Below are 60,948 nucleotides of genomic sequence, written 5' to 3'. Positions count from 1 at the left end.
GGTGACTCCCAAGGCTGCGTCCTGGAGGCCCTGGGACCTGCCTGAGCCAGGTACTGGGGACAGGACAGCCCCCTCCGGCCCTGGGCCCCCACCCCCACTCCTGGAGGGGCGGGTGAGGCTGGGGGCCAGGGTGTCCCCGTCCCCTTCTCTGACTTGGCAGCCTTTTGACATTTTTTTTTTTTTTTTTTTTGTCGTTGGTGGTGCCGCCTGAACCCTTTTCCTCTGTCCCCAGCATCCTGTACCCCTGCCCCCAACTAAAGCGCATTTTCTTTGGAGAATTTTTCAAAACTCTTCGAAATAACTGGAAACCTCGGGTTTGGCCAACCCTTAGTTGGAAATCCTTGTGTCAGGGCTGTGACACAGAAGGGAAAGGACAGGGAAGGAAATGGTGCCACCCCACCCCCACGGTCCCCATCCCTCTCTGAATCAGAAAGCACAGACCACCGGCAGCGCACACAGGCTAATTACACTGTCCCCCCTCCTCCAAGCCTGCCGCACGGAGGCGCCTGGTCACAATTCCATGGATGCCAGGACCAGCCCCCAACACAGAGTGGGGCCCCCTTAACTGTCTTTGAAGGTGGCTTAGGGAAAGAGGTGACTCCAGGAACTGGTTTGGACCACAGCAAATAAAGCAGGGAATGGGCCCAGGAAAGATGAAACCCAATGGGTCTTGTGGGACTTTGCTCTGGATTTTGGCCACTTGAGCCTGTGTGCCCCAGGGCAGCTGAACACGTGCTGAGTGCAGGGGGCCGACGGTGGCCCGGCCATGCGTGGAGGGCCCAGTCAAACAGCGGTGACTCACTTTCCCTGCCCTGCAGATAAAAGGAAATGAAATATTTACTGCTTTTGCAAGAGTGATGATTGCACAGAAAATCGCATCTCTAAGCCAACCCTGAGTTCCTTAAAAAGGAAAATCAGCTTTCTGAGAAAGTGGTGCCTAGGGTCAAATCTGGCAAAATTCGACTCTCTGCTGGAGAGGCGTGGCTGCAGGCTTCCTGGCAGGGGCCACTCGGAGAAGCCTCTGATGACCCTATGCCTTGCCCCCGTGTTACCTGGTGTGTTGTGGGGTCGGTGGCACCTGTTGCTTTCCATGTGTTTGTGACAGAAATAACCCTTCCAGTCACTCACCACGAGCCCGACCAGTGGAGGCTTTTGCAGGCAGTAAGGAAATACCGCAGACTGTCCCAACTCAGGAAGGCACGGTGCCTGCGGTCTGGTCTGCGGTCCCTGGGGGGTGCCCGCTTGCTGAGCCAGACCCCAGACATCTCGTTTGAAAGAAGAAGCGAAAACAAGACCCACCTCTAGGTTCCCGAAAGGGTTATTCTGGCTGAGACTGCCTATAAAAATGCTATTGGCTGTTACCTGGCCCGGCCAAAGTACAGCCAGAATGTCTTTTCTCGCCATCCAGTGCATTTGTTATTTTGGCTGAAGGGAAATAAGCAGAACTCTGCACGTCCAGACCCAAGATGGAGCCCCAGGAGCCGGTCAAGAGGGAAGGGGTAAGTGTGCTGTCCAGGGAGGCAGGGGGGGAAGCAGCCCACCCGCAGGACCAGTTGATCGCTGCTAGGGGATGCTTTTGGGAGCTCTGTGCCGTGGCGGACCATTGCGGGGACCTGCCCCTCGGAGTTCACCCCGCAGCTGGACTTCTACAGGGACTTGAGAGACATTTAGAGACGTTCGGATTTAGAGCTTCTTTGCAAATCATTCTCCTGAAACAGCTTTTAAAACTACCTGGAACCGGGGTGTTCTCTTGTGGCCCAGGCAGGGGGTGAATGATCCGGTGTTATCACCGCAGGAGCGCGGATCGCTGCTGGGGTGCCGGTTCGATCCTTGGTCCGGGGAATTTCTGCATGCTGTGGGTGCAGCCAAAAGGAAAAAAAGTACCTGCCGCCGAGTTGATGAGACTCAAAGGAGAATTTGTCACAATGTCCTTAACCATAAGCATTTGAGGTGAAGGGCTTCTGGCACTGCAGCAAAATCCTTACACATGGCTAGTGAGATGTGTTTGCTTTGTTTTTATTTTGGCTTCCGAGCCTTTTCATGAACGTTTTCAGCATGTAAAGAGCCAGCATGCAAAGAAGAAAGGCTCGGAAAAGATGTTGCAGGATTTGAATTTACCTCAAATCTGTAGCAGAGATTCCCTACCTTTTTAGATAATGCGACTTCTCTGTTTTAGAGACAAAAGATTTTTCTGGCCCTCTCCCCTCTCACCCCTGCCTTCCATAGAATTGCCTTGTACTTTTAGAGTCTCTTGACTGAGGAACACACATAAGGACAGAAACATAATGTGACTCTATTAACACTTTTAAGAAATAAGCATTTTATTCATCACAACAGCATCTGCTTATATTGACGGTGGGAGGTACTTTCTGTGCACATTAATTATTTGCATATGGATCTAAGACCTTCACCATAGGCAGGGTTGGGTACGTGCGCTGTAGCTCATAGACAGAGAGCAAGTTTGGGGAGGAGTTCCCTCGTGGGTCAGCAGCTTAAGGACTTGGCGTTGTCACTGCTGTGGCTCATTGCAGCTGTGGCGTGGGTTCGATCTCTGACCTGGGAACTTAGACTTGCCATGGACACGGCCAAAAAAAAAAAAAAAGGGAGAGAGAGGTTTGGGAGGTACAAGTACCTAGGATTCATTCCTGCTCCATCCTGTTCTAGCTGTGGGAACTTGAGCGAGTTATTTAACCGCTCTGTGCCTCAGTTTTCTCATCTATAAAATGGAAATAATAATGTGAACTGAAGTTTGGCCTTTGCCATCCGCCTTTGCATGGAGTAAAACATGAGCCACGGCAGCTACACACCCGCAGCATCCCCTGAGCAGAGCTCAGGCTGGGGACCAGGAGGGAGGCACCTCTATGCTCTGGGGAAACTGGAAGAACAGGCCTTCAGATAGTCAGATATTTTCAGGAGATTTTATGAGCCCAATGCTTGTATCTCCTCATATCTAGAAAAACACTAAAATCCTTTGTGGTGAGGTCTGCTCCTTGTGACTGGTAGTAACTTTGAGGAGATCAGCAACAAACTGTTGTAAGAAGGGTGTGCGCATTGAAACAGGTGTGTGCTGCCTGCACCTCCCCCTCACCTTTATCCCATCCTGATGTCCCCCCTTCTCCTCCTTGGGTGGTATTTCAGCCTCGCCGCTTGTAGTTAAGGATAAAGAATGTCTCCGAGGGTGAGAGCTGATGCGTCCTGCAGGCTGTGAGAACTCAGGATCCTGGCCCCGATAGCGGAGGTGCATTTCAAAGGAATGGTCTCAGGGAGCCCAGGCCTCTTTTGTTCCTGCTCCCTGTCCTTTGTTGCAAAATCTCCAAGACATCCCAGCTCCTCTCTCAGGGCTACCTGCGATCTGTCTCCTGGGCTGAAGTCCTCATTTTGCCCCAAATAAAACATAACTCTCAACTTTCAGGTGGAGTGTTTTTCAGTGGACAATAACCATTACCACTGCCGAGGGCTGCAGAAACAATTCACTGAGATGATGTGTGTAAATGACCTGTTCATTCTTTTTGAACATCCTCTGGAGCAGGGCCCTCCTGGCATTTGGGGCCAGGTGGTTCTTTGCTGCGGAGCTGGGGTCGGGCGGGGGGCGGCCTGGTGTGGTAGAAAGTCTAGCAGCATCCCAGCTGCCTACTCCCTGGAGGCCAGCAGCTCTCTGGCCAAGGAGCCTGACCGCGTTAGAGGTGACTGCACAGAGCTGTCTTGTTGACCTCCTGATAATAAAGTGTCAGGTCAAATCTTATCTCCTCTCTTTCCTAGGACCGTGAGGTGGCAGGACCGCCGCGGTTGGGGGGGGAGGGGGAGAGGAATGCACCGCCCAGCTGTGCCCCCAGGTGCAGCAGTGAAAGAACAGGAAACACCCCCGCCCGGGCCCCCGCGCCGGGCGGCCCCTGCAAAGGAATCATCCATTTTAAAAGGAGGTGATTAAGCAGCTACATGCAGAACGTGCGGGCCGTGATCACAGCTCCCTGCCCGTCCGATTCTATAAGGAAGGAAGCTTTCTCCGGGCCCGGAAGGATGCAGGCGGCCCTTCCCAGGTGGCTGAGGGCGGACCTGCCTCATGGGGTGAATAGTGCTGGGTTTCCTGGCAGACATCAAAGCAGGACTATTCCAGCGGTGAAGCTGCCGATCACAAAGCGAAGCCAAGGGGGGATTTAGGAGCCCAGGAGACGTGGGGGAAGGGCGGCTCGGGGCAGATGCTGGGCTGCTCAGGCTGGTGGGAGGCCCCTCTTGTGCTGGTGGCTGTGCAACCATGGCCCCCCTGGCCATTGGGTTCCTCAGATGAAAAGAGGAAAGACAAAAACCTGGTGTCTTTGTGCTGGGAAAAAGGACTCTTGGCCTGAAAGAAAGAAAATGGATTAGGGGGAAAAATGCTTTGGGAAATGAAAACACATGATTTTTTGGAGTTCCCATCATGGCTCAGCGGTTAACAAACCCGACTAGCATCCATGAGGACACAGGTTCGATTCCTTTGCTCAGTGGGTTAAGGATCCAGCACCGCCGTGGGCTGTGGTGTAGGTCACAGACACGACTCAGATCCTGCATTGCTGTGGCTGTGCTGTAGGCTGGCAGCTACAGCTCTAGTTAGATTCCTAGCCTGGGAACCTCCTTATCCCACGGGGGAGGCCCTGAAAAGACAAAAAGAAAAGGCAGGGGGGAGTTCCCATTATGGCTCAGCGGAAACAAATCTGACTAGTAACCATGAAGTTGCGGGTTTGATCCCTGGCCTCAATCAGTGGGTTAAGGATCCAGTGTTGCCGTGAGATGTGGGGTAGGTCACAGACCCGGCTTGGATCCCATATTGTTGTGCCTGTGGTGTAGGACGGCGGCTACAGCTCCAATTAGACCCCTAGCCTGGGAACCTCCATACGCCTCAGGTGTGGCCCTAAAAAAAAAAAAAAGAAAGAAGAGCACAGAAGTGTTGGTGGAGGGCCTCCCTCACGAGCTAGCCGAGTGTCGTTCAGCACGTAGCTTCCCCCAGTCGTCAGTGTTAGTAATTAGCCATCATAGCAAAGCTGTGATGCAATGCGTTCCTCCTGAAGCCAGCTCTGGGGCTCAGTGGTTCACCCTCAAGAACTCCTTCCCCACATCGATCCTGGGAGGAAGGCAGGATCACTGTCCCCTCTCCCCAGATGAGGGAACAGCGACACAGAGGCGTTTAGGACCTGGCTGCAGACCGTATTGGGGTGGGGGAGAAGAAAGGGGGGGGGTTCGTCCTTTGCTCTTGGGAGCTGCGCTGCCGCAGCCCTGCTCTCGACCCCCACAGCCACGAAACAAAGTAGCTCCAGTTGGGAAACTTTACGGTGCTTGTCTCGCCTCTCTCCCCTCCGCTGAAACCTCAAGGACTCTTTGTGAAAGTTTGGGTTCGTTCCACAGTGTGATGACATGACTTTACAGTGTTAATTCATCGCCACTCACTTTTCCAGGGATCTGTGCATTCCACCCAGAGAGGCCAGACAAGGAAACCTCTTAGACGCAGGCAGCCTCTCTGGTGGTAGGAATGGAAATTGGAGACAAATTCCTAAGAGGCAGCTTGGGTGGGGCTTTCTTCCAGGCATCCTTGAATCACGCCCTGTCTGTCAGGATGGAGACCTGAAGGCGGTTATTTTACTAAATCTCAGAGCGTTCTCAAGGGCATTATGTTAACTAGTCTTAGACCATGGTCTCAGCATGTTGGAAAACAGGAAGCCCGTTTACTGTGGCCACGAGGCGCCTGCTTTCTCCCCAGAGCACAGCTCACAGGGGCAGCTCCCCTTGGCCCCTGAGGAGAGCTAGCTCCCTCATTCATGCCAGGAGGCCACTGAGCCGCCTGTTACTTTTTCATTTTCTTTTATCCTACTTTATTATGTTTTGTCTTTTTAGGGCCACACCATGGCATATGGAGGTTCCCAGGCCAGGGGTCGAGTCAGAGCTGAAGCCACGAGCCTACGCCACAGCCACAGCAACGCTGGATCTGAACCTCGTCTGTGACCGGCGCCACAGCTTATGGCAACGACAGATCCTTAACTCAATGAGCGAGGCCAGGGATGGAACCCGCATCCTCATGGCTACTGGTTGGGTTCGTTACCGCCGAGCCACTATGGGAACTCCACGCCTGTCACTTTAACAAGGTGGTTGGAGACACCTGCAAATCCTCCTTGGCCCCTTCTTCTCCCTCGTGCCCTAATCCAGCCCAGTCCCAAATTATTTTTCCCCCGCCTCTGGAAAGCTTAAAAAAAAAAAAAAAAGGAAGGAAGGAAGAAAGGGGAAGAAAGAGAGAGAGAAGAAAGAAAGAAAGAAATAAAGAAAGAAAGAAAGATAGAAAGAAAGAAAGAAAAAGGAAGGAAGGAAGGAAGAAAAGGAGGGAGGAAGGAAGAAAAAGGAAAGAAATCAAAAGAAAGTTTAAGCTCTGCCTTTCTCTTACATGCTTTTTTTGTATAGTAACTTTATTGAGACTACAACTCATGAAGCATGCAATTCCCCCATTTAGCATATGCAATTCAGTATATATTCACAGAGTTATAGAACCATCACCATAATTGATTGTAGAATTATTTTTCCTTTTTACGGCCATACTTGCGGCATATGGATGTTCCCAGGCTAGGGGTCCAATGGGAGCTGCAGCTGCCGGCCTGCATCACAGTCACCGCAACACCGGGTCCAAGCTGTATCTGTGACCTATGCCGCTGCTTGAGGCAACACCGGATCTTTAACCCACTGAGCAAGGCCAGGGATGGAACCCAAATCCTTGCAGAGACAGCTTCGGGTGCTTAACCTGCAGAGCCGCAATGGGAACTCCAATTTAAGAATATTTTCATCACCCTTAAAGGACCCTGTACCCACTCTTTCCCTCCACATTTCCCCTCCTTTTCTCCCCCAGCCCTGTGTAATCAGGGTTTATCTTCAGTCTCCGTGGATCTGCATATTCTGGACATTTCACATAGATGGATCCTGGCAATAAGTGGCCTTCTGAGGCTGGCTTCTTCACTTAGCCCATCTTCAGGATTCACCCACTTTGTAGCAGTGTTTCATGCCTTTTCATGGCCAGGTGATACCCCATTGGACGAGTATCCCCCATCTCGCTTATCCTCGTTCATCTGTTCCTAGGCATTTGGCTTGTTTCCGCCTCTGGCTGTGATGAAAATGCCGCTGGAAGACTGTGATCAAGTGTGTGAACGTGTGTTTTCATTCTCTCGGGTGCACACCTACGAGTGCAATTTCTGGGTTCTGTGGTTGCTCTGTGTTTAACTTTTTGAGGACCTGCCAGACTGTTTGCCAAAATGGCTTCACCATTTGACTTTCCCTGGGGCAAATGTGAGAGGCTTCCAGCTTTCATCCTCATCAGCATGTATTATTATCTTTTTTTTTGAAAGTATAGTTGATTTACAATTTGTGTCATTATCTGCCTTGTTGGTTTTAACCGTCCTAATGTGTGAGAAGTGGTATCACATCGTGGTGTTTGGTTTTTTTTTTTTGGTCTTTTCTGGGGTCGCACCTGCAGCATATGGAGGTTCCCAGGCTAGGGGTCTAATCAGAGCTGTAGACGCTGGCCTACGCCACAGCCACAGGAACGCAGGATTCGAGCCGCATCAGTGACCTACATCCACAGCTCACCGCAAAGCCAGATCCCCAACCCACTGAGCGAGGCCAGGGATCGAACCCGCAACCTCATGGTTCCTAGTCAGATTCGTTAACCACTGCACCATGATGGGAACTCCTTTTTCCAGATTCTTTTTCCTTATAGGTTATTATAAAATATTAAGTATAGTTCCCGGGACCACAGTCTTCTTGAGGGCAGCTGTTTTGCCTGCCAGACTGTAGCGTGGTACCTAGATTATAGCTGGCTGTCAATGAATGTTTGTTTAATGCATTGGCCATGAAAACTTAATCAGTAGTCAATTTAAGACAGAAATGGAACTTTTTATTTGAGCCAACCTGAGGATTATAACCTGGGAGATAGTCTTTCAGAAAGCTCTGCCGGAGTTCCTGTTGTGGCTCAGCAGGTTAAGAATCCGACTAGTATTCGTGAGGATGAGGGTTCGATCCCCAGACTTGCTCAGTGAATTAAGGATCCAGCATTGCCCGTGAGCTGTGGCATAGTTCACAGATGTGGTTCAGTCGTGGTCTTGCTGTGGCTGTGGCATAGGTCGGCTGCTGTAGCTCCAATTCAACCCCTAGCCTGGAAACCTCCATATGCCACAGGTGCAGCCCTAAAAAAAAGAAATTAAAAAAAAAAAGAAATCTCTGAAGACTGTTCCTTCCACCTGTTAGCAATCTAAGCACAGTCATAGGAATTTTTGAGACGAAGGGTTATATATATCAAAGTAACATTGACAGTTTAAATAGTCTAACAAGGTGGGTAGTGAGTTGTGACCTCTTACAGGGTTGGGAAAGGAATATTATCTCCTGAGGGTTTATCTTGCTGGTGCCAGGAGGATGGCTTTTTTTTTTTTTTTTTTTTTTTGCAAGTGGGCATTCCTGTGTCTTCTAGGGGGACCTAGGCAATGTTTAATGCAGATACACAATGCACACTGATGGGGAGGGCACAGTGGCTCAAGTGGGCATTCCTATGTCTTCTAGGGGGATCTAGGCAATGGATAATGCAGATACACAGTGCACACTAATGGGGAGGGCATAGTGGCTCAAATGGCAGAGAAAATTAGTCTTTTCCTGCCTTAAAAACAATTTTGCTTCATCAGAATGTAAGCGTTTGGACCAGCAAGTTCAGTGAGAACTCACCCAGAAGGCCTTTGCTATTTTCAAAACCAAGGGTGAGCCTTGATTCCTGTGGATCCATAGAAAGTACCTGTGGCTTGAATGCACGTAGGAAGCCAAGGAAGAGAAGTTGAATTATGTGTTCCAGCCTCAGAGCCTCGACAGACAGCCCGAGGGCTTTCTGATCATTTTCAGTGGGATCCCATAAAAGCCATCTGGGAGCTGGCTGTACCCTTGCCTGGCAGGATCCCCGCCCTTCCCCTCCTGTCTGGGGCATGAGCCTCCAGCAGCAGCCAGCTCCCCAGCTGAGCTTTGCTAAGGACTTCAAACCTTAGGACCCATCAAAGCAGAGTGTCGGAGTTGCACCTGCAGGATGAATGAAGCATTTGTAGTTAATCATTTACTGGGAAGAGAGGCAAAATAGGAGAAATTTTCGTCAACATTTCTTCCCTCCCCACGCCCCGTCCTTTCTTCTTCCCGTCCTCCCTTCCACCAAATCAAGCAGTGGCACAGCTACAGGGGAGAGAATATCTGTTCTCTACTATAGCCTAGTCCCTAGCCCAACACCTGGCTCACAGTGGGTGCAAACATGGGGTTTTTCTGGGGGGGAGGGTAGTCATTTTTGGCTGCCCTGAGGCGTGTGGAACGGCTGGGCCAGGGATCCGAGCAAAACCACAGTAGAGACCTAAGCCGCAGCTGTGGCAATGCCAGGTCCCTGACCCAGTGTGCCAGCCCGGGATCATACCCAAGTCCCAGTGGTTCCCAAGACGCCGCCAATCCCGTGGCACCACAGCAGGCGCTCCCACAATATGCTGAATGAGTGAATGAATGAAGACTCAGAGCACTTGAGGAGGGGAGAGTCGCCACATCTCAGGCGGGGTTTTTGAGGGCGGGGGTGCCTACTTGCACACCTGCTGCCTTTAGAAAACTCGGCACAGCAACAGCTCTGGAAACGCCTTTCCCCCTGGGCAGCATCACCTGCTCCTCCCACTTTTGTCATCTGCTGTCCCTACTGGCTTGAGTGGGTGGTGGGGTCTGAGGAGGGACTGGAAACCAGAGCCCGTTGTTCCTTGATGGGCGGCTTTGTGGCTCTTAACGTCCTTACCAGAAACTTCCTGGGAATTAACCATTTGTAAATTCATCTGTGGTTCTGCCCTTGACCAGGACTCCTACAGGTCCTGAGCCTGCTCTGCGGAGGGGGTGTTCATGGACTGGACTGGGCTGTCCCCTCCTGGGCACCCGACAAGGCCGGGGTGACCGCTGTTTCTCTGCCTGTCCTGCTCCTACTGGCTTCTCTCAAGGGGTCCTGCTCGGATTAGGAAGGATGCTGCCCAGAGGGGGACACGAGGACCTCAGCGGCCACTGGAGGGGCTGAGTCCCATGTGCCTGGGACCCGGGTCAGAGTACAGGAGTGAGGTGCTTCAGCAGTGGGTTCAGAGAGCCACGCCCAGGCTCACTCCAGGCAGTGGATTTACTCACCTACACAACCAGATGCTCCTGTAACTAACCCTTGCAATAACTCCCAGGGGTGTTATTATCTCACGCAAAAGAGGAGGAAACTGAAGATCATAGGAGTTGAGCTAGAAAGTAGCAGTGAGCAAATTCAACTGAGATCTGTAGATTCTTCCTTTTTCTTTTTTTTCTTTTTAGGGCAGCATCTGCCACATATGGAATTTCCCAGGCTAGGCGTTGAATCGGAGCTACAGCTGCCAGCCTACACCACAGCCACAGCAACGCCAGATCTGAGCCTTGTCTGCAACGGACACCACAGCTCCTGGCAATGCCAGATTCTTACTCACTGAGCAAGGCCAGAGATCAAACCCACAACCTCGTGGATACTAGTCAGGCTCGTTACCGCTGAACCACAATGGAAACTTCCAGATTCGTAGATTTTATTTTATTTTATTTATTTATTTTCTTTGTCTTTTTGCCATTTCTTGGGCTGCTCCCTCGACATATGGAGGTTCCCAGGCTAGGGGTCCAATCGGAGCTGTAGCCGCCGGCCTACGCCATAGCCACAGCAATGCGGGATCCAAGCCAAGTCTGAGACCTATGCCACAGCTCACGGTAACGCTGGATCTTTAACCCACTGAGTGAGGCCAGGGACTAAACGTGAAACCTCACAGTTCCTAGTCGGATTCGTTAACCACTGCACCACAACGGGAACTCCGGGATCTGCAGATTTTAAAAGCAAAGCTCTTTCTGCTTCTTTTGTCCCCCCTGCTTTTCATTCCCTTACTAATGAATTCCCACTTGTCATTGAAGATTGTCTTAATTAAATGAGGGTTTGGTTTCCTGAATGTCAGAGGGGACAGTGTCACAGAACGTGGTCAGAGTTCCTCGAAATCTACATTTAAAGATTTTTTTCACTGTGCTCTCTGTCTCTTATAGCAGAAGTCCAGGGGCTAAAAGAAGTTGATCAGTGGCCCTAAATAATTAAAAATTTTTGTTGGAGTTCCCGTCGTGGCGCAGCGGAAGTGAATCTGATTAGTAACCATGAGGATGCAGGTTCAATCCCTGGTGTCGCTCAGTGGGTTAAGAATCTGGCCTCGCCATGAGCTGTGGTGTAGGTCAAGGACACTGCTCGGATCCTGTGTTGCTGTGGCTGTGGTGTAGGCCGGCAGCTGTACTCTGATTCAACCCCTAGCCTGGGAACCTCCACATGTGGTGGGTGCAGCCCTAAAAACAAAACAAAACAAAACAAAACAAAACAAAAAAACCCAATTTTTTTTTTTTTTTTCGTCTTTTTAGGGCTGCATGTGCAGCATATGGAGGTTCCCAGGCTAGGGTTTGAGTCAGAGCTGAAACTGCTGGCCTAAACCACAGCCACAGCAATACAGGATCTGAGCCACGCCACAGCTCATAGCAACATGGAATCCTTAACCCACTGAGAGGGGCCAGCGATCGAACCGGAGTCCTCATGAATAATAGCCAGGTTCGTTTCCACTGAGCCATAAGGGGAACTCCACATTTTCGTGTGTTTTTCTCTTTGATTTTTCAAGGAGTCTGTGTATAAGACAGCGCTCGGGTGCATTTGCAGCACTCGGCCAATGCAGCCAGAGCAGGACTGTCAGAGGCAAGTCAGACCCCAGGTGGGGGGGTTGGCGAGGGTGATCCTTGCATTTCTCTCTGACCCAGGGTGCTTCCCCACCCACCCTGGGGACACTGAGCAATGTGTGGAGACTTTTAGGTTGTCACAGACTGGGGGGGGCTGTTCCCACAGTGCGTACGGGACTCCCCACCCCCACCCCCTGTAGCAAAGGATCCTTGGTCCCTGAGTGCAGTGAAAGTAGCCTGTTTTACCCCAGGCCTCAGGGAGGGTAGGTTAGCAGGTGGGGCGGGGTTGAAAGGCCACGCATCTTCAGATCACATCCACGTTTCTACCAGTTGCTGAGTGGAGTCGATCAGGAGCTCCCGCGAACCCTGGGCTGCTTCCTGACCTAAAGCTGAGATCTCTCCTCCCGCAGAGGCTGACACTGGTGCTTGCTTTGGCGACGCTGATAGCTGCCTTCGGCTCCTCCTTCCAGTATGGGTACAACGTGGCCGCTATTAACTCGCCTTCTGGGGTAGGTCACTGCAGTGGGGGAGACGAAGCCCCCACTGAGCAGGGAAGTGGGTTTGGAGTGCCCGGGGTGGGGGCGGTAGGGTGGGACTCACCTCTTTGCTGAGGGCACCCAGGGGGGTCTCAAGGGAGGAGAGGGGCACCCACCAGACACAGAGTGAGCGCAAGCCCAAAGGACCTGCAGGCACAGGGCCATGGGGACACACCAGATCCCCAAGCCTCAGCTTCTGGTGGAGAGCCAAGCCGGGCTGGCACGTGGTGGGCTGGCCTCCAGGAGTTGGGGGAGGCAAGGTTTGAGGGGCCCCTGATCTTGGGCAGCCCTGTGATCCATAGCGGAGGCAGGGATGGCCCAACATGGGTTCCATGATTGAAGGCTGGATTCACTTCTTCCCGGGGTGCGAAACCTCCTGGGCCGTTTGCCTCCTAGAGGCCTCTCAGTTCCAGGGGGCCCCCTGCTAATCGCCGTTAATCCTCACAAAAATGTTTGATACCCACGTGCCCAGCTCATCCCACCGGGTGGCCCCACCCACAATGGGCGTCGTTCTTTCCGCAAAAGCACCTCCAATTATTCTGATGTGCTGTTTTGCTTCGCCCTTCAGTTCATGAAAGACTTTTACAATGAGACCTACTATGACAGAATCGGGGAATACATGAGCGAATTTTCCCTGACCTTGCTGTGGTCTGTGTCTGTGTCCATGTTCCCCTTCGGAGGCTTCATCGGCTCCCTCATGGTCGGCCCTTTGGTGAATCACTTAGGCAGGTAAGAAAGAGGAGGTGAATTTTCAACTCCCTGAAATGGATCAGCCCCATCTGTGCTTAAAACCCGGGCCTAAAGCAGAAACCGTTCCAGGAAACCTTGATAAGGACCATTGCTGTGATGATTTTCGTTTCCTAATGTGGCTGAGAAGACCAGACACTGGCCAAGTGTTTGGGGACTGAGACGATGAAATTCTCAGGGATGGAGGTGGGTGGAGGGGGCTGGTCTTGGGCTTTAGTGCTTCAGAGATCAGGACTCGCTCCCATTCTCATCTTCTCCTACCTTGAAATTGTCCTTCCCAAAACGTCCTTCTGGCCTTTTTTGTTGTTATTATTATTTGCCTTTTTTTTTTTTAAGGCTGTACCCTCGGCATATGGAGGTTCCCAGGCTACAGCTGTCAGCCTACACCACAGCCACTGCAACAGGGACCCAAGACATGTTTGTGACCTACACCACAGCTCATGGCAACACCGGATCCTTAACCCACTGAGCAAGGCCAGGGATCGAACCTGCATCCTCATGGATCCTAGTTGGGTTCGTTAACTGCTGAACCACTAAGGGAACGCCTCCTTCTGGCCTTTAGAAGAGTCAAGCGCCAGATAGCATAGCCAAGACATCAAGCACAACGTAGACCATAGCTGAATGTTCTTGAACGCTGCCTCTTAAAGGAACTCAAGCTAACTGCTCTGTTCTTGTTCCTTGAATCAAGTAATATGCAGTATTTAGCCCACATTAAACTCCTGTAAAACTCTGAAATGGCTGGGATTCATGTCCATGTGAAACCATGTGCTCTCAGGGCCACCCTCCCTCTGCGCGTCTTGAATGCCAAGTGCAGAACTTAAATCTTGGCCCCTAATTGTAGAAATATTAGAGATTCAGTATTTGACTTCAGCCTTCACACTCCCCTGGTAAATCCCGTGGGTATGAACAGTATTTAAGCGTTCCTCCCCTCCAACCCCCTCCCTTCGAGGATGGGCCGGGCAAGGTCAAGTTCTCATTCTCCGCCACAGACCTAGTGAGGTCAAGAGTCAAGGCCATGGAGTGCCCTGGTGGCTCAGCGGGTTAAGTATCCAGCATTGTCACTGCTGTGGTGTGGTTTCAGTCCCTTGATTGGGAAGCTCTGTATGCCGTGGGTATGGCCAAAGGAAAAAAAAAAAAAGAGTCAAGGCCAATGCCAGACTTTGGTTCCTTCTCCAGTCTTTAAGAAAAAAAAAAATCTGAGAATAAAGACAGATACACTATGGAGTTCCCACTGTAACATGGTGGGTTCAGAATCTGACTGCAGCAGGCTTGGGTCTCTGCGGAGATGCAGGTTCGATCCCTGGGCTGGTGTGATGAGTTAAATATTCCAGCATTGCTGAAGCTGTGACTTGAATTTAATCCCTGGCCTGGGAACCCCATATGCCACCAGGTAGCTAAACAAGAACCACACACACACACACACACATGCACACTGAGATTCAGAATCTAAGATCCCAAAGTCCTCCCGGGAGGCTCGTGTTGAACTCATAATTCTCCCTGTGGCCTGCCCCGGGGGCAGGACAACAATCTAGTCACCGTCAGATCTGCCGGACGCTTCTCCTTAAGTGAGGTCTGGTCTGCAGATGGAGCTGACGGTTTCTAATCCAACTGCCTGCATGAAAATATAGTAAATGCTGTTCAGTTGTTCGTGGTTTTCTTAAAGATTTACCAGTTCCTTAAATATCAATAGCAGCTAACAATCTATTGATGGGTTCCTATGTGCCAAGCTCTAGCCTAAGAGCTTTTAGGGGATATTAATTCCTCTAATCCTTACACTGTCCCCATCCCCTTTTCAAACATGGGAAAAGGAGGCACAGAGGGCTGCTGTAATTTAGCCAAGATTACATGGGGCAGGTGGATTTCACTTGGGAGCATGCGCAAGTTAACGACCACACTGCACTCTGTTATACCAGGCACAGGTCTTTTTCATCTGTTGCTTTATTTATTTATTTATTGTCTTTTTTGTCTGTTTAGGGGCCCCACCCACGGCATGTGGAGGTTCCCAGTGTAGGGGTCTAATCGGAGCTATAGCCACCGGCCTACACCACAGCCACAGCAATGTGGGATCCAAGCCGAGTCTGCGACCTATACCACAGCTCACTGCGCCAGGACAGGAACTCCTGTTTTGGGTAATTTAGTTGGAGGAAAACTGACATCCTTACCCTATTGAACCTGCCCTTTCATGAGTAAGCTGTGGCTGGTGTATTTATTCCAGAATTCATGGCAGTTCCTTGTCTGAGGTTTTAGGTCTTTGTCATCTGTTCTGGAAATTTTTCAGCCATCATTTCCACAATTTTTTTTGTGTGTGTGTCTTTTTAGGGCTGCACCTGTGGCATATGGAGGTTCCCAGGCTAGGGATCAAATTGGAGCTACAGCTGCCAGGCTACACCACAGCCACAGCAATGCAGGATCTGAGCCACGTCTGCAACCGATACCTGGTCCTTAACCCAGTGGGCGAGGCCAGGGATCGAACCTGCAACCTCATGGTTCCTAGTTGGATTCATTTCCACTGCACCATGACAGGAAGTCCTCCACAAATATTCTCTATCCTCTGTTTTTTATATTCTTTCTTCTGGAAGTTCCCCCATGCTTTTCATGTTGCTGTTGCCTTTTTGACTTCTTAAAAAATGTATTTTTTAAAAATTGTGGTAAAATAGATAAATAACATAAAATGTTCCTTTTTAACCAACTTTTAAGGGTACAGATTTTTGGCCTTAAGTACATTCACATTGTTATACAACCATCACCACCACCTGTCTCTCTGTTTCATCTTGCAAAACTGACCATGTACCCATTAAACAAGAGCTCCCCTTTCTCTTCTCCTGAGTCATTGATCAGCTTTCTGTCTCTGAATTTAAGTGCGCTAGGGACTTTGTTATGAATGGAATCAAACAGGATTTGTCTTTTTGTGACTGGGTTATCTCACTTAGCCTCAGGCCCTCGAGGTGCATTCATGTTGTAGTTCACGTCAGAATTTCTTTCCCTTTTTAAGGCTGAATGACATTCTGTTGCATGAATATACCATGTTTAGTCCACCCATTTATCTGTTGATAAAACATCTAGGTTGCTTGCACCTTCTGGCAATTGTGACTAATGATACTATAATCCTCCATCTCTTTCATATTTTCCATCTTCTTATCTCTCTTTCTGTCACTTTCTATGTAATTTCCTCACATCTGCCTTCCTATTCATTAATTCTCTCCTCAGCTGATTCACCTATGTTTTTTATTTCAATAATTATATTTTTCATTTCAAGAAGTTTTAATTCATTTGTTTTTTAAAATCTGTCTCTTTTTTTGCTATTGTTTTGGATAGTTTTTGTCTTCTATAGTTTATTGTTCTTCATATAGTACCCTTTTAATTACTTGTTTTAGGACGCTACTCATTTAGGACATTATATAGTTTAAAAAACCTATTATAGGAGTTCCCTGGCAGGCTCAGTGGGTTAAGGGTCTGGTGTTGTCACTTCTGAGGCTTGGGTTCAATCCCTGACCCAGGAATTTCCGCACACCTCAGGAGCAGCCAGAAACAGACATATTTTATAGCTTCTATCTAGTCCTATTGTCTGAAGCTGTGCTGTTTGTATGTGCAGCCTCTTGCATGTGGTGGGTTGTTTTGTGCATCCAGAAATGGTGCTTTCCACCCTTAGCAGGCCTGGCTGAGGGACTCCCAGGGAGCCCCTCCAAAGAGTCTTTCCCTTTGCCTTTGTCTGGCTCTCTAGGGCCCAAGTTCCCAAGTCCCCTCCACTCTTAAGTAGGAATTTTTTTTTTTTGCTTTTTAGGGCCACACCCGCAGCATATAGAGGTTTCCAGGCTAGGGGTCAAATCAGAGCTACAGCTGCCAGCCTGTGCCACAGCCACAGCCACCGTAATGCAGGATCCAAGCTGCATCTGTGACCTACACCACAGCTCATGGCAATGCCAACTCCTTAACCCACTGAGCAAGGCCAGGGATCGAACCTTCGTCCTCATGGATGCTGGTCAGATTCGTTAACCACTGAGCCATGATAGGAACTCCCCTTCTATAATCTTTAATATGGTGTTTTTAACCTGGAAAGATTTTTCTTTTCTTTTTCTTTTTTTTTTTTTTTTTTTTTTTTTGCTTTTTAGGGCTGCACCCACGGCATACGGAAGTTCCCAGGCTAGGGGGTCTAATCGGAGCTACAAGCTGCAGGTGTACGCCACAGCCACAGCAGCACAGGATCCAAGACGTGTCTGTGACCTACGCCACAGCTCACGGCAACGGCAACAGCAGCAGATCCTTAACCCACTGAGAGAGACCAGAGATCAAACCCTCAACCTCATGGTTCCTAGTCAGATGTGTTTCTGCTGCGCCACAACGGGAACTCCTTGAAAGACCTTTCTATATGCTGTTGAATTCAATCTGCTAATATTTCATTTAGGATTTTTCGCATCTATGTTGCTAAGTGTTGTTGGCCTAAACCTTTCCCGTGGGCATCCTTACCCCAGCTGGGTTTCAGGATTACACTAAAAGCATGTTAGGTGATGTTTGCAGAACGCTTTACCGAATTTCACATGCAAGCCTTTCCCTCGCTTCCCCACGGATGCCCTCTGCGTGGGGGTCATGTACATTTCCTCCCAGAGGCCATGCACTTGACCCGTCTGAGTCTTAGGTCAACAGCCACGCTTAGGACACAACAGCACCACTGTAACGGAGTGAACATTTGGAATGCGCGAATGCTTAAGCCGCACTGGCCGGTGGTTTGTCCTCCGCAGAAAAGGAACCTTGCTCTTCAACAACATCTTCTCCATCGTGCCTGCCATCTTGATGGGATGCAGCAAAGTCGCCCAGTCCTTTGAGATGATCATCGTGTCCAGACTTTTGGTGGGAATATGTGCAGGTAATTCTGTGATTCGGGATCGTCCAGGGAAGGAGACCAAGCACCTGGGGTCTGAACCAGTCTGAGGCATGCGGTCCACGCCGTTCCTGCCCCACTGCTGTGAATAGATGCTTGAGCCCCTGCGTCTGGGGCACGTGTGCAGATCTTCACTGCAGCGTTTCCTGCCATGAAGGCTGTTCCTTAAAGACTGAGATAGAGGACTTCAAGATCAGGGGGATCCTGGAGTTCCCGTTGTGGCGCAGTGGTTAACGAACCTGACTAGTGAACCATGAGGTTGAGGGTTCGATCCCTGGCCTTGCTCAGTGGGTTGAGGATCTGGCGTTGCTGTGAGATGTGGTGAAGGTTGCAGACATGGCTCAGATCCCAAGTTGCTGTGGCTCTGGCGTAGGCACGGCTATGATTGGACCCCTAGCCTGGGAATCTCCATGTGTCACAGGAGTGGCCCTAGAAAAGGCAAAAAAAAATGAGAAAAAAAAAGTATATATATATCAGAGGGATCCTTCCAACCAATCCTTTATTTCAGCGTTTTCTAAATTATAGGATTATAGGTTGGGACCACTTAGTGGGTGGTGACATCTGTTTGGTGAGCAATATTTTTTTTTTTCTTTTTTGGATGTACCTGCAGCATATGGAAGTTCCCAGGCCAAGGATCAAACCCATGCCACTAGCAGTGACCCAAGCCCCTGCAATGACAACACTGGATCCTTAACCCACTGAGCCACAGCAGGAACTCCGGCATTTTCTCTTTGTTTCTTTGGCCGCTCTGCAGTATACGGAGTTTTTGAGCCAGGGATCAGCTCCAAGCTGCAGTTGCAACTTACACGCTGCAATTACAGCAACGCCAGATCCTTGACCTCACTTTGCTGGGCCAGGGATGGAGCCTGCGTCTGAGTGCTCCAGGGAGGCCGCCAATCCCGTTGTGCCACAGCAGAGACACCCCAGTATTTTCTTTAAAAAAAAAAAAAAAAGGAGTTCCCGTCATGGCGCAGTGGTTAACGAATCCGACTAGGAACCATGAGGTTGCGGGTTCGGTCCCTGCCCTTGCTCAGTGGGTTAACGATCTGGCGTTGCCGTGAGCTGTGGTGTAGGTTGCAGACGCGGCTCGGATCCCGCGTTGCTGTGGCTCTGGCGTAGGCTGGTGGCTACAGGTCCGATTCGACCCCTAGCCTGGGAACCTCCATATGCCGCGGGAGCGGCCCAAAGAAATAGCAAAAAGACAAAAAAAAAAAAAAAAAAAAAAAACTAGGGAAGGCTATCACATGCTGTAAAAGTAAGGCTTGTCTTTTGAAACTTTTGTTTCAGTTCTTTATCTATCTGCCCAAGTGAGAACCAAGTTGGATACAAAATGAATTTCTGTATTTTGTACTGTGGGTTGTGGTCCAAAAAGCTGGAGAAACAGTCCAGTGTACGAATCCCTCTGCCAGCAAAGAGTTAATGAGAGTACTCTCTCCAAAGCCACGCTGCCCTGGCCGAGCTTCCTCCCCCAAGACAGCTTCAGACAGAAGAGATGTGCTTCAGGCCATGCCCTGGCCTTCCTCCAGCTTGGCGTTCTTTTGTGGGCCGCATTTCCCAGGGCCGTCAAGGCGAGCAAGGTGCCCACTCTCAGGGCTGGGCACCTGCAGGGCGGGCACCCAAACGCAAGGGCCCCCTGGAAAGGCTGCACCCAGGGCCCCTCACCCCCCACCCCCCACCAGGCTCTGCAAGTGACTCTTTTTCTCCTTCCGAACAAGCGGATCAGGACAAAGGGATGATTTGGCTGGATGTCAGCAAACCCCTTGCCTGAAGTTACCGGACGATATGGGGGTAAAGAGAGGCTGGTCTTGGGGGGAGTGGTGAGGAACTGCAGGGCTGGGAGATAAGGAGGAAAACAAGCATCTCGAAGAGAGAAGAGGCACTTCAAGGAGAGAATGATCGGCCCCCTGGCAAACTTCCTTCACGCTGGCTTTTCCTGAGAAGGGCTGGACATTTATCTGCCATCTGGGCTGGAGCCCCGAGGCACCGGGCTCTGCTTCTGCAGGTTTCCCCTGCAGCCAGGCTCAGCTTTATGAAAAACAGATGATTCCTGGAAGTTTTCAGTAGCAGGCAGGTGCTGTCACCTTTCTATTGACATCCAGTGATTCAGAGTTGGTTCCAAAAAAGAATGTTAGGCTCTAATAGGTATCAAATCACAGCTTAAAACCCCAACCTTTGGAGTTCCTGCTGTAATGCAATGGGATTGGCGGTGTCTTGGGAGCACTGGGTCGCAGGTTCGATCCCCAGCCGGGCACAATGGGTTAGAGATCCGGCATAGCCGCAGGCTGTGGCTTAGGTCCTGACTGCGGCTCGGATCTGATCCCTGGCCTGGGAGCTCCATGTGCTGCAGGGCAGCCAAAAATGACAAAAAACAAAAACAACCTTTGCTCTTACATAAGCATGACTTGATGTCAGCAGTTTTCAAATTCTTTGGCCTCAGGACTCCTTTACGCTCTTAAAATTATTGAGGAGTCCAGGGAGCTCTCACTCACATGCGTTATATTGATCAATTTTTTTTTTTTTTCTTTTGGTCTTTTGTCTTCTTGGGGCTGTGTCTGTGGCATGTGGAGGTTCCCAGGCTAGGGGTCTAATCGGAGCTGTAGCCACTGGCCTACACCAGAGCCACAGCAACTCGGGATCCGAGCCGCATCTGTGACCTACACCACAGCTCATGGCAACGCCAGATCCTTAACCCACTGAGCGAGGCCAGGGATCGAACACGCAACCTCATGGTTCCTAGTCGGATTCGTTTCCACTGCGCCACGACGGGAACTCCATATTGATCAATATTTATCACATTAGAAGTTGCAACCAAGAAGTGTCCACCATGGTACAGTGGGTTAAAAATTTGACTGCAGTGGCTCAAGTCATTCTTGAGGTGCAGTTTCAATTTCCAGCCTGGTGAAGTGGATTAAAGGATCAGGCATTGCCACACCTGTGGTGTGGGTTGCATCTGTGGCTTGGATTCAATCCCTGGCCCAGGAACTTCTATATGCTATGAGTGTGGCCATAAAATTAAAAAAAAAAAAAGAAAGAAAGAAAGAAAGAAAAGAAATTGCAACCAAGAAATGTATTAAATCATTTTTTTTTTAATTTTTAGAAGTTCCTTTTATTTATTTCGGCCATGCAGAAGTTCCCAGGCCAGGGATTGAACCTGCGCCACAGCAGCCACCCAAGCCACAGCAGTGACCACAGTGGATCCTTAATTCACTTCACCACAAGGGTGCTCCTAAGTCATTTTATTTATGTATTTGTTTATTTATTTTTGTCTTTTTATGTCCGTATCCAAGGTATAGGAGGTTCCCAGGCTAGGGGTTGAATTGGAGCTGCAGCTGCCAGTCTGCGTGCCACAGCCACAGCAATGCCAGATCCGAGCCACGTCTGGGACCTACACCGCAGTTCATGGACATGCCGGTTTAATGAACTGAGCAAGGCCAGGGATCAAACCTGCGTCCTCATGAATATTTGTCAGATTCTCAATCCACTGAGTCACAACAGGAACTCCTGCTCCTAATTTATTTTAAAATAGTAGTAATAAGCCCATTAGATGTCTTTATGAAAATCACTCTATATTCTAAGACAAAAAAAAAAAAAAATGCAGTGGCATCGTTTTACGTTTTTGCAAATCTCTTGAATGTCTGGCTTAGTAGAAGACAGCCAGACTCTCAACCCTGCTTCTGTCAGTGAGATAGAGGGACTATGACCTCTGGAAAGCTCGTCAGAGAATGGGAATACAAAGGACAGTTAACATCTCAGGGCAGTTCTGAAAATATTCTGATCTCAGAGACCCCCGAAACAGTCTCAGGAACCCCTGGATCCTTAGGTCATACTTGGGAACTCCAGCGGAAGCTTAATCCACCTGCCATTCATTCCTTCACGTATCTCCTGACAAGCCTAGAAAAGTCAAGCTCCATGCCACTTAGACACCTTAAAAACAAAGTAAGCAGTCACTCTGACCAAGGAGTTGCAGGGTCAGTGCAGCTTGGGTTCCCAGATGCTCAGATGGTTGATTTGCTGTGAGTCCGCATCTTTGGTAAGAACAGTGTGGACTGGAATTTAAACTTTAAAAGCAGCTTCTCTGACTCTGATATTAGAATGATCTGGCCGTGGTTGCCCCGCGGAATTGTTTCTAAGACAAAATGAGGAGGAGTTCCCGCTGTGGTGCAATAGGATTGGAGATGTCTTAAAAGCACTGGGATACTGGTTTGATCCCCAGCCTAGCACATTGGGTTAAAGATCTGGCATTGCCATAGCTGAGGCTTAGGTTGCAATTGCAGCTTGGATCTGATCCCTGGCAGGGGAACTGCATGTACCACGGGGCAGCCGAAAAAAAAAAAAAAAAAAAGACCAAACTAGGCGTTTCCTGGTGGCATAGCGGGTTAAGGATCTGGCATAGGTACCATTCCCGGCCTGGGAACTTCCACATGCCTTGGGCACAGCCAAAAAAAAAAGGAAAAAAAGAAATAGACAAAATGAGATTGTTCTTCACCAACCTGAAGGGACTCCCATCTCTTCACACACCTCCTGATATTTGTCTCTCCAGTGTTGCTCCTTTTTTGTCTTTCTTTTTTTATTTATTTATTTTTTTGTCTTTTTTTTTTTTTTTTTTTTTTTTTTTGCTATTTCTTTGGACCGCTCCCACGGCATATGGAGGTTCCCAGGCTAGGGGTCTAATTGGAGCTGCAGCCCCTGGCCTACGCCAGAGCCACAGCAACGCAGGATCCGAGCCGTGTCTGCAACCTACACCACAGCTCACGGCAATGCCGGATCGTTAACCCATTGAGCAAGGGCAGGGATCGAACCCACAACCTCATGGTTCCTAGTCGGATTCGTTAACCACTGAGCCACGACGGGAACTCCTCTTTTTTTAATTTTTTAGTGGCCACACCTGCAGCATATGGAAGTTCTCAGGCCAAGGACTGAATCCGAGCCACAGCTACAGCCTCTGCCACAGGTGTGGCAACACCAGATCCTTTAACCCTCCGTGCTGGTTGGGGGATCCAATCTGTGCCTCCGCAGTGACCCAAGCCAAGACAGTTGGATTTTTAACCCACTGGGCCACAGCAGGAGCTCCTCTCCACTGTTGCTCTTAATTAAGATCAGAGGCATGCTTCCTCCACAACCCTTTGGGCACTGGGCCTGCAGGGTCCTTTCCCACCTCCACACAAGACACAGTTGCTCTAAAGACTGCCCCTCTTTGCTCTGAAAATCAGAAAGAATCGATATTGATTCATGAACAGTAAGGGGTCTCTTTTAAAATACTAAGCAGGGAGGCAGAGAGCTATCCTTGGGCAGAACTGCAAAGCTTGAAAACTTGGTGGTCAGTCTCCTCTGATCTCAGGGCTGTCAGATCCCCTCCCCTCAACAGCAGCCCTGCCTCCCCTCTCCCTGAACTGTTTCCTCTCAGCGTCCCCATGGCCAGAGTCTCCCTCTCAGACCCCATGTCTCTCTGAGCAGCAGCCGGCCCTTGGCTCTGCTTACCCTACTTGGACCAGTAACAATCCATCCTACTGTCCTCCCAGACCCCCGGCATCTCACTGGGCTTTTAGGAGAATTAAATGGGATATGATATATGCGAAACCACTTTGGAGCCTATAAACGTGTTTCACCTGTTCATAAGGGCGTCAGATAACTCGCAAGACAGGAAAATGGACCAGTCCAAATATTGGGGGTTCAAAAGTCGTTCAGGCACCACACAAATCTCAGAATGCAGTTGGTCCACAGTATATATTCAAGTGTCTGATGTGTATTGAGAAAGCCGAGAAAGCCTGTGCTTCAGTGTCTGTGCACTGGTTTATTATATACTACATCGTCTCTGCAGGTAAAGCTGGGGGGGCAGGGGGGCCTTGGCCTTTTCTGAACAGCGTTTCTCCCCAAGGAGCAAGAGGGGAGGGAGCCCACACCTGGGCTTTCCTCTCGGCGACCAAGCCGGTTAAGAGGTCCGGCTGGCCTGTGTACCCAGGTGACACCAGTCAGGAAGCAAGGGCACTGTCCGAGGACTTTTTGCTCCGATTGTAAGAGGTGGGGTTCACTTTACTCCTGCCGTTTTGAGAAAGTTTCAGCCCAACTGATGTGATGGCTGAGAAAGAAGTAGTGAATCTGAAGACACGGCTTGTCTCCACCAGAAGACGCATGTTTCTTGATCGTGTTTTTCTCCCGCCCCCGGCAGGTCTCTCCTCCAATGTTGTCCCCATGTACCTGGGGGAGCTGGCCCCGAAGAACCTGAGGGGGCCCTGGGGGTGGTGCCCCAACTCTTCATCACCGTTGGCATCCTCGTGGCCCAGATCTTTGGTCTTCGGACTCTCCTTGCCAACAAAGAAGGTGAGCTCAGGACGCCTCCTCCGACCCCCCCGGCCCTTCCCTGTGAACCAGTCTTTTCTCTCTGAACCATCCCCCGCCCCCACCCCGCACGGCCCTAACCCTGCAGAGCAGGCTTGAATGAGTTGGTGGCCCCTTGCACAGAGCGGGCCCGAATGAGTTGCTAGGGACAGACAGGCTGGCAGTCTCTAGTCCCTCCTGGGGGACAGGTCATGGGGACTTTGAAGGAGCAGGGGGCACCGCTGTCCGACTTTCTCCTGGCTGCTCGGTGGTTGTCACACAAGGACCTGGGGTGCAGCAATGCGCCACTGCCCTGGAGCCTCCCAGCAACACAGCTGCCTTGTGACACTGCTGTGACGGGGAAGTGAGCTACACTGAAGGGCCCCTACTAGTGCCTGGCACGTGGACATCTGCGGGTATCACCTCCCACAAGCCCTAGGAGAAAAGGGGACAGCAAGGCCTTCACAGCTCCTAGAGGGAGCCCGAACCCCTCATTCACTTATTTAACCATTTTTTTAGGGTCCCACCCACAGCAGATGGAAGTTCCCAGGATAGGGGTTGAATCGGAGCTGCAGCTGCCAGCCTATACCACAACCACAGGCACAGCAATGCAGGATCTGAGCCTCCTCTGTGACCTACACTGCAGCTCACAGAAACGTCTGATCCTTAACCCACTGAGTGGGGCCAGGGACTGAACCCATGTCCTCATAGATACTAGTTGGGTTTGTTACCACTGAGCCACAATGGGAATTCCTTATTGAACCATTTTTATTGTGTATATATAAGGGTCCAGAGCTGGAACCTCAATGGTGCCCCGTGGGCCCCTCAATCACAGCCTCCCACCCCCCAAAGGGAGCCACTGCACCCTTGCTCTGCCCTGGAGTTTCATCGCTTTTCTAGAAGATCGAGTTAACATTCCGTGTTTCTGGACTTAGTACAACGGAACCACATTGTGAGAAGGACTCTGCACCCACCACCGTGCTGGTGGGACTGGCTCCTGTCCTGACTTAATTCATTTTCATCACAGCCTAATGAATGGACCTCGATGTATGTCCCCATTCTACTGTGGGCACAGTCGCCTTGTTTCTGGGTTTTGTTTCTATAACCAGTGCTGCTCTTCCCATTCTTGTTCTGGTGTTCTGGTGGCCCAGGCATGTTCCTGATCAGGACAGGGCTGCTGGTCAGAGCACGAGAGGGTGTCCAGCATCACCAGCTCCTGCCTGACAGTCCCCTAAAGGTACCCCATGTGGAGACCTTCCATCTGCCCCTATTTTTACCAGCACTTGGTATTGTCAGAATTTTTCACGTTGTCCATCTGGTGTGTGTGTGGGGGGGAATGGTTATTTACCACTGCTCATTCTCTAAGTGTTTAGAGTGCCCACCATGTATTAGGCACCATCCTAGGTGCTGGGGACACAGAGGTGAGAAAGACAAAGGCCCCCCCCCCCCGCCCCGCCGCCCCCGAGCCTGTGTGCCAGCTCCAAAGAAAACCAATCAGGGTGAGAGGCCAGAGGGGCCAGCTGGGCTCTGTGGGGCTGCAGCGGGCAGGAGGCAGGGGTTGAGGCTGGGGCCCGCCCAGCTCTCCCGTCACATTTCTTCCCCTGCAGGCTGGCCCATCCTCCTCGGGTTGACGGGGATCCCCGCAGCGCTGCAGCTTCTTTGCCTGCCCTTCTTCCCGGAGAGCCCCAGGTACCTGCTGATTCAGAAGAAAGATGAAGCAGCTGCCAAAAACGGTAAGGCTTTCAGGTGAGATGCGCAAAGGGATGGAGGCAGTGGCATCTTTGCCGGCGGGGGGCGGGGGGCGTGGTCCACCCCCAACGCCCCCTCTGCTCCCTCCCCCAGCGCTGAGGAGGCTGCGCGGCTGGGACGACGTGGACGCCGAGATCGAGGAGATCCGGGAGGAGGACCAGGCCGAGAAGGCGGCGGGCTTCATCTCGGTGCTGAAGCTGTTCCGCATGAGGTCCCTGCGGTGGCAGGTCATCTCCACCATCATCCTCATGGGCGGCCAGCAGCTGTCGGGAGTGAACGCGGTACCGGGGCAGCCCCGGGCAGGGGGGGCAGCGGGCAGGCGGCGGGGATGCCCGGAGCGGGGGCAGGGGCAGCCGGGCCGGCCCCACCAGCCTCGGGGGGTTTGCCTTCCAGATCTACTACTACGCAGACCAGATCTACCTGAGCGCTGGGGTGAGAGACCAGGATGTGCAGTTTGTGACTGCGGGCACGGGCGCTGTCAACGTGCTGATGACCGGCATCGCCGTGAGTGTCCCCGGAGCTGAGTCCCCGTCAGCCCCCAAGGAGGGAGGGCACCTGGAGAGTGGGGGTCTTGGCCCAGGAAGGAGCCTGGATCTAAGGTGGCGGCGTGCCCCTCGGCCCCCTCATCTCTAGCCTCGGGGCTCTCCGTCGTGCGGGAGGGGGCAGCCTATGGCTCCCAAAGATGGAGGGCCCCATCCTCCACTCTGGAAGCTTCCACCGGGTGAGGGGGCACTTCTCCAACATCTTACATTGGGGGTCACTCCCTGTGCCAGGGCTGCTGAGGGACAAAGGGAGCCCCTGGCCAGGACAGCGTGGTGGCCTACTGGCCATTCAAGGACACAGCCCCTCTGGTTCTCCTTGTAGCTGCTCCTTCAGAAAGTGTTGTGTGGACGGGGAGGGGATCTGCCCGGGAAGGCGGCTCTGGGCAGGGGTGCGGCGGGGCAGCCGGGGCCTCCTCCCCGGTGGGACGCAGGGCTCCTGAGCCTCCCGCTTTCCCTCGCCCCTTCCCTGCAGATTTTCGTGGTGGAGCTACTGGGGAGAAGGTTCCTGCTCCTCCTGGGCTTCTCCATCTGCTTTACCGCCTGCTGCGTGTTGACAGCCGCCCTGGCTCTGCAGGTGAGGAAGGCGGGGCCTGGGGGGCAAACGCCCACCCCGCGCCCTGTTACGCATGCGCATTATCACGATGCTTGGGTCCACCTGCAGTCCCCACCCCAGCCCCAGCCGCCCACCACCCCACCCACTTTCAGCTTATCTTCCAGTGGCATCCAGGGGGCGCTGCCTGTTGAAGGAGGCTCCAGGCGCTCGCCTTCCCAACTTGGGCGGTGGCTGGGTGAGGTGACCTAGCCCCTGGCCCTCTGGAAACCAAAATTTCTGATGCTCCAGTCCCAGGAGCAAATGTGATCCAACTTGGTCTTCTCTCCACAGGAAACAATATCCTGGATGCCCTACCTCAGCATCGTCTGCGTCATCTCCTACGTCATAGGCCATGCCCTTGGGCCCAGTATGTACCCAAGAGCTGGTCCTGGGTTTCGTTGCCCCTCTCCTGTATGGTCAGCCCTAGAAACTTCTGGCCTGAGCTCTTTAGAGAGGCTCCAGGGAGCGCCGGATTCAGCGTCTCTGCCTCTGTCTTGGGGCAGAGGGGTTTTTTTTGGGGGGGGGAGCATGGTGAGAGCGAGGGCAGGCTGTTTAGGCTGGAACATGCTGCCTGGTGTGGTTGGGCCTTACAGGAGGTCGTGGCTCCCTTTTAGGGACATGACAGGACGTCACCTATTGTGTCCAACTCTTGCTAGGTGCCTTGTCCCATTGCTTCCCCGCAAGAACAGCAGTCCTGGAGACGTGCTGCTCTGCCTTGGGCTGGATGCCTCAGGCCCCTTGCTAGGAGTGGTTGGGGGGGTGGGAGGGGTGCTCGAGGACACTTTGTGGGCCGGTGGGAAGAGAAGACCACTCTTCCTCTTCCCCCTCCCAGGTCCCATCCCAGCACTGTTCATCACTGAGATCTTCCTGCAGTCCTCCCGGCCAGCCGCCTATATGGTGGGGGGCAGTGTCCACTGGCTCTCCAACTTCACCGTGGGTTTGATCTTCCCATTCATTCAAGTAAGTGTGACCCCGCGGGCCCCAGATGCCCCAACTCCTCAAGCGGTAAATCCAGACTCTCTTGAGGAACGTGAACCTGCTCCCCTCCCACAGGTGGGCCTCGGCGCTTACTGCTTCATCATTTTTGCCGTGATATGTCTTCTCACCACCATCTACATCTTCCTGGTTGTTCCTGAGACCAAGTCCAAGACCTTCATAGAAATCAATCAGATCTTCACCAAGATGAATAAAGTGTCAGAGGTGCACCCAGAAAAGGAGCTGAAGGACTTTCCGCCCTCTGCTGTGGGGCTGTAACTCGAGAAGAGGTGCCTGTGCATTGGATCTGCCTGGCGCTTCCATCCTGGGCTGTGAATCCAGAACTAGGACAAGTCCAGTGTGGAAGGCAGGCCCCGCTGGACTGTCTGAAGGGCTTCCATGCAGTTCTCAAAGCCTTTCAGACTCACCCATCACCAACCCTCAGGCATGGCGGGTAGCTGTCCCTCAGCCATGGTGGGTCAGCCGTTGTGTGGCTCCTGGTAACACCAGCTTTTATAACGAAAATTGTTACCGTGATGGCAAGATGGAAGGAATCGAACATGGCCGAAGAAATGAACTCTGCTCCGATCCCACGGTCTTCCGGGGCCACGGGAACCTGGTCAGCGTGGAATCCATCCTCTTGTCAGATCCATCTCCAGAAACACCAGTCCTGGAAAGTGTGATTCACCTGTAGCCATGTTTAGGAAGCTGGGAAGCAGGTCCCTATGGAGACTTTAACCAAGTCAGAGATTATTGATCCCAAATTTTATTATTAGGGGACTGTAGAATTGCCTCTTTATACTCAATAAAACATATATAATCACTTATCACCAAGATGTGCAGCTTTCTGTGAGCAGGTGGAAGCCCAGGACATTCCTCACCCCTTCAAGGAGCTTGGCTGCCCTGAAGCCTCAGCCCCCTCGAGGGCAGGGGTTGGGCCAGTTTGATTTATCCCAGAATCCCCACTGCCTGGAAGGGCCTGGCATGGAGGAGGCCCTGGGACAATACTTGCTGAAAGAAGGGGAGGGGTGAGAAGTGAGGTGGTTGCAAAGCTGTGATTTTTTAAATTTAAGATGGGGGGATTCCCGTTGTGGCTCAGTGGGTTAGAACCCAACTATTATCCATGAGGATGTGGGGTTGATCCCTGGCTTCGCTCAGTGGGTTAAGGATCCAGCGTTGCCATGGCTGTGGCGTAGGCCTGCACCTGCAGCTCCAATTCAACCCCGGGTTCAGGATCTTGCATACACTACAAAAAGGGGAACGAAGGGGAGGGAGGGAGAAAAGGGTGGTTGTTCCAGGTGAGGAACAGCCAGAGAGACAGGGAGGGGTTGAGGGGATGCCAGGTAGGTGGCTTGCGGTGAAAGTGAAGCCGGAAAGGCTGAAATGGATCCTGCGGGTCCCTGCGAGCCAGGCTGAGCCTGACCTTTAGCTAATCCACGGGTAGGTGATGGCTGAGTTTCAGATAGTGCCACAGCAGTGACAGGGACTGGGCAGGACTTGGGGAGAGAGACTGGTTGGTGAGAAATAGTGAGGGCCCAGCAAAGCCAGCAGTGATGGGGCTGAGTGAGGCCGAATTCAGGGGGAGAGATTGGATAGGATTTAGGAGCCCCTTGGCCATCACAGGTGAGGCACTGGGCAGCCCTGCCAGGTTTCTAACAGGGGCCAATTGTGAAGGGTTTGGGGAGCTGAATGGCAGGTTTGGGGAGAAGACTAGAAAATTGGGGGAGCTGTTGAGATGGGGGAGCTCCTAGCACATGCAACAGCTGTCTAGAGGGAGGGTGGCCAGAAGGTTCTGGAGCCAGGAGAGCAGGGGTGTAGATTTGGGGAAAGCAATATTACTTCTCAAGCATCCCTGTGTTCCAGGCACTGGGGCTGCAGCAATGAAGAAAACCACGGCGTAGTGTGAAAGGTGTGAAAAAGAAAAATAGGGCAGTTCTCCTGTGGCCAAGCGGGTTAAGGATCCGGCGTTGTCACTGCAGTGGCCCAGGTCACTGCTGTGGCATGGATTTGACCCCTAACCTGGGAACTTCTGCATGCTGTGGGTGCAACCAAAAAAAGAAAAAAGGGATAGTGCGAGGGTGACAGGTGGGAAAATGCTGTTTTCCCACAGAAGCAGAAGAAGGCTTCTCTGAATGGGGATGGCGGGGGGCAGCCACCAGAGAAGCACAGGCCTGGTGCAAGTGTCCCAAAGTGAGAGACAGCTGGCTGCCATCCAGGGAGTGCCGAGTGGTCAGTGGAGCTGGAGCAGAAAGGGAGAGGGAGGAGGGTACCAGGCAGAGGCTGAGCAGGGCACCAGGAAGGTTTGGGATTTTATTCTTTACATGATGGGAAGTCACTGGCAGACTTGAGTCAGACTGTCCCCACCTGATTTGCAATTTAAAGAGACACTGCAGGAGTTCCTTGGTGGCCCAGAGGTTAAGGATTCAACATTGTCACTGCTGTGGCTAGGGTCACTGCTGTGGCTCAGGCTCCATCCCTGGCCCAGGAACTTCTGCATGCCTTGGGCATGCCAAAAAAATAAAAAGAGTCCTTCCACTAGGAAATGTCAGAAGATGGGAGATTTTCGGATGCTGATCAAGGTCAGTCAAGGTCAGGGCAGTTAGCTAGTGAAAGAGATGGAGGAGAAGGGCTACAGACCCTGCTGGTTCACTGCTGGGTCTCCACAGTGCCAGGGGCAAGGGCTGGCACAGAGCAGGGCTCACCTGGTGTTTTGAATGGCTGAGTCTTGTTAGCCTTTTTTTTTTTCTTTTTTTTTTTTTGTCTTTAGGGCCGCATCTGCAGCATATGGAAGTTTCCAGGCTAGGGGCTGAATCAGAGCTGCAGCTGCCGGCCTACACCACAGCCACAGCAACGAGACATCCAAGCCACGTGTGTGACCTACATCACAGCTCACGGCAATGACAGATCCTTAACCCACTGATCAAGGCCAGGGATCGAACCCACAGCCTCATGGATACTAGTCGGGTTCATTACCACTGAGCCACAGAGGAACTCCTGAATGGATGAACCTTGGTGGAGAGGATTTTATGTGGTGAAAACGAGCAGCGGGAGGCTGGGCTGCAGTGGGGACGAGCATAATAGGAGGCGTTGCCAGCCCTGCGGCAACTCGTTCATAACCCCGTTAGGCACCTGAAAAGCAGCTTTTGCCAGTGGTTTCCACACTTCTGGATTTCACAGACCAAAATCTGGTGAACTAACGTTGGCCTACTTTTTATTTCCTGAGCAAAAATCTAGATAACTAACTTCCACCTACTTTCATAATGAGAAGCAGATGATTTGAAAGAAAGGGCGTGTTACCACCTAGGAAGGCTGTGACCACAGAATCCATTACAATCCTTTAAATGGGATAGATTTTTCTTTGTGGAAACCTCACTGCACTGCTCTCTCTCCTGATGTCACTGAACCCCCAGGAGACAGGCTTCGGGAACAGGGGGGCGGCGACATTGGCTGGAGGTTTTTGCCGTGGAAGAGTTTGGGGGGCAGCGTCTGAAGCCCACTCTGGCATGCGAAACATGTCTTGCCATGTTTTTGTTGGTTCATTTGTTTGTTGGCTGTGCCCACAGCATGAAGTTCCTGGGCCAGGATTTGAACTCATATCAGAGCAGCAACCTGAGCCACAGTGCTGACAATGCCAGGTCCTTAGTCCACTAAGCCAGTAGGGAACTTAACTGCAAGAGAGGAGAGAGAGGGCGTGAGATCCAGCCTCTGGCAATTGTCTGGTTCCCAAGGCCAGCAGATCCACTCCGAGGCCCTGGAAGGCAGTGTGGCTGCAGGCACCTCAGTTGGTGGTGCTACGTGGGAGGACCCTAAACTAACTCCCCCACTCGTGGAGTCTGAAATACAGAATAGAGGAAGCTGGGGGCTGCCTGAGGGCCAACGGTGCATTTGCTTTAAGCAGAGTGTACTCCTTGGGTGATTAGCCCAGCACAGGTTGTGAAGGCTCTTCTTCGCAAGGAAGTGCCCTGGGCCCAGGGCTCATTCCTTTTTCTTTTTTGCTAAATTGTCCTGTGCAGATAGTTAGGAGAAATAAGGACCCCCACGTTCTCGTATCCCTGTGGCTGTCCACATTTTTAGCCAGGCACGCGAGAGTATTTTGCTTTAGTCACTTAACGTAACATTCATAAGCTATTTCCATGTCCTTTTGTAATTTGCATAATTATCCCTTGAAACAACAGCCTGGCATTCCAATCAGTTGATTTCTCATAATTTATTCATTAAACTTCTACTCTTTTTTTTTTTTTTTTTAGGATGCACCTGCCACATATAGAAGTTCCCAGGCAGGGGTTGAATCAGAACTTCAGCTGCCAGCCTATGCCACGACCACAGCAACTGGGGATCTGAGCCTCATCTGTAACCCACAGCTCATGCCAACGCCGGCTCCCTAACCCACTGAGTGAGGCTAGGGATCAAACCCAAATCTTCATGGATACTTGTTGGATTCTTAACCCACCGAGCCACAGTGGGAACTCCCAGTAAATTTCTACTTTTTTTTTTTTTTTGCTAATAGAGTTCATTCTGCAATGAGCCGCTTTGTTCAATATTTTGACTTATTTTATACTAATAAGTGTAATTAAAAGTAATTAAGTTGTATTTCTTTAAAAGTATTTCATTTGCTCTTTCCCCAAAACGGACAATGAGTCCAAATTCGGAAGAGGAAGCCCAGATAAAGAGAACACAGGAGACGCATCAAAGATCCGGGCAACCAGGCCTGACTTGATTTCTGAGACGCCTTATTTCTGGGGGCCAAGGGCACGTGGTGTTTTTCTTCTCCTTGGTGCAACTGGGGGCGCTTCGCATTTGAAGCGGGATGGAGGCAAAACAAAATTCATGCTGTGTGTGGAATCTTATCTTATCAACCCGTCCAAGGAAAACAGTGTTTCTGGGGAAAGTTAGCAGGGTCCAGAGACCAAAGGGCAATAAAACCTCACTGCCCAAGCAGTCAGCACAGAGCAGGACTCAGGTGTCACTTGGGAAGCAGAGCGCACCTGTTCCTCTCCTGAAGGAGGATGGAGAAAAAAGAGCCAGGGACGCCTCCACCCCGGGAGGGGGTAAGTGCCAAGTCTGAGAAACTCACTATCCCTTTGCCACCAGGTGAGGGGACTGTGCAGGGCGGGGAGGTGCTTCTAGCAAGGAGAGAACACCCCTGCCTTTCCTGGGGAGCCCCCAGCCCTGGGAACGCAGGGGGCAGTGGGAGAGACGGGGGAAGCTTCCCAAACATCCCAGCTCAGACACAAGCGAGGGGAGGGGCTCCACATCTAAGGAAGTGTGGGAGATCCTCACCCCCATTTTGCTCCCCCAGCCTCTGAGGGTGCCCTGATTCTGCTCTTCTCTGCAGGGCTGGTTGGCCAGCAGCACAGGGCTGAGGGCTGTCTGCAGGAGGGCAGCCAATGATGGGGGTGGGGGTCAAAGGTGCAGGTGACAGGCAAGCAGAGGGGGTGGGGAGAGAGGGTCTGGGGTGTAGAGCCCGGAGGGGTGCTGACTCGGGCAGCCACAGACCCTGCCCCAGTTTGTTGGCCCTGGGGCCAGTTCCCTGGAGCTGGCCTGGGTGTGGAGGGGTGGTGGGGGGCGGGAGGAGGGTAGCCTTGGTTTTCCTGGGGGCCTGTCCTGGAGGGAAATACAAGCCACGCGTGTCCTTCTGGCCTCTGCTGCTCCGTTCGGTCTGGACTCTTCTGTCCCCAGATGCTCACAGGCTCATCTCATCCATCCGGGTCTTGTCTCAAAAGCACCCTGTCTGAGAGGCCGCCCCACCCCATCCCCCACTGGCGTCTATCCCTTTACCTGTTTTATGGCCCTTAGAGCGTGATTTGTTCCTGTCGTTTTTGTTTCATTTTGGTTTGGTTTTCTGGCCTCCCCTCCCTGGAAGGTAAGCTCCACAGGACAGGGCACGCTGGGCCTTTTCCCAGACGCATCCCCCTACTTCACCCAAGGGCCAGGTCCAGAGGTGATGCTCAACCCTCTTGAAGGATGCCTGCGAGGAACAGGGAATGATACCATCCACTGCCCCCAGCCTCGGGCCGCCGTCCCCACTTCCCTGGGCACGGCCTGCGGTCCTCTCCCCCCACTTCGGGCAGCTCCCCAAACCAGCCTCAAGGAGTCCCTGACCGCGGACCTCCTCTTCCGCAGCGGCTCCAACCCACACTGGTGCTGGCCACGCTGAGTGCAGCCTTTGGCTCGGCCTTCGAGTACGGCTATAACATCGCCGTGGTCAACACGCCACACAAGGTGGGCACAAGGTGGGCAGGGGAGGGCTGCCATCTCACTCTGGGGAACCCACCCACTTCCTTCCAGAAGCCGCCGTCTCTTCCCGGAAGCCGCGGTCTTCCTTTAATCCTCCCCGGATACCTGGGGATGGCCAGGCTTGTTGGGGTGCTTCATTCCAGGGGTGTCAGCCTTTCTAGGCACATTGGGAAGGGGGTGAGAGGGGACAGCTTGGAGTCCCAGCCCAGTCCCTTTGGGCCTTGGTCCTACTGCCCTCCCTCTGGGAAGGCCACTTGCAGATGACAAAGAAAATGGGGTCAAGGACTAAACCCTTGGGGGCCGGGACTGAAGTAAGGGGGAGCAAAGGACAAAGGGTGTCCCTAAGACCTAGAGAAGCATGTGAGTCAGAAGGGAGGGACAGGCCTTGATGATGAGTCCAGATGAGGACTGAGAGCTTAGCACTGGCTTTGACCTAATGGCATGACTGACCTTGACCAGAGCAGCTGAGTTGAGAGCTGGGCGCAAAAACTTGATTGGAGTGGGTTCAAGGGAGAAGGGGTTGGAGTGGAGCTTTTTGCAGCCCAGGGGAGCAAAAAATGAAGCTTCGTGAAAGGAGATGAGGGGGTTGTGTTAGGTTTTTACAGGGTGAGAGTCGTGTTCATATAGTGACAAGAAAGATGATTTAAAGAAGGAGGAGTTCCACGCAGGCTGCAGAGGCAGCGCGGATCCTGTGTTGCTGTGGCTGTGGTGTAGGCCGTCAGCTCCAGCTCTGATTTGACCCCTAGCCTGGGAACTTCCATATGCTGCAGGTGCAGCCCTAAAAAGCAAAAAAAAAAAAAAAAAAAAAAAAGAAGAAGGAGGTTTTCCCTTTGTGGCTCAGCAGTGACAAACCCTACTAGTATCCATGAGGACGCAGGTTTGAGCCCTGGCCTTGCTCAGTGGGTTAAGGATCCTGTGTTGCCATGAGCTACAGTGTAGGTCACAGATGTGGCTCAGATCTGGTGTTGCTGTGGCTGTGACGTAGGCTGGAAGCTGCAGCTCCAGTTTGATCCCTGGCCTAGGAACGTCCATATGCCTAGAGTGAAGCCATAGAAAGAAAAAAAGAAGAAGGAGGGACCAGTGATGTAGGACAGACAGAGAACAGTCACAGGGAGAAAGTCCCTGGAAGGGCAATGACAGGGCCCAGTGTCTATTCCCATTCATTTGGGTATATGAGTCCTGCTGTATTTTATTTTATGTTATTTTATTTTATGCTATCTTATGTTATTTATTTTTGTCTTTTCAGTGCCCCACCCACGGTATATGGAAGTTCCCAGGCTAGGGATATAATCGGAGCTGCAGCCACCAGCCTACACCGCAGCCACAGCAATGCAGGATCCAAGCCGTGTCTGCAACCTACACCACAGCTCATGGCAACGCCGGATCCTTAACCCACTGAGCAAGGCCAGGGATCGAACCTGCGTCCTCATGGATGCTAGTCAGATTCGTTAACCACTGAGCCATGATGGGAACTCCAAAGTGAATTTTTAACAGTGAATGTGCAACAGCTTTTTGTGCAGTCTAGTTCCTTATCTCACCCCATCACACAGCAGGCCTTTTTACCTCCACGTAATGGTAGAGAATCCTTGAGTCCCAGGGGCACAGGTACATCAGTGCAGTCACAGGAGGCAGCTGAGAACATTACCTCCTCATGTCTCACGAGTCACCCCGTCTTCTTGGCTGTGGCCGGGACAATGTCTTCCAGGTCTTGAAGTCCTTTTATAATGAAACCTTCTTCGAGCGACACGGAACCTTCATGGACGAGAAGGTCATGCTGCTGCTCTGGTCCTGCACTGTGTCTGTGTTTCCTCTGGGCGGCTTGGTGGGGTCGCTGGTTGTTGGCCTGCTGGTTGACAGATGTGGCAGGTAAAGAGGAGGGGTGCTGCCGTCACTCAGAATCCACCTTAGGAAACCACACTGTCTCTCGGCGATTGTGCATCCCCAACGGTGGGGCATTGGGTGACCTTGAAACCAGGAAGCCTGAAGTCCAGCCCCACTTGGCATACACATCACGCCCTAAAGCAAGTCTCTCAGTTTCTTGAGATTCCTTCCCCTTGTCAGCTGCACGGGAACAGCAGTCCCTCAGTTGCTACCCTCCTCCCCCAGCAGAGGCGGTGTAGCCTCTGAGAGCAAAGTCTTGATGATAATCAGTGGGGAGCCTCATCAGCACTTCTGGCAGGTGTTCCACAAGTGCTTGTTGTCTGGCTTTCAATCAAGGTCACGTGCCCTGTGGCTCCAAGTTGTCACAGCTGCAGCCTCCCCCTGGGCGACCTGGTCGGTGTTGTTCTGAGGCTTGGGGTTCAGACTGATTCCCTCCACGTGCCCCGGCTCGTGTCTTGTTTGAGATGCAGAGGAGGTCTTGAACTTTGCTTGGGTTACACGGACTCACTCATCTTGATGCCTGAGCCCAGTGCTGCAAAGCCATGACTCTGCAGATAAGGAGGGACGCCCGGGTCAAGGTTCCCAGGAAGGAAGGGAGGGAGCCGAGGGCTCAGGGTGAGGCCCGTGGAATTCCGTGTGGCCGGATCCCGCTCTTTGGAATTCACCATTACACTTGGACTTGGTGTGCCAAGAGTGGCGGTTTGGGTGGGTGTGAATGGGAAGCCCTCTGAAGAGAACAAATCTTTAAAGAACTGTAGCAATTCAGGTTTCATGCATAAAAGAAAATATTGGCAATTAAAAATTCATTGTTGGAGTTCCCGTCGTAATGCAGTGGTTGACGAATCCGACTAGGAGCCATGGGGTTTCGGGTTTGGTCCCTGCCCTTGCTCAGTGGGTTAAGGATCCAGCATTGCTGTGAGCTGTGGTGTAGGTTGCAGACGCGTCTTGGATCCTGCGTTTCTGTGGCTCTGGTGTAGGCCGGTGGCTACAGCTCTGATTGGACCCCTAGCCTGGGAACCTCCATATGCCACGGGAGTGGCCCAGGAAATGGCAAAAAGACAAAAAAAAAAAATTCATTGTTTATTAAAGCAGGATCCATAGGACCTCTTCTTATGGAGACTTGATTAACAATTAATTTGTCATTTGTTATGAACTTGAATAAAGAAGACGTTCAGTGTATTGCAGTTATTTCATAATTCAGGCTTTTTTTTAGGGCCACACCTGCGGCAGATGGAGGGCCCCAGGCTAGGTGTGGAATCGGAGCTACAGCTGCCGGCTACACCACAGCCACGGCAATGCCGGAACGAGCCACGTCTTCAACCTACACCACAGCTCACGGCAACACGGGGAACTCAGAACAGGTGATGCAGCCGGCAGCCCCTTTACAGCGAGGGCACCGTCTTCCTTCCCCATCCACTGCTGCTTTCGCCTTTGGCAAGACCTGAGCCAGATGATGGGGTGAGGGGGCCAAGGGAGCCATTGGTGCAAGTCAGCACGGGGTAGAGAGCCCATTCTGGAAGGTAGGGGTGGATCTCGGGGGCAAGCAGGAGCATCCAGCACAGTTCTGTTTTTCAAACCCTCCCTCTCTCCCCTTCAGAGACTCATGGGAGTTTTAGCCTTGGGAAGAGTCTTAGGGATCATCTGATCCAACTCTGTCTCCCACCACTCGTGGGGCTCCCCTGTTCAACATTCCTGACAGTCTTCCTCTAGTCTAGTCTCTGCTTGAATACCACCAGTGACAGGAAGCTCCCTACCTGCAGAAGCAGCCCAGGCCTTTTTCCTTCCCCACTGGTTTCATTAAGCTCCGACTGTTCCCAGACCCCACCCTGCTGACCCCAACCCCCTCCTTGCTGGGACTTCTGCTCACTGGTCCTTGCGCTCTGTCCTTCCCAGCCAGCAGTCCTTCTCAGGCACATTCCTGGCACTTCTGAAACGGCTGACCTGGAGATTAGGAGTGGGTGTCAGGAGTGCCTCTGCCGCCTCAGCCCCCCGCCCTCTGGGCTCTGCTGTCCTTGCAGAAAGGGGACCCTGCTGATCAACAACGTCTTCGCCATCATCCCCGCCATCCTGATGGGAGTCAGCAAAGTGGCCAAGGCTTTCGAGCTGATCATCTTTTCTCGAGTGATGCTGGGAGTCTGTGCAGGTGCCTGCAGTGACAGCTGAAGCCCAAGCCGGAGCTCAGGGTCGCCCGTGGGGGGAAGGGTCTGAGTCAGGTACATTGGCCAAGGCTGGAAGCAGGGCCAGCAAAGGGTCTTTCTGGCTCTGAATGCTTCTTTTCCCATTGGGGGTATCTTTTTCTTTCTTTCTTTTTTTCCTTCTTTTTTGGATGTACTTGCAGCATGCGAAGTTCTTGAGCCAGGGATCGAACCTGTGCCACAGCAGTGACAACGCCAGATTCTTAACTCCCTGAGCCACCAGGGAACTCCCCTTTGGGGGTGTCTTCTTGTCTCCATCCCCAGTCCCTTGCAAACCTCATGCTCTCTCTCCCCTTCCCCTTATTTAACAAAATCTATCAGGGAAGGATTTTCAAAAACACACTTTTACTTTGTTTATATACATATATATATCTTTTCTTTTTAGAGCCACACCTGCTGCATATGGAGGTTCCCAGGCTAGGGGTCCATCTGGAGCTGTAGCCACCAGCCTAAGCCACAGCCACAGCAACATCAGATCCAAGCCACATCTGTGACCTACACCACAGCTCATGGCAACACCAGATCCTTAACCCACTGAGCGAGGTCAGGGATCGAACCCGCAACCTCATGGCTCCTAGTCAGGTTTGTTTCTACTGCGCCAGGATGGGAACTGCTACCTTGAAGTGTAAACTGATAAAGTTTTACAAGATTTTTTCCAGGGAGGATGTACAATTCACACTGAGGAGGAGGGGCTTCAAACAAAAGGAATACAGAATTTGGAGCCTCGCTCAGCAGGCCAGGAAGTTTTCTTAACTATAGTAGTTTCTAATTAAAAATTTAAAAAGTGATACAATTAAGAAGCTGTGCTTTAGAAAAATCAGAAGATAATCCAAAGCCAAAGATTTGTTTCTTTTTTTCTTTTCTTTTCTTTTCTTTCTTTCTTCCTTCCTTCTTTCCTTCCTTCCTTCCTTCCTTCCTTCCTTTCTTTCTTTCTTTCTTTCTTTCTTTCTTTCTTTCTTTCTTTCTTTCTTTCTTTCATTCTTTCTTTCTTTTTTTGGCTGCCCCCGGGGCATGTGTAGTTCCCAAGCCAGGGATGGGATCTGAGCTGGAGTTTCCACCTACTCCACGTCTGCAGCAAAGCCGGATTCTTTAAACCTTTCTGCTAGTCCAGGGATTGAAGCTCAGTCCTGGCACTGTGGAGATGCCACCAGTCCCATGGGGCCACAGCAGGACCTCCCAAAATCTTGTCTTTAAGTGCCACTCTCCAGGCACACAGCGTTCTCAGCTCCGCAGCTGGGAAGGGGAGGATACCCTAATCATGCCTTGTGTGTCCCCTGGGCATCGGAGGATCCTGGAAGGGTTTCCTTAGGAGTGAGAACTAAGCAGTCCACGTGGCCTATTTCCATCTCCATGGAGGGAGGCAGGGGCCAGTTGAGGGTACTGTGCCAGCTGTAAGAGGTGGCTGACCCCACCAAGAAGCTCAAGGACGGGAGTGCCCATCATGGCGCAGTTGTTAACGAATCCAACTAGGAACCATGAGGTTGCGGGTTCGATACCTGCCCTTGCTCAGTGGGTTAACGATCCGGCGTTGCTGTGAGCTGTGGTGTAGGTTGCAGACGTGGCTCGGATCCTGCATTGCTGTGGCTGTGGCGTATGCTGGCAGTTATAGCTCCGATTAGACCCCTAGTCTGGGAACCTCCATTTCTTGCTCCTTGCCATTTCTTGGGCAGGAGCGGCCCAAGAAATGGCAAAAAAAAAAAAAAAGCTCAGGGACTATGAGATGAATTAAGTCTCAGGCTCCCGGGGCCCCAGGAGGCTGGAACTCTGTCTCTACTCCTCTGACTTTTGTTTGCCCACATCCAGGCATCTCCTACAGTGCCCTTCCCATGTACCTGGGAGAGCTAGCACCCAAGAACCTTAGAGGCACGCTGGGAACAATGACAGAAGTTTTTGTCATCATGGGAGTCTTCCTAGCACAGATCTTCAGCTTGCAGGCCATCCTGGGCAACCCCACAGGTACCCATGGCTCGCCAAGGTCCAGGGGAAGAGGGATCCTTGGAGTCACATGGGGGCCGTGGTCCTGGGGTCCCAGCACTGCTCAGGTGTGCCCCTGGGAATGGTGGGTCAAGTCAGATGAGGCAGAGAGGTGACCTTTAGGTAGGGCCATGAATGGTTTGCTGGGCACGGGTGACCTTGACGAAGGGCAGTTTGGGTGAACGATGGGGACAAACTATGCTTAGGCCTGGGAGGGCAGGATGGGAGACAAGCCTACACGATCCTTGGGGGTTTTGCTTTAAAGGGAAGGAGTGAGGTTGGATGGAAGCTGGGAGGGAAGTAAGCTGGAGAGAAAGTTGGGTTTGTTTGTTTTGTTTTTTTCAGCTGGGAAAAAGCTAAGAGCGTACTTGGCTGCTGTAGGTATGGTCCAGCAGCAAAGGCACTGAATGCAGAGCGGGCGGGCCTTGAGCCACTGTCACTGTCACCTGGGTGGTTGTGGCACTCAGCATTTCCTTCTGGTTGGTTCTGTTTCCTCAGCTGGTTTTGGTTGTTTTTGTAAACATTTTCCAATTACCTGAATTCTGTAGGAATCCCTCAAGGATGGATTTGTGTCTTTGGATTCCCCACAGTATCTTGAAAACACTCAGAACCCAGGAGGTGCTGAGTGAAAGGTCATTAGGTGTTTGTTTTTGTTTTATGTTTTTTTTGCTTTTTAAGGCGTCACCCACCGCATATGGAGGTTCCCAGGCTAGGGGTTGAACTGGAGCTAAAGCCACCTGCCTACACCACAGCCACAGCAAACGCCGGATCCTTAACCCACTGAGCCAGGCCAGAGATCGAACCCACATCCTCATGGATCCTAGTCGGGTTGGTTAACTGCTAAGCCACGAAGAACTTTCGAGGTTATTAGTTTTAAGGATTCCCAAACTGCCCCAGTGCAGCTGCACAAATTGGATCTGCATGGAAGCCCGGCTGAGCCTCTACTGCCAAGAGCTGCCTCTACTGATGCCCAGTGTGTGCCTCTCACTCTCACCACTTTTTAGAGGCTTTTTTTTTTTTTTTTTTTTTTTTTTTTTTGCTGCACCCATGGCGTATGGAAGTTCCCAGGCCGGGGATCAAATCCAGCTGCAACTGAGACCTATGCCACAGCTGTGGCAATGCTGGATCTTTAACCCACTGTGCTGGGCCAGGGATTGAACCTGCATCTCTGCAGCGACCTGAGCCCCTGCTGTCAGATCCTTAACCCACTGTGCTGCAGCGGGAACTCCCTTTAGCAGGCATTGTATCACCATCATCGTCGTCATCTTTATGTTATGGTGAGAAAACTGAAGCTTAGAGAAGTTAAATAATGCATGCAGTTCCCATCAGAGCTAGCAAGACTACGTTGACTCGCAATACTGCCCCTTAACCCAGACCTTCCGGAAGGAGCTCACCCAGCCACAGTGCTGGCTCCAGCCCCCTCCCCGACCCCAGCCTCTAATGAGATGGATCCATAAAGGGAGGAACAAGACATGGTTTCACATTCTCTAGGGATCACACTATGAAATCATATATTGTTCCTGAGAAAAGCAAAGTTCTTCCTGCAGAGTGAAATAACAGCATAATCTTTTTTTTTTTTTTTTTTTGTCTTTTTGCCTTTCCTAGGGCCGCTTCCGCGGCATATGGAGATTCCCAGGCTAGGGGTCGAATCGGAGCCGTAGCCACCGGCCTATGCCAGAGCCACAGCAACGCGGGATCCGAGCCGCGTCTGCAACCTACACCACAGCTCACGGTAACCCCGGATCGTTAACCCACTGAGCAAGGGCAGGGACCGAACCCGCAACCTCATGGTTCCTAGTCGGATTCGTTAACCACTGTGCCACGACGGGAACTCCAACAGCATAATCTTTTTAAAATTATAATTCTTTTCTCCGTTTTCAAATGTGGAACCCCTTTGTGGGGGTCCTAGGCAGCCCCATCTTGGCAAGGACTAAGTCCCTGCTGTCCTTGACTCTGGCCAAGGGCTGGAACCATGTGGTGAGCGGCTCCGTAAGAGGAGAGCCCAAACATGCGGAAGGCGGCGGGAGGTGCCCAGAGCCCAGGGTTCCCTGCGGCTTTAGTCTCACATTCTCCATGTTGGTTCCTTCCAGGCTGGCCTGTGCTCTTGGCCATCACGGGAGTCCCTGCACTGTTTCAGCTCCTCTCTCTGCCCTTCTTCCCCGAGAGCCCCCGTTACACTCTGATTCAGAAAAGAGATGAAGAAACAGCGCAACAAGGTACTGAAGATATAGGCTGCTCTGCCTAGAGTGTCTCACCTGTTCACCTCCCTGCCACCAGCCCATGCCTGCCAAACATCCCTCCCTAGTGCCCAGAGCAGAGAACGGGCAGGGCCAGGGTGGGGAGAGGCCCTCCAAGACGTAGGCACCAATGGGATGGGGTGCTGTGACCCCAGCGCAGCTCTGGGGCGTGGTCCCTCAGAGAACATGGTCAAGGTCAGAGCCAGCATCATGGTTGGCCCGTGCTGACTGCTGTGAGCTGGTCCAGGGTCGGGGTGCGGGGACACTGTCAGTGTTGGGGACCTGGCTGGGGCCCAGGGGTCATTCCACCCCAGGGAAAAGGGTTAACCTGTGGCCGGGGCAGGGCCCCGACATCTGTCAGCGATGCGTGAGGCCCGCTCTGCTCCCTGCAGCTCTGCGGAGGCTGAGGGGCTGGGCAGATGTGGAGGACGAGATGGAGGAGATGCGTGTGGAGGACCAGGCCGAGCAGGCCGAGGGCCGCCTGTCCGTGCTCAACCTTTTCACTTTCCGGCCTGTCCGCTGGCAGCTCATCTCCATCATAGTGCTCATGGCCGGCCAGCAGCTCTCCGGGATCAATGCGGTATGCGGGTGAGGGATGCGGGCAACGGCGCGGCCTGTGCCCCACGCAGGCCAGGCGGGGTGGGGGTGGAGGCCGGAGGGGGCTCCAGACATGTCCGTGCAAGGCTGCCTCTCAGAACGGCCATCCACTGGAGTCCATCAAACCCAACTCTCACGAGCAGCATTGGTACCAGCACCGTGGTGTTGGTATTATCACAGAGTTCGGAGCATGCGGAGCAGAGTCCTGCATCCAGGAGGAGTGGGAGGGAAAGGCCGCAGCTGGGAGAAGCCGGGGTCCCAGGTTCGGGGCCGCCAGGTACCCAGGACACTCTCTCTTTGCAAAGACCGAGGCACCCTGGAAACAGCTCACCCAAAACCAGACTTCATTTACAGAAGCAGCTCACCACAGAAGGGCAGGGATGCGGCTGGGGGTCGGGAGCAGCCCAGAAGCGGGGAAGAAACCTGGGAGCCTCTGTCTCCCAAAACAGCCTCGTCCTTCTCTTGCTGCAGAGCAAGACTTGCTTCTCAGTCCCCGGAGAAAGTATCTCCTGCCAGGAGTCCCTTTCCCTCTGAGATGAGCTGGGACCTCCTGGAACCCATTTCCAGTTCCCAGGGAGGGTGCGGGGGGGTGGGTGTGGGGGGTGCGGGGGGTGCTTGGTCCACACGGCTCAGGTCAGGAGCACAGCCATCATCAGTGGTGGAAAGCAAACAGTTCCTTTTTTTTTTTTTTTAGGGTCACACCCATGGCACATGGAGATTCCCAGGCTAGGGGTCAAATTGGAGCTACAGCTGCCAGCCACAGCCACAGTCTTAGCCACAACAGATTTGAGCCACATCTGTGACCTACGCCGCAACTTGCGGCAACCCTAGATCCTTAACCCACTGAACGAGTCCAGGGATCAAACACACATCCTCACGGAAACTACGGTGGATTTTTAATCTGCTGAGCCACAGTAGGAACTCTGTGAACACAGTTCTTTTGCTATAATTGTGTCTGTTGATGGTATCGGGAGAAGGGTGGAGAGCTGCAAAACCAGGGATGGGGGGCTGCTTCCAGAAACGTCAGAGGTTGGATGGGTGACCCAGCTGGTGCTCAAGGAACGTGTCAGGAAGAGGTGGCATCAGGCCTGCGGGACTCACGGGCGCTTAACCGGAGACACGGAGTGGTACACAGCCCAGGCAGGAGCCCTAGCACGGGTGGCTTTCCAAAGTGCTGTGTCACCCACATCCTTTGGGCTGGGCCAGGAGAGAAGCTGAGCTGGCTGCTGGCTTGGCTGGGGAGGAGAGGCCGCTCCAGGCCGAGTCTCGAGGCGCCAGGTCACAGCTCTTTTCTGCCAACTACCGCCTCCTTCCGGCCCAAGGGTCCCCTAGGCTCTCAGGACTGTGCATTGTCGTTGGGAAAGGTAAGCCATGGGCGGGGCCTTTGCGCCTCCCCTCGCAGCCCTTGGGCTTGTGTTTTAGATCAACTACTACGCGGACACCATCTATGCATCGGCTGGCGTGGCGGCCACTCACTCCCAGTACATAACGGTGGGGGTCGGCGTGGTCAACATACTAATGACCGTCATCTCGGTGAGCAGCCCAGCCCGTCCTTCCCCCCGGGCATCTCTGAGCTGGTGCCCTGTAGGCACACAGGAGTCCCCTCCCCCCACCCCCCAGGCCACGGAGAGGTGCTGGGGGGCATGGGTCCTGGGGTTGCTGGAGGGACTTGAACACACTCACCACTTCTCTGACCTTGACCAACCTACTGAAATACCTTCACACTCACGTTTCTTCCTTTGTACAATGGTTATGGCACCTATGTGCGTGTTATTTATTGGTGGCGCAAAACTATTATGCCAGAGTTTTAGATTTCAAATCTGAACCACTTATGCCTGTGCTAAAAAAAAAAAAAAAGTGAACTGATGGAGGTTTACAATGTCAGGGGACCACAATGGCTGTTTCTATAGAACTTTTTTAAGTTATCTTACCAGTATTTTGTTTCTTTGTTTTTGCCTTTTTTTTTTTTTTTTTTTTTTTTTTTTTTTAGGGCCACACCTGAGGCATATGGAGGTTCCCAGGCTAGGGCTCCAGTCAGAGCTGTAGCCACTGGTCTACACCACAGCCACAGCAACTTGGGATGCGAGCCGCATCTGCTACCTACAGCAGAGCTCATGGCAACGCTGGATCCCCGACCCCCTGAGCGAGGCCAGGGGTCGAACCTCCGTCCTCATGGATACTAGTCAGATTCATTTCCACTGTGCCATGATGGGAACTCCCCATTATTTTGTTCCTTGAGTTACCGAGGAGGTACCGGGTTTTAGAAGATATTGCTCATCTGATTCTGGGAGGAGCTGTGAGGCTCCTAACCCCATTCTCCACCCTTCCTGGAGTCTGTCCGTCCCCTTCCCCCTGCAGATTCCCTTAGCCCCTCCCCTTTCCTCCAGGACAGGATCCACCCTCTGTCCCCAGAGCCCTCCTCTAGAGTACACCACAGGCACAGCAAGGGACCACTTCCTCTTCGTCCTACCTGGATAAACCCAAGCCAGGAAGACAGGAGCACCCCCAGCACCCCCTCTCTGCCTGAGGAGCAGCGTCTGGGTACCCAGCATAGATGGCAAAGTTGGTCTTAGGTCTAACATTTTTATGCAATACCGCGATTGCCGATTGCCGTCGTGCTCCTGTGGGGCCCTCACTGAATGCCAGAGAGTATCCCCGTCTGTAGGGTTGTTGGGACAATGGAAGGAGCATGTGTAAAGGGACCATCCAGGTCCTGGCATGGAGGGAGGTGATGCCTTGGCGATGGTGCCCTTGGGGATGCTGCACGGAGTAGAATGAAAACAGCATTAGAAAGAGAAGGAGAGGGAGGCTGGTCGGAGGGAGCATGACCCGAGCTGGGAATAATCGAGAGGGGGCAGGCTGAGCAGGAGGAGCGTGTCTTGAAAGTGAAAAAGGAAGTGTGTGGGTGAGAGGACCCTCGTGGTGTGAGGCCAGGGTCTCGGCGGTCTCAGGTGAACTGAAGCTGCAGGTCATGGCAAGTGCCACTGTAACATGTAGGTTGTATTTTTTTTTTTTTTTTTTTTTTTTTGCTATTTCTTGGGCCGCTCCCGCGGCATATGGAGGTTCCCAGGCTAGGGGTCGAATCGGAGCTGTAGCCACCAGCCTACGCCAGAGCCACAGCAACGCGGGATCCGAGCCGCGTCTGCAACCTACATCACAGCTCACGGCAACGCCGGATCATTAACCCACTGAGCAAGGGCAGGGACCGAACCCGCAACCTCATGGTTCCTAGTCGGATTTGTTAACCACTGCGCCATGACGGGAACTCTGTAGGTTGTATTATTATTTTGTGTGTGTGCTGAGGATGACAGATCAGGAGATGGTTACCTTTGAAAGGGGGATTGTTGCTCACAGCCCCCAAGGGAGGGGGCACAGGGCCACAGGGAGAAGCACCGGGGGGCGGGGGTGGGAGGCGAGGGGACCTAGGTGGACAAGAGCGTTTATTGCGGTTTGGTGGGAAGAAACAGGCCAGGCAGGGTGAGCAGGTTTAGGCCTGGCTACTTTGAGAGACTTCAGGGGGTTCCGGGCATCAGGGCTGTGCCTGGTTGTCTGGTACCTGCCCTGCATGATCCCGACAGGAGAACACAGGCTCAGGGCATGAAAGCCTGATGGAGCAGGGGGTGGCAATGGGGTTGGGGGTAGATTCTGGGTTGGTTTCATATGAAGGCCTAGCCTGCGGCTGAGTTGTTTGCTATTTCTAGAAGTTGGCTAAAAGTAGGAGCCGCAGTCCCTCCCAGGTCAGCAAGGCCCCCAGATGTCAAAGCATCAAAAGCGTTAACTAGAAAACATGGTTATTACACAGTGTGTCAGGGAGCCGAGGTATGGTCTGCAGACACCTGAGACACAGAAGGGCAGGGGTGCAGAGTCTGAGGCACAAATGTCAAGGTCACAGAAATCAGGATAAGCGGCCTGTGATCCACAGAGCAGGCAGCAAGGGCAGAAGGGGCTAAGGAAGGAGTGGGGGCCCAAGCCCAAGAATCCCGGGCGCACCCATTCCCCGTCCCGCGCCACTGAGGCTCCTCCCTGCCCTCCCTTGCCCTGCAGGCGAGTACTGTGGAGCGGCTGGGGCGGCGGCGCCTCCTGCTGGTCGGCTATGGCATCTGCGGCTCCGCCTGCCTGGTGCTGACACTGGCGTTGCTCTTCCAGGTCTGACCGCATCCTCTTGGGGTGGGGGGTAAGGGCGGGGCCCATGGGGGGGCGAGGGGGTCCTGGGGAGGGATGGGGGTTGGGGGGGCCAGGGGGAGAGGGGAGGAGGAAGGAGGTCCCCTCTCAGCCGTGTCTGTCTCCACGACTCCCTGGTGTACAAGTTAGGATCCTTAACCCACTGAGCCACCAGGGAACTCCAAAGTTTCCTTTCTAAAGACCTTATGTTCTCATTTTAAAACCAACCTAAGGGAGAGCCCATCGTGGCTCAGCAGTAACGAACCCAACTAGTATCCATGAGGACGCAGGTTCTATCCCTGGCCTCCCCTAGCTGGTTAAGGATCTGGTGTTGCCATTCTGTAGGCCAGCAGCTGTCCCATTCAACCCCTAGCCGTGGGAATTTCCATATGCCACGCATGCCCCTAAAAAGACCAAAAAACAAAACAAAACAAAACAACCTAAGGAGTTCCCACTGTGGTGCAATGGGACAGTGGGATCTGCAGGTTTGATTCCCGGCCCACCACAGGGGGTTAAGGATCCAGCATTGCCCCAGCTGTGGCATAGGTCACAGCTGTGGTTTGGATCTGATCTGGCCTGGGAACCCCATATGCCTCAGGGTGGTTAAAAAAGAAAAAAAAAAAGTAAGTTCTTCTTAGAACTAGAACATTTAGGGACTTCAGGCAAGTGAAAAGAAGTAAACAAAATTCGTGATTGCCCACAAAGATAATTGCCAGTTGCCTTTTGGAAATCTTGGTGGCATCCACTCTTTTTCCTCTCACTCCCTCCTTCTAACCTATGGGCCGGTCGTATGGGCTCTGCCTGAAAAATCGTCTTGGGCAGCTGCCCAGGGGGCACCGGGTCCAGGAAGACCCTCCAGCTACAGCCATCTCCTCTTTTGCTTCAAGCATTGAAATGGACCCACCCTGCCTGCCTGCTTCTGCCCACAGTTGTCCCAGTTGAATCATGAATCCAAGCTTGTCACACGCCTCTGCTCAGCAGCCCCAAGTCATTCAGCATCCTTCCCTCCCATTCCCGGAGGCTGCCCCTCTCCCAGGTCACCTGTCATCTTGCTGCTTGGAGACGTCATTGAAGGGGCTATGCCCAGTCGACCTCCGATGCCAGCCCTTTGCCGATCCCTCTTTCTAGGCATTTTTCATAACTGTCATGAAATAGTTCCCTGCGTAGTTAGTTTGGTTGAAGTCTGTGCCCTGAGTTTGTGCCATCTGCTGCCCTGGTGATGGGGAGCACAGATGGGGGTCTGCCAGCTGTCCTGGTCCAATGGCTTCTAGAAGGATTCAGTGGGATGATGTAGAGTCCAGGTCTCTGCTGAGCATCAGACGTGGGCCACTGCTTGATCCCTGAGGGACCCGAAGTCCTCCTGGCCCGTGCTCAGGCTCTCAGTGGTCACATTTGTAGGATTGAAAGGATGACATCCCCGGGGGTGGGGGTGGGGTGTCCTGAAGATTCGGTGGGTTAGCTTTGTGAAGGGCAGAGAATACGTAAGAGCTGGCGCTCCTCCTGCTGCGGTGCTCTGGATCAGGCTCTCGGAGGCCGCTGCCAGCTAGAATGCTGGCTTCATCTTCCTCCCCCTCTTACCCTCCGAAGGCCCACGTCGGTGCTCAGAAATCCCAGCGTGGCTCCTTCCTGTGGCAGGAAGGTGGGCTCACCTGCCCACAGGGGTCCTGGCCTCAGACTCTCAGAAGTCCCAGGCTGCAGACCTCCCTGCCTCTCCCCCCAGAGCGCGGTGGCTGAGCTGTCATACCTGAGTGTCATCTGTGTCTTCGCCTACATCGCCGGACATTCCATAGGGCCCAGTGAGTACCTGCCCCCCACGGCCCTCCCCCTGGACTGTGTTCTCATGACCTTCTCCCCACTCCTCCCCGGTTCCCACCCACCCGGCAGCCTTCAGCTCAGTTTACCTTTCTCCAGCCCACATTCATTCATTCAACAAACACTTCCTGGGGCACCATGCTGTACAGTAGAAAAAAAAAATGGTATTGGGGAAATAACAATTAAAAAGAAAAAAAACATTTCCTAAGTGCCAACCAGCGCCACAGCCCTGTTGCCCTCCCCCATTTCCTGAGGCTCCTAGAGGTGCCCAGCTTCAGGTCCACTGACCAGCAAGGAGGTGAGTCTCTGCAGAGAGGGAACTCTTGCCAGCCACACCCCAGGGGGGCACCTCAAGTGGCTTTGGTTCCCCACCCCCACCTCCAGCTATAGTCCCTTGTTGCTTTATCCCTTTGTCCACATGCTGGCAGGGAACTTCTCCTTGCTCTCAGGCAGCCTCCAGACCCCAGGCTCCCCCTCCCCTGTGTGTCCTCCTGAGAATTGAACCCAGTTCTCACTGCTTGGGGAAAGGCAGCTCTGACTCCTAGGATTAGAATCTTCTCAGCAGAATTATTTTATTTTATTTTATTTTGCTTTTTAGGGCTGCACCTGCGGCATATGGAAGTTCCCAGGCTAGGGGTCCAATCAGAGCTACAGCTGCCAGGCTACACTACAGGCACAGTAACACAGGATCCGAGCGCATCTGTGACCTACACCACAGCTCACGCAATGCCGGATCCTTAACCCACTGAGCTAGGCCAGGGATCGAACCCACAACCTCATGGTTCCTAGTTGGATTTGTTGCCGCTGCGCCACGATGGGAGCTCCAGAATCTTGGTTTTGAAGAAGGTGTCCATAAACCTAAATAAAGGTATTGCTCCACTAACACACACTGAGGGAACACCTGCTTCGCCTGTGCTGTGCCAGGCAGGGGATATAGCTGTGAACCCACCCAAGAGTCATGTCGAAGGATGTTGAAGTGGGAGTTTCCCAGCATGCCTCCAGTGTGGAGGCAGGAGAGCCTGTTGGGCACAGGGTTGTGTGTTTGGGGCCATTGCGCCCCCACTGAAGGGAGCCGCTGTGCTTCTCCTGGCCTCAGGATCCTCCGGGAAAAACATGGCTCATCCCCTCTGCTGGGGGCAGATCGTGGACTGACTGACACGTGAGCCGCTTGGCTGCCAGTCCTGGGGGACAGGAGGAGGGGGACAGCATGGGTAGCTTCCTCACCGCTGCCCCCTCTGGGCACAAAGCCCTGAGGAAAGGGCCCCCTCCTCACCAGCTTGCAGGAGTTTTCCACTTGACAGCCCAAGGGCAGCTCATTCCAAGGCTCTGAATCCCTTTCCCTTCCCACCCACTGAAACTGCATTTTCAAGGTGGCCATTTCCACCCTCCTACTGAGGGCTGGGAACTGATTGGGAAGAGACAGAATCTTATGCTTTTTATGTACAAAGACTTAGCTAGACATACTGTATACAAACAGATATATCTCTCTTATTAAAACTTCACGAGGGCTGGTGATTAAGGAGGGAAATGGCTTTAAACATTTTTGGCAAGTCTCCGCAATGAAGAAAGTTTGGAAACCGCACTAAGGCAGGGTGCCTGCCATTCCCAGATCTACCACAGGGGGCAGCACTTCCCAGGCACCCGCGCTTGTTCAGCTCGGCTCCCCTTCCGCGTCTGAGAATTTCAGGATGTGGGGGAGAGTGGCCTTGGTGTGACCTTGAGACCCTCAGAGGCTCAGCTTGGAGCTAAGCTGTGGGTGCACCGCGGAGCAGCCCGGGGGATGAAAGCAGCTGGCTGAGAGATGTGCGCTTCCTTCCTTGGCATTTGCAACAGATTGTGCTCCGAGGGGGGCGTGGGTTTGGGACCGGAGCCCTCCGTGCCCCTCTCTAGTCCACTCTCCTGTGCTCTCTGCCCCGAGGTCCTGTCCCCTCCGTGGTGAGGACAGAGATCTTCCTGCAGTCCTCGCGGCCGGCCGCCTTCTTGGTGGACGGGGCTGTGCACTGGCTCACCAACTTCATCGTGGGCTTCGTGTTCCCATCCATCCAGGTGAGGGGACGCCCTTGGGGAGTGGGGGGGGGAGGGGCCGCCCCTTCCCCCACTCCCTGCCCCAGCCCCAAGCCAAAGGAGATTCAGGAAATAGGGGGGCCCCTTCTGCTAGGAACATCTGCCGAGGGGACAAGGCCGGGCACTGCTCTTGGGCAAGTTCAAGGTCCATAAGACACACGTGGAACCACTTGGGCCAAACTATAACTACACCGGTTTCCCGCCTTCTGAAGAGAGCTCCCCGAAGCCAGGCCCTGAAAGGCTGATTATATAGGGGCTCTGGTTGGCCAAGGTCAAAGCTAGCTAGAGGAGTTTCCATCGTGGCTCAATGGTTAACGAATCCGACTAGGAACCCTGAGGTTGCAGGTTTGATCCCTGGCCTTACTCAGTGGGTTAAGGATCTGGCATTGCCGTGAGCTGTGGTGTAGGTCGCAGACGCGGCTCGGATCCGGCGTTGCTGTAGCTGTGGTGTAGGCCGGCAGCTACAGCTCCGATTAGACCCCTAGCCTGGGAACCTCCATATGCCGTGGGTGCGGCCCTAAAAAGACAAAAAAAAAAAAAAATCTAGCTAGAGCCAGGGAGAGGGAGCGAGTGGGGGGGTTCAAGTTTAGAGGAGATGGTGGCCCTGTTGTTAGAAGGCAGCATCCTTTGTGATATGAGAGCAGAAACCGATTTTCTAGCTACTCCAGTCCTCTGGGAGCAAAGTAGAACTGGTCACCAAGAAACCCCTGTGGGACTCACAAAAGCCTCACCCAGAGCTGTTCCTGTCGTGTCTCTCTTCCTCCACCCCCTCCTGTTCTCTGGTCTCTTGGCTTAGGAGGTCATTGGCGCCTACAGCTTCATCATCTTTGCGGGTATCTGCCTCCTCACGGCTGTTTACATCTATGAGGTCATTCCTGAGACCAAGGGCCGAACATTTGTGGAGATAAACCGAATTTTTGCCAAGAGAAACAAAGTAGAGATTCCAGAGAAAGGAGAAGAAGTCACAGATGCTGGCCGTCACCTTCCATCTCTCCCTGCCAAAGAGACGTCCTTTTAGTGGCCCTTCAAGGCTTCCTTCTCTGAGGAGGGGAACTCTCTGCCCCAGGTCCTGAGGGAGGGTAATAGCCGTGAGGTTTCCTGCCCGAGGCGGCAGCAGTGGGAAGCCAGTGGGATGTTTGGTCCCTGATTTGGTTGAGAAGTGGGTGGTTAGCCACCAACGCTAACCCTGGGAGGAATGACGTAGGGGATGGGCAGGTTTGTGAGAATTGATCAGCAAGAATAGATTCTCTGCTTCTACATCAGCATCAAAACTTGAGTGATGGATGGATGCCTTTTTTTTTTTTTTAAAGACTGAACCCGCAGCACATGGAAGTTCCTGGGCCAGGGATTGGGTCCAAGCCATAACTTCAACCTATGCTGCAGGTGCAGGAAGGCCAGATCCTTTAACCCACTGCACCTTGCAGGGGTCCTTTACTCGCGTTCCGATGGTTGATGCTAAAATTGACACACGACCTGGGCTTCATCATACCTTAGTAGCTGGATTCCTGGGAGGCGGGAGCAGAGGAAGAGAGAGAAATGAAATTGCGGACAGACTCACACCCATAGCTTTGAACGTCACGTAGATAGCATTCGTTCTGCCACATTCTGTTCTTTAGAAACTAGTCACTCATTCCAGCCCACGCTGAGGGTGGGTGGAGTCAGAATGCAAGTCTCGAGCAGAGGCATGTCAAAAAAAAAATTGCCGGAGTTCCCGTCGTGGCGCAGTGGTTAACGAATCCGACTAGGAACCATGAGGTTGCGGGTTCGGTCCCTGCCCTTGCTCAGTGGGTTAACGATCCGGCGTTGCCGTGAGCTGTGATGTAGGTTGCAGACGCGGCTCGGATCCCGCGTTGCTGTGGCTCTGGCGTAGGCTGGCAGCTACAGCTCCGATTGGACCCCTAGCCTGGGAACCTCCATATGCCGCGGGAGCGGCCCAAGAAATAGCAACAACAACAACAACAAAAAAAAAGACAAAAGACAAAAAAAAATAAAAAATAAAAAAAAATAAATAAAAGGGAAAAAAATTGCCAAAATCATTTAGAACCACTGTTTTTTTAATTTTTATTTTTGCTTTTGAGGGCCACACTCACAGCATATGGACGTTCCCAGGCTAGGGGTCTAATCAGAGCTATAGCTCCTGGCCTACACCACAGCCACAGCAACGCAGGATCTGAGCCGCATCTGCTACCTACACCACAGCTGACCGGCAATGCCATATCCTTAACCCACTGAGCAGGTTGGGATCGAACCCACATCCTCATGGATACTGGCCGGGTTCGTTTCCACTGTGCCACAACGGAAATCCAGAATCACCTTTATTTTGACCCCCAATTTTTTGCCTCTTCTGGTCTTAGGCAAATAAGTTAATCTTGTTTAGCTTTAGTTTCTGCATCTCTGAGTTAAGGCTGATGGTTGTCGCCTTACATAAACCAGGTGGAAATGCTTGGTAAGTTACGAAGCATTTTACAAAAGTCAGGGGTTATTTTTCTGACTGTTGTTATAACATATCTGATAGCTGAGTCCTCCAGCAGGCCCCACCAGGCTTCGTTCTCTTTATGTGGGAGGATCTCTGCAGTGCCCTGTGGCAGCGACTGAATCTTCAGGAAGTTCAAGGTGTGGTCCCAGCGGGTCCTACATCCAGCCTGAGTGTTTCATTCGGGGTTCCAGGGGCCCGCCGTGATTCTTCCCCAGCAGGCTAACTTTCCCTTCCAAGATCACACACCCAGCCGGAGGTCTTCTCCACCAGCCTTTCCCAGGACCCAGATAAGCCTGTCCTGAAGGGAAGCCCAGGTCTCACGGTGCTGGGGCCACTTAGTAGTGCAAGATCAAAACAGTAAACAGACACTCACCATGGTGTTGGCTGGTGAGCCCAGGGTCATCCAAACACATCAGCTGCCTCTGGAATAAACTAGAAGATGGTCTGGTGCATTTGTGGTTGATGGAGTGGATGTATAGTCTGGATCTGGACAAAGCTGACTCACTTCTACCCAAGAGAATACAGCAAAGCGATGGAATAATAAGGGCATATTGTGGGCAGTTTCCGCCAAAAATTTGACAACTTGGATGAAATGGACAAACTCCTCAAAAGATACTAGGTACCAAAGCTTATTCAAAATGAAATAGAGGAGTTCCCGTCATGGCGCACTGGAAACGAATCTGACTAGGAACCATGAGGTTGCAGGTTTGATCCCTGGCCTCGCTCAGTGGGTTAAGGATTCAGCGTTCCTGTGAGCTGTGGTGTAGGTTGCAGACATGGCTCAGATCTGGCGTGGTTGTGGCTGTGGCATAGGCCGGCGACAACAGCTCCAATTAGACCCCTAGCTTGGGAACCTCCATATGCCGCGGGTGCAGCCCTGAAAAAGACAAAAAAAAAAAAAAAAAAGATAACCTGTATTGTCCTCCATCAATAAAGACATTGAAAGGTAGTTAATAACCTTCCCACAAAGAAAACCCCAGACCCAAATGGAGTCACTGGCGAATTCTACCAAACACTTAAGGAAGAAATAATAACAATTTGACACAAACTCTTCCAGGAAATTAAAGAGGAAGGAATACTTTTTAGCTCATTTTGGAAGTTAGCATTACTCTGATACCAAAACCAAACTAAGAAAACTACAGATCAATGCCTTATAAACATACATACAAAACTTATTACTACGTTTTGGCAAATAGAATAGTGTTATAAGGGATAAAAATATATCTTGACCAAGTGGAGCTTATTGTAGGAATGAAAGTTTGGCTTAATCCTCCCTGAATTGATCTATAGATTCAAAAAAATGTCAATCAAAACCCCAGCAGGCTGTCTTGGGGGGATAAAAATTGGCAAGCAGATTCTTCAATTTATGTAGAAGTGCAAAGAAGCTAGAATAACCAAAACAATTTTGAGAGAGATGAAGTAGGAGAACTAATATGATCTAAGTCAAAATTACTATGAAGCTACAGTAATCAAAACAGTATGGTACCACAAATAGATCAAAGGAACACAATAAAAACCCAAAAATAAACCCATGTATATATAGACAACTGATTTTTTTTAATGATTTTTATTGTTTTCCATTATAGCTGGTCCACAGTGTTCTGTCAATTCTCCACTGTACAACAGGGTGACCCAGTTACACATACATGTACACATGCTTTTTTCTCCCATTATCCTGCTCCTTCATAAGTGACCAGACATGGTTCCCAGTGCTACACAGCAGGATCTCATTGCTAATCCATTCCAAAGGCAATAGTCTGCATCTATTAACCCCAAGCTCCCCATCCAGCCCACTCCCTCCCCCTCCCCCTTGGCAACCACAAGTCTATTCTCCAAGTCCATGAGTTTCTTTTCTGTGGAGAGGTTCATTTGTGCTGTTGATTAAATTCCAGATATAAGTGATATCATGTGATATTTGTCTTTCTCTTTCTGACTTATTCACTCTATACAACTGATTTTTGACAAAAGCAATTGAATGGTAAAAGGATAATATTTCCAACAAGTGTTCTGGAGCAATTATATGAATATGCAAAACCCCCCACTTTTATCTGTACTTTACATCATATGTAAAAATTATCTCAAAATGGATGGTAAGGCTAAATGAAAACCTGTAACTATAAAACTTCTAGAATAGAAGAGAGAAATATTTGTGCACTTGAGTTACACAAAACCACACCAAAAGCACAACCCATATGAGAAAATACTGATAAACTGGATTTGGACAAAATTAAGAATTTCTGCTATCATACAGCACTGTTATGAAAATAAAGAGGCCACAGACTGGCACAAAACATTTGCAACTATATCTCTGAGAAGGACTCGTATCTAGATGTACAATGTATAAAGACTTCTCAAAACTCAATAAGGAGGAGTTCCCATCGTGGCTCAGTGGTTAACAGATCTAAGATCCATGAGGTTTCAGGTTCGAACCCTGGTCTTGCTCAGTGGGTTAAGGATCCTGTGTTGCTGTGGCTGTGGTGTAGGCCGGCAGCTTTAGCTCCGACTTGACCCCTAGCCTTGGAACCTCCATATGCTGTGGGTGCAGCCCTAAAAAGAAAAATAATAATAATAGTAATAATAATCAAAAAATTAAAAAAAAACTCAGTAAGGAGTTCTCACTATGGCACAGTGGACTAAATCTGACTTGGTTTGCTGGAGAGGCATGGGTTCGATCCCTGGCCTGGCACAGTGGGTGAAAGGCATAGGTCACAGCTGTGGCTTGGAATCCATTCCTCTCCCAGGAGCATCCATATCCACTGGGAGTGGCCATAAAAAAACAACAATAGCAACAACAACAACTCAGTAACAAGGAAACCACCAACTCAATTTTTTTTTTAAATGGGGCAAAAGATTTGAGTAAATACTTTAGCAAAGAAGATATATCATGGTAAGTGAGCGCACGGAAAGATACTTATTTTGTTAGTAATGAGGGAAATGCACATGAAAATCACAAGGAGATACCACTACACACCTGTTAGAATACCTCACATTAAAAGGACCAACTGCATCAAGTGTTGACAAGGATGTGGAGAAGTTGGATCTCTCGTTCGTACACTGCTGGTAGGAATGCAAACGGTACAGCTCCTTTCAAAGACAGTTGGCCAATCGCTTCAAAAGGTAGACATACATCAACCATATGATCCAGCATTTGCTCTTAGATATTTACCCAGAGAAACTAAAGCATATGTCCTTATGTTCAAACATACCCAGATGTTCACAGCAGGTTCATTGGTAATGACCCCAAACCAGACACGATACCAAAGCGCATCCTTGGGTGAGTGGATAAATTGTCACATATATCCATACAGTAGAATACTTCCCAGCAACAAAAAGACATGAACTGTTGACACATGCTACAATAGGCAAGAATCTCGAAGTAATTGTGCGACATGAAAGAAGCCAGATAGGAGTTCCCGCTATGGCACAGTGGGTTAATGATCTGGTTTGTCTCTGTGGCCGTTGGTGGTTCAATGCCCAGCCCAGAGGGTTAAAGGATCTGATTTTGCCACAGCTGTGGCATAGGTCACAGATTGGCTGGGATGCGATCCCTGGTCTGGGAACATCCATATGCCATGGGTGCAGCCAAAAATGGGGGGGGGGAGCCAGACAAAAAAATATATACTATACCATTTCAATTGTGTAAAATTGTAGGAAATGCGAACTAATCTATAGTGACCGGAAACAGCTCAGTGCTTGCAGGGCGGGGGGTATTTTGGAATGACAGAAATGCTCACTGTCATCATTGCAGAGAAAATATCATTATCATGGATGTGTACAATGTCAAAACATCAAATTGGGGAGTTCCTGCTGTGGCTCAGTGGTAATGAACCCGACTAGTATCCATGAGGACGTAGGTTCAATCCCTGGCCCCACTCAGTGGGTTAAGGATCCACCATTGCTGAGAGCTGCTGTGTAGGTTGCAGATGTGGCTCATACCTGAGTTGCTGCGACTGTGGCATAGTAGGCGGCAGCTACAGCTCCAATTCAACACTTAGCCTAGGAACTTCCCTATGCCACAGATGTAGTCCTAAAAAGACAAAAAACAAAAACAAAAACAAACTCTACATATTAAATAAGGAATAAAATGGCTAATAAAAATATGCTCAAAATTCCCGTTGGTAAACCACACTGTTTCTTGGAGTTGTGGGACCTTGAAAATCAGGAGGCCTGAAGTCTCCCCGCACTTTGCATGCACATCGCACCCCTAATGCAAGTCCCTGAATTTCCTGGGCTTCCTTCCCCTTGTCAGCGTCACGGGAACAGCAGTCCCTCCATCATTCCCCCACCCCCACCCCTGCAGCGCGACCTATGCCATAGCTTGTGGCAATGCCATATCCTTAACCCACTGAGCGAGACCAGGGATCGAACCTGCATCCTCACAGAGACAACCTCAGGTCCTTAACCCGCTGAGCCACAGTGGGAACTTCTGAGAGCAAAGTCTTGATGATAATCAGTGGGGAGCCTCATCAGCACTTCTGGCAGGTGTTCCACAAATGCTTGTTGACTGGCTTTCAATCAAGGTCACGTGCCCTGTGGCTCCAAGTTGTCACAGCTGCAGCCTCCCCGTGGGCGACCTGGTCGGTGTTGTTCTGAGGCTTGGGGTTCAGACTGAGTCCCTCCACGTGCCCCGGCTCGTGTCTTGTTTGAGATGCAGAGGAGGTCTTGAACTTTGCTTGGGTTACACGGACTCACTCATCTTGATGCCTGAGCCCAGTGCTGCAAAGCCATGACTCTGCAGATAAGGAGGGACGCCTGAGTCAAGGTTTCCAGGAAGGAAGGGAGGGAGCCGAGGGCTCAGGGTGAGGCCCGTGGAATTCCGTGTGGCCGGATCCCGCTCTTTGGAATTCACCATTACACTTGGACTTGGTGTGCCAAGAGTGGTGGTTTGGGTGGGTATGAATGGGAAGTCCTCTAAAGGAAATTAACTTTTTTTTTTTTGCTTTTTTAGGTCCACACCAGTGGCATATGGAGGTTCGAAGGCTAGGGGTCGAATCGAGCTGTAGCTGCTGGCTTACACCACAGCTGCAGCAAGGCGGGGATCTGAGCCATGTCTTTGATCTACACCACAGTGCATGGCAACACCGAATCCTCAACACACTGAGCAAGGCCAGGGACTGAATCCACGTCCTCATGGATACTAGTTGGGTTTGTCAACCACTGAGCCACGATGGGAACTCCAGGAATCTAACTTTTAAAGAATCGTAGCAATTCAGGTTTCATGCATAAAATAAAATACTGGTGGAATTCCTTGTGGCGCAGTGGGTTAAGGATCCAGCGCTGTCACTGCAGCAGCTCAGGCTGCTTCGATGGTGTGGTTTTGATTCCTGGCTCAGAACTTCCACATGCCAGGGCCAAAAATATATATATTGGCAATGAAAACTACTTGTTGGAGTTCCGGTCGTGGCTCTGTGGAAACAAATCTGACTAGTATCCATGAGGACCCAGGTTCGATCCCTGGCCTCGCTCAGTCGGTTAAGGATCTGACATTGCCACGAGCCGTGACTCTGATCCGGTATTGCCGCGGCTGTGGTGTAGGCCGGCAGCTGTAACTCTGATTTGACCCCTAGCCTGAGAACTTTCATATGTTACTGGTGCGGCCCTAAAAAGACAAGAAAAGAAAAGAAAAAAGAAAATCCAATCCAGGGATTTCTTTTAGCCCTTCCCACCCATCTCTTGGCATCAGAGCCGCCTAGGTTGGCTGCCTGGACCAGAATTTCATATACTCTCCCTGCCTCTTCATAAGATCTTAGTTTTAAGATGGAAAGAGATCCTCGCTGTCTCTCAGTCCCTGTTCCCCGTAGGATCCCGCTTTCAACATCCCTGCAGGGTCTGACCCGGGGCCTCGCTCCAAAAAGGGAGCCCAATGATGTAGAAGGGCTTCCCCCGCATCCCTCCATCCTAACGGGACCTCAGAGCAGTCAAGGTCTGTGAGCTGAAAGACTTTTCTTGGGCGATGCTGGCAGTCTGTACACGCACAGACTGGTGGGGGCTGGCACCCTGGCCCTATGCGCAGGTCACCAGCCTGGGAGGATCTGTGTGTCTTGGTCTCTGAGAGGGACGGGTCAACACCTTTGGCCAAGGCTGGAAGCAGGAGCAGACAGGGGTCAGGGCTCCTGTTGATTTCCCTGCCTTGGCAATTAGATGCTTTGCTCCTCTATGAGGGGAGAGAAGGTGACCCACTCAGAAGGGCCCAGACCCCATTCCCATTCCCTACTCCCCACTCCTGTCCTTTTTTTTCTTTTTTTCTTTCTTTTTTGGCCACCCCGCACCATATGGAGTTCCCAGGCCAGGGATCATATCTGAGCCTTAGTTTCAACCTAAGCCACAGCTGTGGCAATGGCAGATCCTTAGCCTGCTGTGCAGGACCGGGGATCTAACCTGCATCCCCGGGCTCCCAAGATGTTGCCAACCCCTTTGCGCCACAGCGGGAACTCCTCATTCTCAGGTCTCGAAGGGTCCAGTCTCCTCAAACTCTCAGACAAGGTCCCAGTAATAATTAAAAAACAAGGAGTTCCCGTCGTGGCGCAGTGGTTAACAAATCCAACTAGGAACCATGAGGTTGCCGGTTCGGTCCCTGCCCTTGCTCAGTGGGTTAACGATCCAGCGTTGCCATGAGCTGTGGTGTAGGTTGCAGATGCGGCTCAGATCCCGCATTGCTGTGGCTCTGGCGTAGGCCAGTGGCTACAGCTCCGACTGACCCCTAGCCTGGGAACCTCCATATGCCATGGGAGCGGCCCAAAAAAATAGCAAAAAAAAAAACAAAAACAAAACAAAACTGATAACTTGCCATATTTTCTCTCCTCTTCCTTTGCAGAAATATTTTAAAGTAAATTACAGGAGTTCCCATCATGGTGCAGCAGAAATGAATCCGACTAGGAACCATGAGATTGCAGGTTCGATCCCCCGCCTCGCTCAGTGGGATAAGGATCCAGCGTTGCCGTGACCTGTGGTGTAGGTCACAGGTGTGGCTTGGATCTGGTGTTGCTGTGGCTGTGGTGTAGGCTGGCGGCTGCAGCTCTGATTAGACCCTTAGTCTGGGAACTTCCATATGCTGTGGGTGTGGCCCTAAAAAGCAAAAAAAAAAAAAAGGCAAAAAGACAAAAGAAAGAAAGAAAGAAAATATAGAAAAAAAATAAAGTAAATTACAGATATCATGACATCTCATCCCTCAATATCTTATTATGGGTCTTCTAACAATAAAGTCATGTTTTTATTACTTTAATTTCACATA

The 60,948-nt window shown here is 51.7% G+C and overlaps 2 protein-coding genes across 3 annotated transcripts; both read left to right on the top strand.

Moving 5' to 3' along the window:
- Positions 948–28,913, top strand: SLC2A5 (solute carrier family 2 member 5). The gene is given in 13 exon segments (XM_021095282.1): positions 948–1,499; positions 12,162–12,260; positions 12,856–13,016; positions 17,771–17,895; positions 24,077–24,136; positions 24,139–24,228; positions 25,833–25,958; positions 26,068–26,255; positions 26,368–26,478; positions 26,989–27,090; positions 27,400–27,475; positions 27,941–28,068; positions 28,162–28,913. Coding segments are annotated over 13 exon segments (1,500 nt in total). The 5' UTR covers positions 948–1,466; the 3' UTR covers positions 28,363–28,913.
- Positions 32,984–53,006, top strand: SLC2A7 (solute carrier family 2 member 7). Of its 2 annotated transcripts, XM_021095281.1 has the most exons (12): positions 32,984–33,131; positions 34,207–34,305; positions 36,026–36,186; positions 38,220–38,344; positions 40,200–40,352; positions 42,461–42,586; positions 43,000–43,187; positions 44,627–44,737; positions 47,249–47,350; positions 49,086–49,161; positions 51,096–51,223; positions 52,038–53,006. In XM_021095281.1, exons 1-12 carry the CDS (start codon positions 33,090–33,092, stop codon positions 52,257–52,259), a joined length of 1,533 nt encoding a protein of 510 aa, XP_020950940.1. In that variant the 5' UTR covers positions 32,984–33,089; the 3' UTR covers positions 52,260–53,006. The 2 variants fall into 2 exon arrangements, 1 of the variants encoding a protein (XP_020950940.1); XR_002344881.1 differs by lacking the exon at positions 52,038–53,006 and having other exon boundaries at positions 48,953–49,161.

Source organism: Sus scrofa, chromosome 6 (assembly GCF_000003025.6).
Source record: "Sus scrofa isolate TJ Tabasco breed Duroc chromosome 6, Sscrofa11.1, whole genome shotgun sequence".
NCBI classification, from domain to species: domain Eukaryota; kingdom Metazoa; phylum Chordata; class Mammalia; order Artiodactyla; family Suidae; genus Sus; species Sus scrofa.
This window is presented reverse-complemented; position numbering and strand designations above follow the sequence as displayed.

Excerpts from the sequence above, each read along its gene's own strand:
- SLC2A7 (XM_021095281.1), top strand. The coding sequence starts at position 33,090 with ATGGAGAAAAAAGAGCCAGGGACGCCTCCACCCCGGGAGGGG. Across the intron at positions 40,353-42,460 it reads CATCCTGGGCAACCCCACAG|GCTGGCCTGTGCTCTTGGCC; the intron begins GTACCCATGGCT and ends GGTTCCTTCCAG. Across the intron at positions 51,224-52,037 it reads TCGTGTTCCCATCCATCCAG|GAGGTCATTGGCGCCTACAG; the intron begins GTGAGGGGACGC and ends CTCTTGGCTTAG.